This window comes from Oncorhynchus kisutch, linkage group LG3 (genome assembly GCF_002021735.2).
Source record: "Oncorhynchus kisutch isolate 150728-3 linkage group LG3, Okis_V2, whole genome shotgun sequence".
In the NCBI taxonomy this organism is placed as follows: domain Eukaryota; kingdom Metazoa; phylum Chordata; class Actinopteri; order Salmoniformes; family Salmonidae; genus Oncorhynchus; species Oncorhynchus kisutch.
The window spans coordinates 62,556,527-62,628,615 of record NC_034176.2 but is presented as its reverse complement, the minus strand read 5'-3'; the positions used below and the strand labels follow the sequence as shown (position 1 = coordinate 62,628,615).

General features: G+C 43.0%; 2 protein-coding genes across 3 annotated transcripts; one reads left to right on the top strand and one right to left on the bottom strand.

Annotated features, from left to right (window-relative positions):
• Positions 1 to 15,306: 15,306 nt before the first annotated feature.
• On the top strand, positions 15,307 to 46,940 carry LOC109886922 (lysyl oxidase homolog 1). The gene is made up of 7 exons (XM_031810305.1): positions 15,307 to 16,838; positions 27,362 to 27,470; positions 28,625 to 28,762; positions 38,806 to 38,962; positions 39,259 to 39,354; positions 42,316 to 42,431; positions 43,868 to 46,940. Exons 1-7 carry the CDS (start codon positions 15,728 to 15,730, stop codon positions 43,872 to 43,874), a joined length of 1,734 nt encoding a protein of 577 aa, XP_031666165.1. The 5' UTR covers positions 15,307 to 15,727; the 3' UTR covers positions 43,875 to 46,940.
• Positions 46,941 to 61,427: 14,487 nt separating this feature from the next.
• On the bottom strand, positions 61,428 to 67,096 carry LOC109872853 (secretory carrier-associated membrane protein 5-like). Of its 2 annotated transcripts, none has more exons than XM_020464216.2 (7): positions 66,880 to 67,096; positions 66,238 to 66,293; positions 65,921 to 66,046; positions 64,261 to 64,417; positions 63,863 to 63,964; positions 62,733 to 62,850; positions 61,428 to 62,537 (listed from the first exon to the last, which is right to left on the bottom strand). In XM_020464216.2, exons 2-7 carry the CDS (start codon positions 66,242 to 66,244, stop codon positions 62,346 to 62,348), a joined length of 702 nt encoding a protein of 233 aa, XP_020319805.1. In that variant the 5' UTR covers positions 66,245 to 66,293; positions 66,880 to 67,096; the 3' UTR covers positions 61,428 to 62,345. The 2 variants fall into 2 exon arrangements, with proteins under 2 accessions (XP_020319805.1, XP_031666154.1); XM_031810294.1 differs by having other exon boundaries at positions 65,921 to 66,043; positions 66,880 to 67,081.
• Between the last annotated feature and the right edge of the window lie 4,993 nt (positions 67,097 to 72,089).

Here is a 72,089-nt window from a genome sequence, read left to right as displayed (position 1 = left end):
CGAGGTCCCTCACAGTGTTCTACAGGAGCACAATCGAAAGCATACTGTTGGGCTGCATCCCAGCCTGGTACAGCAATAGGTGCAGCCGAGGGTGATAGGTGCAGCCGAACGCACCATTGGGTGCACACTGCTTGCCCGATAGGACACCGACAACACCAGGTTTTGCAGGAAGGCCAAGAAGATCATCAGGGACCCCAGCCCCCAAAGCCATGCCCTGTTCTCCCCGCTTCAATCATGACAAAAATGGGAAGACTGGCCAATAGTTTCTACCCTCAGACTATCAGGCTGACTAGCGGAGGCTATTCAGCTACCTGCTCCCCCTGCTACTCCCCCTATGGACATCCCCGCCCAACAGCCTTTACTCTGCCTCCACCCAATGGACATGTATTTATTGATCACTGCTACAGTGATGATGTGTATACTGCTACTTCTATTTCTATTGCTGTTGTTTTTTATGAGCATTTTCATTATTTTATTTCACTTAGTCCTGCAGCTCAGAGCCGAAGATTTGAACTGTACCTTGCAATCCCACCTGCGACCCCTGTACATGTGACTATTAAACACAGCATTGCTCTAAGCCAGCGCAGTGGTGGAGGCCCAGTCCAGACGTAGTGAAGCATGACGGTACTTTCAGAACAAATGAGGGCCTTATGCATATATACTCTTTGTTCCCCTCTCCCAAAAACACCTGCACTTCTCTGGGATCAGCCTCCACTGCATTGGGGACAATCACAAAGATGATTAACTTGTTGAGACAAAGTCCAACTGGCAGCATGATCAGGGACAACAACCAGATGATCTATCCCTGCTGGCTCACCTTCTGCCCCACTTATGAAATCAATTGCAATATTGGCACGTGAATGAAATACAGGCATGGAAAAAAAGGAATTATGCTGGATTGGTCTGTTCAGTATTACCCAGGTAGGCCATTGATGGTGAGCGGCGGGATATTGCTCTAATAGTGTTGCTTGACTAATACCAGCTGGAATAAAGGGTGGAGGAAGGACAGGGCACCAGGGCTAACTTTAACACGGAGAGTTGGAGACAAGGACTTAGAGTTGAGTCATGCTTTTGAAATGAACTTTGTCATTGTTTTTGATACTGGTGCAGCAGGCAGGCAGAGCAGAGGAGAGGACAGACTGTGCTGCTGTTCGGGAGACTCATATAAAGTATCCATGCCTGTATCCCTGAGGCTGGGAAGAAGAGATTAGTCATTTTTCAGGTTGAACACCCAAGCAAACGTAGCTTTTTCTTTCACTAAAACTGGTATAGAACTGTCCAATCCAGCACAGAACTCACCCTCACCACTCAATGAATGGTTCCTAACATCATAATAGTTGTGCATTAACTATCATCTATGATCATCAGCAAAATCATGCATTGTAAAGTGATTATAAAGCCTGGGACAGTGGGTCCTAGTCTGTAATACTTTGCAAAGACTTAACTTCTGGCATTAGACGTCTCCCTCCATAAGCCTCTTTAAGAGCCTTCCCCACTAATGACCACAGGAGATCAGAGGGCCAGAGGATCTGAGTCGCCTAGTTAAATTGTGTTATTTTGATGACACTTTCTGCTTTTTCATGTCATGGTGTCTTTGGCCATCATCATGTAGTTTTGGGGAAAGAGGGAGCAGAAGGCAGCAGTGAGACCAGGCAGCAGTGAGCCCTACCCTGCTCTTCTTCAGAGAGCCAGACAGACACTGTGATCACAGAGCTGCTGTGCCTGTTTTCCCTCTCTGGGGGCTTAATGACGACCATGTCACTGCACAAGGTTATGCACTCGTATTCTCATGTGGGCAGCTGCAGTGTAATTGCCAGGTGTTTCTTTTATCAAATCGTTTCGTAGCTGTCTTTGGCTGCAGCTGCGTTATTTCCTGTTACGACTAAGAGAGAGAGGAGAGAGAGGATCTTCCTGTTTTGCTCCTCACCACTTTTGCAACCTCTACGGTTCTTTTGAGGCCAAAATAAAGTACATGGTGTCATGTTAGGGCTAAGAGGTGCTTAGTAGAAGGTTAAGTGTTCTGTTGTTGAGTGTAGAGGAAGCAGAAAGAGCCCTCTGAGAGCCTGGGTGGGTGTTGCAATAGTCAAGTAGTCAATGCATACATGATGAACCTATGCTCTGCCCACATACATAGATTTAACTGGGGCCCTTTTCCAAGAACAATTTGATATTCTGTATAGTGCTTTGAGTACTGTACATTATTGGCTTGTTGGAGATTGCATTTCAGAGCGATAATAACCGTCTGGCATTTTGTCCCCTCGACTGGGCACACTTAAAAGTAGGTTCTCTTTTAGAATTGTTCCTGGTTGGTGGTTACCGAGTGCTGCCTATTGATTATCCTTGGAGGCTTATTTCGTTTCTTGGAAGAGGTGTTTCAATTCACAACAAAGGAACACCGTGTAACTCTATATGTAATGCTATTTTAGTGTCCTGTAACTTTTTATAGGACGATATCATCCTACATAAATGTGTGTGTGTGTGTGTATGTGTGTGTCAGAGACAGAGAGATGGAGGAGAAGGTCTAGTGGCTAGACCTGCGTGTCTGGCGGTGTACCGACGTGAATAACAGCAGAGAATGACAGCCATGCTCCTTACTGTACTAAGTAAAAACATCACAGGACCGGGTTGGGATGACATTTCTGCCGTGGCGGGCGGGACGAGGAACCAGAGTCCTGCGTTGTTTTTTTTGGGGGGGGAGCGGCGGGACGGGGACGAACGCTGCATTCTCATTCCTCAGGTGAAGAAAGGGCACTCCTCTTATCTCTCTGGTGGAGGAGAATCCAGGGGTTGAAAGGGCTGAGAGTGAATACTATATCAGCTTGATAAAGACCTGAGAAGTGCACCATGAAAAGAATAATATGTCCTTCCCTTTATTTCTTTATTTTTGTCCCAGCATATTGTTGTCTCGAAGGGCACATTGAAGATGCAAGCAGAATCACAAGTCCTCTGCTAGTCTTTACCCTCTCCAAATCCACATCTGCTGCCGTTCCTGTAGACTGTCACCATAAAGTTTTGGGCCTTCTCATCCTTAAAGTTGTCATCCTAATTCCCCTTAGGCCTACATGTCCCTTAGTTATTACTGTAAGCTTGTGGGTGGAACCCAGGGTTGTTATAACGGGATACAGCGACCTCTAGGGAATGTCAATCACTTGTTCATCAACGTCCAATTAATATGGTAGTATAATTTGGACCACTTAGGTTCACTCACACTCATACATAGCATCGGCTATTACATGATGTGACCCTATAGTGAGTCATGGTGCTATTATCCATCCACTGTCGTGTCCTCCAACCACATGCAGTGGTGTTATGCTATCATGCACTGCATCGCGCCTGCAGAAAGGCACTCTAGTGTAGTCTGTAGGTCATGTGTGTGTGTGTGTGTGTACGCTGTGAAGGTGTCCTATGAGAGACGAAGACGGAGGACGGGAGTATCACCTTACCGGAGGTCTGGCTGGTTCATTGCAGAGGACATTAATATGCAGGGAGCAGCGCAGCTACAGAGCTACACGGTCAGGGTATGCTAGTAGGTGCCAGGCACACCGGTTTGAGTGTGTCAAGAACTGCAGTGCTGCTGGGTTTTTCACGCTTAGCAGTTTACAGTGTGCGTCAAGAGTGGTCCACCAACCAAGCATTGGAGTCAACATGGGTCAGTATCCCTGTGGAACGCTTTCGACACCTTGTAGGCCATGCCCTGACAAATTGAGGCTCTTCTGAGGGCAAAAGGGGTTGCAACTCAATATTAGGAAGGTGTTCCTAATGTTTTGTACACTCAGTGTATAACAGTGAATGTCTGAGAGCAAGCATCTGCAAATATATCTTCTAACTAGTGTCAATCATTGCACGTTTACCCACCATGGCAGCCACTAGGTGGCAGTAATTTGTAGGTTTCGTCTTTCAACCTATTTGACTCACACTAATGGTTAATGCCATTAGTGTGAGTCCATTGTTCTGATAATGAACAGAAACAAAATACAATTTGTGCTCATTACAAACTAGGTCATTAGAGGACCCTTTGTATTGATGATGCATTTGGTCCAATGCATTTGTTCTGAGCCTTGCCCAATAGCCTGTCTCTGAAACGCTCAGCAGAAAGTGGGGATGAGATTGGGCAGAAAAATGAAAGCGTTTCCAAAGAGCCGCCAGTCATTGAGTCAGTGAATAGTACTGTGGAGTCAGGCTTGTTTACAGCCATTACTGTTCTACCTCTGGAAAACGTCCTGCTCTTTTCTATCTTAAAATTGGTCTGTTGTTGTGAACAATGTTAGACTGAAGACCAGTCAAAACGCTTGAATCTCAACTGGAACTGCCTGGTAGATGTTCACTGTTTCCGGTATATTCTCTTTTCATACACATAATTGTCTTTGTAACTGTGTATTTGCAGGACTTCTGGAGTGATGTCTTCGAAAACAACATGTCAATGTACTCTTCCGCTGGCCTGTGCCCATGGATATGTTAGCCGGTTGTATGTATGCCTTCAGGGATAGGAATAGAAGTGTATACAGGGTTAATGTCCTGCTGTGTGGTGGGAACAGTATACTGTAGATCTAGGATGTAGAAGGGAGGTGTAGAGACTCTGTTGGTCTGTGTGTGTGACACCGTCTGGACCTACGACCATGCCTCTCCACAGACCGGGGCTGACATGGAGAAAGAACATGCCCCTCTGTCTAGGGTCTGTATCTATATCTGGTGAAGTGGAACCAGCCAAGGTTTATCCTCACACCGTGTGCCGTCAGGAAATGCCTGGACAATGTTTTAACCTGCCCATCTAAATCCCAAATGCCAGAGCTCTAAATCAGGCAGCCGAGAACAAATGCTCTAGCCGTTTTTTGGCTTGGCCCTGCATATGTGTTTGCACGGCTCCCTCCCTCTTATTTCCCCTCTCTATCTCTCTCTCTCTCTCTCTCTCTCTCTCTCTCTCTCTCTCTCTCTCTCTCTCTCTCTCTCTCGCTCTCTCTTATTTCCCCCCTCTCTCTCTCTCTCCCTCTTATTTCCCCCCTCTCTCTCTCCCTCTTATTCCCCCCCCTCTCTCTCTCTCTCTCTCTCTCTCTCTCTCTCTCTCTCTCCCTCCATCTCTCTCTCTCTCTCTCTCTCTCTCTCTCTCGCTCCCTCTTATTTCCCCCCTCTCTCTCTCTCTCCCTCTTATTTCCCCCCTCTCTCTCTCTCTCCCTCTTATCCCCCCTCTCTCTCTCTCTCTCTCTCTCTCTCTCTCTCTCTCTCTCTCTCTCTCTCTCTCTCTCTCTCTCTCTCTCTGTCTCTCTCTCTCTCCCTACCTCTGAAGTGAAATACTTTGGCCTCCGCCGCTCAGAACAGCATAGCTACATCAATGAGAAATACTCTGCTCTGCTCTTTAGTCTGGGGAGAACAAGGACAGTTTTGTATTGATTGGAGCAGTCTATTTTCTTATCATGCTTGTCAACTGAGACTTAATTGTGTTTTATAGGTAACATAAGATATGCATGGAGTCTAGTCACGGGAGTGAAGAATATTGTGCATCTCTATTCATTATAGTCTACTGCCTGATGCAGCACAGATTGGGAACACAGTCTGACTGAATTATTTACATGAAGCCAACCATTGCTGTAGATTAAAACGTGAACATATGCTGTGTGTTTGTATGTTACTCAGGCCAATGGCCTTCTCTCTCCAAACAGTGACTTGGGAATGGGGTCAGGTGAGAGGCTGAGGGGTGAGAGAACGGGGTGAGGTGTCTAGGTTCCTGTGTTCACGCTCCTGACCCCTGACCTTAAAGGAGGCTGAGTTTAAAGTGGGAATTTCAGTACGAAGCTCCACATTCAACACCTGTCCAAAATGAATAAAATGATTTAATTATCCAGAGGGAAGGAAGGCAGTAAACTCTGCTGCTTGTAGAACTGTTTTGTAAGAGGGTATGTGTGTTCATAGTCTTCGGTAAAGAGCAAGCCATATTTGTGGCCTTTAGCAGGAATTTCTGGGCTGTACTGTAGTATGTGTAGAATTATAATGACCTAAAGCCTGGGAACCAAATGAATAATGATATTTAGCCAGGTCCATAGATGTCTCTGTAGCAACACCACCCCACAGAAGAGATAAAGAGAAAGAAAATAGTTGTATAGCTGTTCTCTTATCAATGAGACTCCACATAATGAAGTGGCACCCGGGGCTGTATCAGATCAATCACTATGTCTGTCACAAAGGGCTGGTCAGTGTGTGTGTGTGTGTGTGTGTGTGTGTGTGTGTGTGTGTGTGTGTGTGTGTGTGTGTGTGTGTGTGTGTGTGTGTGTGTGTGTGTGTGTGTGTGTGTGTGTGTGTGTGTGTGTGTGTGTGTGTTCACGTAAGGAAAGCCTCTGTTTGACTGTCTGTTCATCTGTGGGTCTGTCACTCCCTGTCTGGCGAGCCATTTATGAGGCAGAGTGTCTGTTTGTCCTTGAGCAATATCAAGCTGCAGCGGTCTGAGATTTCAGATTCAAACCAATAAGCGTCTGCTAGCTCTTTATAATCATTCAGTCAGCCAGGACCTTGTTGTGATATTGTCTGGTGAGTGTATAGGAGAGGAGGCTAGAGGGAAAGGGAGAGGAAGATGGGGAGGAGAGGGGGCTAGTGGGAGAGGAGAGGAGAGGAGAGGAGATGAAAGGAGAGGCGAGGCGAGGAGAGGAGAGGAGAGGAGAGGAGAGGAGAGGAGAGGAGAGGAGAGGAGAGGAGAGGAGAGGAGAGGAGAGGAGAGAGAGAAGAGAAGAGAAGAGAAGAGAAGAGGAGAGGAGAGGAGAGGAGAGGAGAGGAGAGGAGAGGAGAGGAGAGGAGAGGAGAGGAGAGGAGAGGAGAGGAGAGGAGAGGAGAGGAGAGGAGAGGAGAGGAGAGGAGAGGAGAGGAGAGGAGAGGAGAGGAGAGGAGAGGAGAGGAGAGGAGAGGAGAGGAGAGATAAGAGGAATTTAGAGGGAGAAGGAGAAGAAGAGGAGAGGAGGCTAGAGAGAGGGAGAGGAGGCTTGAGGGAGAGGAAGAGGAGAGGAGGCTCGAGGGAGAGGGAGAGAAGAGGAGAGGAGACTAGAGGGACTGGAGAGGAAGAGGAAATGTAGAGGAAGAGGGGAGGAGGCTAGAGGGAGAGGAAGAAGAGAAGGAGAGGAAGCTAGAGGGAGAGGGAGAGGAGGAGGAGGAGGAGGAGGTGGAGGAGAAGGAGGAGAGGAGGGGAGAGAAGAGGGAGAGGAGACTAGAGCGAGAAGAAGAGGAGAGGAGAAGAGAGTAGGCTAGAGAGAGAGGGGGAGAATAGAGAGTTTCAGGGGTTTGCAGACAACAGCACACTGAACATCTGTGAGGACGACTCCCAAGGGAACAGCTGTGGATGTCGGGAGCTAATTGAAAGGGCCGCTTCATCAAATTTACAGGCTCCATTTGCTTTGGGAAACACATGACAATGGAATTCTCCTATTCTCGTTTCTCTCTCACTCTCTCCCCCCTCCTTTGTCTTTGTTTTTCCCTCTGTTCTTTGGGATTTAGATTTCATGGCCAGTCATCATAACATGGCGTGTTAGCTAACTGTGCGGGTGTTGTGCAAGTGAAACCCACAGTGAGATGAGGAACCACTTACTATGCCAGTCACTCTCCTCGACATTTCCCCGTCCATGAGACTGCTCATTAGTATTGCTGTGCAGTCAGAGCCAGAGTCTGGGGCTCACCTTAGTCATTAGAGAGACCCGCGGGGCTGTTTGTATTATTATCTTTGATTTTGATTTGGTGTTATGCCGCTGTCCTTCCCTTGAGCCTGTATGTGCCACATGTGCGAAAGGCCACCATTCGATGGAACCCCATCTCGAATGAGCTCTAGGCGCAGAAAATTACATTGGAGGCAGAGGGCTGCAGATCACAATATCTCAGTGAGAGGGACAGGAAAACAGTGAGGAGAGAGGAGAGGAGAGGAGAGGACCACCTGTGTATTCCTCCATTTGTCTGTCCAGTGAAATGTTCCACTGTAACATTTGGGGAGCAGATGGGGAAGCGTATTGAGGTCACAACCGTTGGGACATTGGTGGAAACCAGAAGGTCAGGGATCCTTTCAATAACATAGTGGCATTGGGAGTGTGGGTGGGAATATGGACATGCCGGTGGTTTTGTGTTTGCACATGTACAGTGGGGCAAAAAAGTATTTAGTCAGCCACCAATTGTGCAAGTTCTCCCACATAAAAAGATGAGAGAGGCCTGTAATTTTCATCATAGGTACACTTCAACTATGACAGACAAAATTTGAAAACAAAATCCAGAAAATCACATTGTAGGATTTTTAATGAATTTATTTGCAAATGATGGTGGAAAATATGTATTTGGTCAATGACAAAAGTTTATCTCCATACTTTGTTATATACCCTTTGTTGGCAATGACAGAGGTCAAATGTTTTCTGTAAGTCTTCACAAGGTTTTCACACACTGTTGCTGGTATTTTGGCCCATTCCTCCATGCAGATCTCCTCTAGAGCAGTGATGTTTTGGGGCTGTTGCTGGGCAACATGGACTTTCAACTCCCTCCAAAGATTTTCTATGGGGTTGAGATCTGGAGACTGGCTAGGCCACTCCAGGACCTTGAAATGCTTCTTACGAAGCCACTCCTTCGTTGCCCGGTGTGCTTGGTGTTCTTTGGATGCAACTCAGCATTCTTTGTCCTCCAAACACGACGAGTTGAGTTTTTACCAAAAAGTTCTATTTTGGTTTCATCTGACCATATGACATTCTCCCAATCTTCTTCTGGATCATCCAAATGCTCTCTGGCAAACTTCAGACGGGCCTGGACATGTACTGGCTTAAGCAGGGGGACACGTCTGGCACTGCAGGATTTGAGTCCCTGGCGGCATAGTGTGTCACTGATGGTAGGCTTGGTTGCTTTGGTCCCAGCTCTCTGCAGGTCATTCACTAGGTCCCCCAGTGTGGTTCTGGGATTTTTGCTCACTGTTCTTGTGATCATTTTGACCCCACGGGGTGAGATCTTGTGTGGAGCCCCAGATCGAGGGAGATTATCAGTGGTCTTGTATGTCTTCCATTTCCTAATAATTGCTCCCCCAGTCGATTTCTTCAAACCAAGCTGCTTACCTATTACAGATTCAGTCTTCCCAGCCTGGTGCAAGTCTACAATTTTGTTTCTGGTGTCCTTTGACAGCTCTTTGGTCTTGGCCATAGTGGAGTTTGGAGTGTGACTGTTTGAGTTTGTGGACAGGTGTCTTTTATACTGATAACAAGTTCAAACAGGTGCCATTAATACAGGTAACGAGTGGAGGACAGAGGAGTCTCTTAAAGAAGAAGTTACAGGTCTGTGAGAGCCAGAAATCTTGCTTGTTTGTAGGTGACCAAATACTTATTTTCCACCATCATTTGCAAATAAATTCACTAAAAATCCTACAATGTGATTTTCTGGAGAAAAAAAATCCAATTTTGTCTGTCATAGTTGAAGTGTACCTATGATGAAAATTACAGGCCACTCTCATCTTTTTAAGTGGGAGAACTTGCACAATTGGTGGCTGACTAAATACTTTTTTGCCCCACTGTACGTGTGTGTGTGTGTATGTGTGTGTCCGTTTGCATGCTTGTGTTCCTGCGTGTGCCTACAAGTTTCTCTCGTCAACGCCTTTGCATCATAGTAACATGCTCATCAGTACCAAATGAGTCCTGCCACCCTGACAGCTCTATTCCCCTGAGAAACCTCTGCCTATGTTCAACATCAATCATGTCACTCCTACATACAGCACATCAGCGCTAGTACATACGCATTGTGGTCTCCAGAATCACCCTAACACTCTATCAGGGGTAGTACATAGCCACTCTCTTCCCTCGCTCATCGATGCCCATCTTTCCTGTTTCTAGCCGACTTCCTCTCCCTAGAGCTTCTCTACCCTTCATTGATTCCGGTGACGTGTAGTGCATTCGTAGCCCCCCCCCCCCCCCCCCCCCCCCCCCCCCCCCCCCCCCCCACACTGACGTTTGTTAGAATATCTGGAGGCCTGACATGCCAATGAGAGGTTCCCATCCCAGTTACAGGTAGGGGTTGTGTCCTTTGTGTGCCCGTGTGGTGTGTGACAGACAGACACAAAACAACAAGCACCAGGGGCCAGTGGTGCAGGTGGACTGAACCATGTAGTGATTATTGTACAGCTGGAGCCCAAGTCAGTCCAGTCAGATTGTCCATATTGAATGAACTGGGCCTATAAGGCTCTCTCATTAGTTCAGCTAAGAGATTTGTTCCAGCAGCCAGAAAGGGCTTGATTCAGTCTGGTTTGTATGGAAATCCTCAAATCCGATGTTACAAGAAGAACAAAGACTGTTTAAAGAAGTACAAGTAGACCCACACGTGCTTTGTCTTGACAGAGAAGCGATCTTCCTTCGTTGTATCATGTTGTTAATCTGTGTAACATTACCAGGCTGATTTTTGTTATGCCTTGATGAAACCGAATGTAATGATTTGTTGATGGAGAGCGTTTGCCTGGTCGTCCTTGTGCTTCATGTCGAGCCAGGAATACTGTCTGCAGGTGCATCACTCCTTCTCATTGGATGCCAATAAAATGTCATTGAAAACAGTCGGGTTCACTTCAGAGGCTACAGCCTCTCGTCCAGTACTGTATGACCAAACGATCTAGCAATAGCCAGCCTCCCTCAGCTGTATATATTACTGCGGTGGACCTGCTGAAGTGAAACTCGGGCTGGTGAGCGGAAGTAACTAAATACAGGAGACTACTTTCTTGCGAGCCGGCTAAGATCAAACAGACATTAGTATTATGCTCATCAGGAGTCGTCAAAGGAACAGAGAAATAGGAAGTACCACCTACCGCTTCTCATTACCGGAATTAAGCCAAAACGATGGACTTCTTACTTCTCATTCCACAGTGACAATTCTTCAGAAGATTAACGTTCTGAGCTCAAATTCCAGGAGAGACAGGAAAAAAGAGAGGAAGGAGCGGAAGGAGGGAATGAGAGCACTACTGAATGTGATTCCCAACAGACATCTGGAGAGTACTGACAGTATTCAAGGCATGTGAATCTATCTAGCACAGACGTGCTGCAGGGACTTGGGTGAAAGAGCACACGCTGAGCAAATACTGTAGCTGAATGGAGACGTACCATTTAAAACATAATGTGACTATGGTAGTACATTTAGTCTAGGGTAATTACATACAACCATAGAACCAACAACATGCAAGAGGACATAGACATTTCACCTCGATCATAAGCTGAGAAAGTGACTATACTCTAGATGTGAGATCGCAGAACAAGAGCATATACTTGTGTCCTGTTGTGTGGAGCTCTCAGGGTTGTTCTCTCTCAGTGGGGCACCTGCTCCCTCAGGGTTTCCCCAGCACACAGCCACACAGTCCCTTCAGATCAATGTCTTCTGTCACTGTTCTTCACAAAGTGCACAGTGTTTCTACGAGACGTGAGAAGCTGCCACAGCTCAAACCAAATCGGAATGTGTTACAGATGGGATTTTAGGGCACTTACAATCAGTCTTGTGAGTTTGCTATTTGAAACCAACATGTTTTGTTCTGAAAGAGAATCTCCTGGGATTATTCTATAACTTTAAAAAACAACAACTCTAAACTTAATTTAAGCCTAGCAACTGTAATGATATGAAATTCTGTATGACTGTGGTAATAAAGGGATAAAAACAACCCCGTGTCCTCGGGGGAAATACTTGTCTTTACAAACAGAAGCTATGGAGGTAGCATAATTAGGACATGTCACAGAGTCATCAATTGTCTGCCACTACAGAAATCTTGCACTGTTCTTCCATGATGAATTTCCATAATTTTATGTCAGCTTAATGGGGATAAAATCCCAGCTAAGGCAGTCCCATGATGGTGTTGTGTGGTGATGGGGAGAGCGAGAGATTTTTTATTTTAACTTTATTTTACTAGTCAAGTCAGTTAAGAACAAATTCTTATTTTCAATGACGGCCTAGGAACAGTGGGTTAACTGCCTGTTCAAGGGCAGAACGACAGATTTTGTACCTTGTCAGCTCGGAGATTTGAACTTGCAACCTTTCGGTTACCTTTCGGTTACTAGTCCAATGCTCTAACCACTAGGCTACACTGCCACCCCAGATGGCCCCATAAGGTAACCCCATAAGGTAACCCAGATGGTTACCTTATGTATGGATCTATCCTCAAATAACCTGTGTGGCTCTGTAGATTGGATGGATAACAGTGGTCTTGGAATGCACTCCCCCCGGGTGGAAGGAAAATACTGGATCGTTGAAGGATCAGGACAGTGAACTTCCATGGTATATCAACTTCATGGAGTAAGTGGAGAATAGGATGCATGTCGGAAGGATGCATGTAGATGCATGTCAGCTATATGACTACATAGTTGAACTACATTGCTTTATGTAGAATACTGGGAATCCTAGACACTAATTCGGCCCACTGAGACCACCGTCTGATCATTATATTCACAGAGGAGGTCCACTAACTCAGAACATACATTACCAGAACATACATTACCAACCATTAAGTACATTGAACTGAACCATAACTTGGCTATACTTGATAAAATGCAAGAGAAAGGCCATAATGTATTATTGTAAAATGCAAGAGAAAGGCCATAATGTATTATTCCAGCCCAGGAGCAAATTAGATTGTGGCCACTAGATGGCAGCAGTGTATGAGCAAAGTTTTAAACGGATCCAATGAACCATTCCATTTATTTTCAACATTTTGTATCAAGACTGCCCAAATGTGCCAAATTCGTTTATTAATACATTTTCAAGTTCACAGCTGTGGACTCTCCTCAACAATAGCAGTATATTATTTCACTGTAAGATCTACTGTAAATTAGACAGTGCAGTTAGATAAAAAATAATTGAAGCTTTCTGACAATATCAGATATGTTTATGTCCTGGGAAATGTTCTTGTTACTTACAACCTCATGCTAAACGCATTAGCCTACATTAGCTCAACCGTCCCGCGGGGGACGCACCGATCCTGTAGAGGTTATTAACTATAGTAGTGAGACGAGTGATAATGAAATGACCAGGGCAGTAGCATTCTACACAGTAGAAGAAAGCAGCAGAGAATCGGTACTACAGTTTTAACAGCGAGAATAAAACAAGACCTATTCTGCCACTGAACTTTGCCATAAATGAGCACTTGTCTCAACAGCAGCATAGCAATGCCCCTGCTGTTAAATAACATGGTAAATCGCGGGTAATTGCCTCCGACCTGTAATAATTTTCCATTGGTGAATGAAAGGTAGTTGACATTTTAACAGCCTGTGATAGCTGCACAAGAAAATAATGATCTTCTCATACCAGGCTATTAGAGATCAACTGTGCTGCAGGCAGGAGTGGGAATAACAACAGAACGGCTGTGCTCCCTGTTCTGTTCTGTTCAGCAGGTAATCCCCTTTGCAAGAAGGGAAAGCATGTGATAAGTGCTAGTGACTCCAACCAACTCTCCGAATGGGGAGATATGTTGAAATTGCCTCCCTGTTTTCTCCTCTGGACTGCTTGCTATCTTCCTACGGTCGTTTTCCAGTCTTGACCTGTTGGATGATCCTAATTCATCAATGACAGAACTAGCTAAACTAAGGCCGTACCAAGAATATCTGCTTGACGTGTGTAAGATGCAGTAAAGCATTTCAATACTCAAATGATATCCCCTCTCATCCCTCTTGAGTTTGTGCTGGTTGCTCCATACAGCCTTGAACAACGAAGATTGTGTAGAGCTGTAGCCAAGTGGCACCTGGGAATGATTTAGTTCTCTGCTTTGCTGTATACAGCATCACAGTATCATACACATATTGATGCCCTCTACAGGAACCTTGTGGCCCACTCCCTAGAGGAGCGCCTCCTACGTTTCGTCATTAGCGTTGACCACAGGAGGGGTGGCAGGTAGCCTAGTGGTTAGAGTTTTGGGCTAGTAACCGAAAGGTTGCTGAATTGAATCCCAAATCAGAAGGTAAAAATCTGTCGTTCTGCCCCTGAACAAGGCAGTTAATCCACTGTAGGCCGTCATTGTAAATAACAATTTGTTTTTGACTGACTTTCCTTGTTAAATAAAGGTAACATTTTTTTTAAAGATATGAGTTGGAAAGACAGCACAAACCAATCTGGAACCAGGCTAGCTCTTTGCAGGACATTGATCTGACTTTTAAAAAATGTGAAGAAAAACAAAATCAGCTTGTTTTACTGAGTCATGTTTCAAAAGGAGCCGAGCGGAGTTGGCAGATCTCAGCTGATTCATTTAAACCTCTGATCCTGTCTGTGGTGGTGGAATGTTGTCCTTTCATTGGTCTGTGGCACATTCTGCCCACTCCCGACAAAAGCCCATGCCAACTCAAACACCTTGGAAACCGCTGACTTTGATAACAGGAAAAATATATTATTGTATATAAAACTCTCTCTCTCGCAGTCTCTCTCTCTTCACTCTGTCAAGGCAAGCAGGAACCAGATCTGCTGTTTATCCCCATGTTTGGAATATGTTTACCTTTCTTTGAGAACAGTTGTGTACTAGTGTGATTACAGCAATACTACACAGGTATAAGAGCAACTTCATCTAAAATGTTACCTTACAATATCATTTAAAAGGGGGTACTACTACCATTTTAGTGCGCACGGTTTGATCTGGGAGCTCTGTATGGGTGTATTGTGCATTGTACTGGCCACAGGGGAGATGCTGGGTGGGTTGCTTAATTGACCTCAACTTCATTGCATAATAGGTCTTGGGGTGGGGGACAATTCACATTTGCAAACATGAGTAGAAGTACATAGTGGGTGGATTGTTGAGATTAAAAAAACAAGACTTTCTCTATAACCAGATGGAAAATCCCCTCATATCAGGAAATAAGTATACAGAAGGCAATAATAGTGACTGTTTTCAATGGCTGTTCTCTTTCAAGTATTGAATCAAAGACTATCTGATCCCTCTGTGTTTCTCTGAAAGCTGTCCCTCACACTCTCTCCTCTTCATCAATTCTCCAGTTTAAAGGAACCTGTTGCTCATTGTAACTGAACTGATCTGAGTGAGGAAGTTGTTTTTGGTGCGAGTTATTTCCCATCTGTACGTAGTTATGAGGTAAAAGGGTCCTGTGTGGGTGAATCCAGGCCATGTTCAACGCATCTCTGCTTGTTCAGGATGATAAAAGAATTTGGGCAACGGAAAGTGAGCCGCGATATAAATCTGAATGCCTTTGCAGATGGTGATGTTGACTCTGGAAGCCTTACAGAGCGAGTCCTGGCTCCTGCAGTCAGTCCAGGAAACCGCTCTAGCACTAGGGCCATGTGGGACCTCTCCTTAAAAAAAAAAAAAGTTGAGTGCTTTTTTTTCACAGCCCATTGTAAGCAATCAGAGAAGCAAATAGAAGGCTTCGGTCGAGGCACACAGGCAGGCACTCCTCTCCAGAAGGCTGAGTGTGAGCAATGCTCAGTCAACTGACAGTCACAGCGCAGCTAGACAGCCAGGAAGACAGGGCATTCTCTCACAGCACTAACAGACACTAGCACCACCAGCGGGGCCTCTGGAGCCCACTCCCCCCTCCCGGATATGACTGCTCCTGGACACAGACTGATCCTCAGCCTCTCTAGCCAGCTGTAAGGAGCAGCAAATGGACAGAACCACTGGCATATCCTCCTGCTATCCTCTCCACACTCCCACCACATGCTGCTCCATACCCCTAGAAGAGGATTCATGCTGTGTTGACATAGGCTACAGGTGGTTGGTCGTTTTTGAGCGGCTGTTGGTTGTTTTATCTGTGTGGTGGTGAGTTGAGGTGTGTTTAGTGTCATGATGATGCTGCCTCTTGTTGTGAAGAGCTTGGTGTGTGTGCTACTGGGCTTCGGATGGGCCCAGGCCCAGGACCAGGCTGTGGGGCAGGATGTCGCTGCCACCCCCTGGAGACAAATGATTCAGTGGGAGAACAACGGCCGGAGGTTCAGTCTCCTCAACAGTGGAGCTGAGTACGTCCCTGCTGGAGCACAGGACCAGGAGAGAAGTCACAGAGTGGTGGTGGCTGACTCTCGCCCCCGAATTCCCCGCAGACCACAAGGAGGGAACGTACGCAGGCAGGCCCCCTCCAGGGGAGGCTCGGAGACCGTGAGAGGACAGGCCAGACATCCATTTGGCTTCGGACAGGTGCCCAACAACTGGCGCCAGGGCTCAGTGGGGACAGGCTCCACCAACCCCCGCTTCAGGCCATCCACTGGGTCCTCTTCGTCATCCTCATCATCCTTCTCATCTTCCTACAACGTCCCTGTCCAGCCTTACCCGCAATACCCCTTCCCTCAGCAGCCCTACCCCCTGCCCTATGATCCCAGTGTGGTGGAGGGAGCAGGTCGGGGCTACGCGGAGCCACCCTTCCAGAGGGCCACAGGTGGAGGATATGGTGCTGGTGGTGGAGGATATGGTGCTGGTGGTCAAGGATATGTTGGTGTCGGTGGAGGATACACTGGAGTCGGGTATGGAACTGGCGCTGGTCTGGCACCTGTGGTTCCACGCTCCCCGCAGGACTATGGTGAGGATGGCTACCGTTACTACCAGTCCTATGGCTACGGGCCCAACCCTGCCGTACCTGCCATGCCTGCTGTGCCAGCACGGGCTGCCCAGCCACCCATCTCAGATGGCCTGGACCGCAGATACACACACAGCCTCTACAATGGAGGAGAGGATCCTGCTGCTGCCCCTGCCGACACAGTGCCAGTTGCCCCGGATAGGACAATGGGTGGCGCTCAGCCTCCAGTACGAAGCCCCCAGTACGAGCAGTTCCCCCCGTTCGGTAGGCCCCAGGTGCAGCCACAGCCTCCTTTCCTTCCGCCTGTGGTGCCAGGAAGAAACCCCAACACGGCCGTGGAGAACCCCAGCGTCAACGTCGGGAGTGTCTACCGGCCGGAACAGAGAGGTATGCGCAATGTACATGCACAAAGCCATTTAGTTGAACGTCTTATGTCCTATAACAAAGCCAGCTCTTTGTCCACTGTCCAACCAGATGTTTTAAATCATCAGAATGTACAGTATTTCGTTTTGAGAGTATGGAAGTTTATCTGTATGTGGTCCTAAAGAAACTAGAGAGATTCGTCATCTTCTATTTAGTCAACTTTATAGAATGTTTGACGTGAGCAGTACAAGACAGTCGTGCAAACCACGAAGGAACCACCAGATCCTAATGGTAGCGCACATGTGAAGTGGATGATGCACTTGTGGGGTCACATCCAGGTTCTTCCTCAGTTGAAGGAGAGAAAACAAGAAGGGAATGTGGCTCCTCTCCTCCGCTCCTCTGCTATTTCCTGACAGCGGTGGACAGTGTGAGGCCAGGGGGAGCAGAACCCTTACCACCTGTCTCCCCAGCTATGTGCCTCTGCAGCTGGAGAAGTACACTATTTTCTAGAGGTCTTTCATTTCACATCTCTTAGGCCCAAAACACAGTACATGGAAATCCCTTTAAATAACTAGAATAGCATTGTTATTTACTGGTTCAAGTCTTTGAATTCCAATTTGCCAAACAAAAGCAAACTGTACTGAAGGACGGTTCATCTTTTCCCACTCACTCACAGGGGTTATTGAAACCAGGTGTTGAGAAAGGCCTGCCAATGTGGTGAGCGCACACACAGGGCTCACTGTGTCATAGCTTGGGGAGTAATAGTCTGCTGAAAATGGCTTGGCTCTTGGGGAGGTCTGGGTGCAGAACCTGGGAATAGAGGTGACCTCAGTGTTGGGGCTGGCTGGAGGAGGGTGACTGGGGCCTGGGTGAGCTGGATGGGAGAGAGGGAGGTACTGCCTATACCACTCCAAGAGAGGGAGAGGGAGAGGGAGGGAGGGAGGGGGGAGAGAGAGAGAGAGAGAGAGAGAGAGAGAGAGAGAGAGAGAGAGAGAGAGAGATAGAGAGAGAGAGAGAGAGAGAGAGAGAGTGTGGAAAGTCCCAGTAACACATGGGGTCCATTGCCTCAGGAAATCAAACAAATATTTAGTATGAGCTGGGGTGAAGAGGGAGGGAGCATCAATGAGCTGCTCTTAGATATGCAGCGGCCCAGCCAAAAGGCCCAGGACTTGTTTCGTAATTAAAAACACACCATTTCTCGAAAACCATGGGTAATTGATAGACTCTGTTCTGAGAGCCAATCACAGGGCTGGGTTAGGGAGCAGGGTGAGGGTAGGGGGTGGACACTGACTTTATTATTGGAACCCAAAGTTGGCAGTGTGGAAAACATTTATTTAGAGTAACTGAAGCCCTGTGGCAAGTAACGCAATTGCCAACACGTGTGTGGGCGTTTTCTCTGTTCTAGCTGCTAGGAGCCTCCATGGCCTGAGGGGGTGGGACATCTGATGGGATCGTCTCCTCTGGTTGGGAGCATGGAAGACTGACTTACACATATCTCTATTCCTCTGCCTGGCCTGGCTGTGCATCAGGCTCTTTAATGTGCCTTGTGCTTCAGTTCCATAACTCAGTCTCACGCATTAAGACACTGGAATGTGGAAGCATTCTTCTCTGTCCAAGACACAGCCAACATGTGTGCAGATGCCTCAGCTTTCTCACACGCCATTTAATTCATGTGATAGAAGTTCTTCCAGTGGGCTGACAGTCAATCGAAGCAAAGGCTGCAAGGGATTCCAATTTAACTGACATACCTTCAAATGTGGAGACCGGTTCGCTTTGTTCCCACTCAAATGAATACAATAACTCAAATCAAAGAGAGATTAGATACAGAAGTATTGAGGGTCACATTTTATTTATCTAGTCCATCTGTAGATGTAGATGCTCTACGGATGGTCATACTATCTGTTGATAAGTAATCTGTTGATAAGCAACATTAGGGTAAGGGTTAAGTTTAGGATTAGGGTTAGGGTTAGGGTAAGGGTTAAATTTAGGATTACGGTTAGGGTAAGGGTTAAATTTAGGATTAGCGTTAGGGTAAGAGTTAAGTTTAGGATTAGGGTTAGAAGTTAGGGTAAGGGTTAAGTTTAGGATTAGGGTAAGGGTTAAGTTTCGGATTAGGGTTAGGGTTAGTAGATAGTTATTTGAAATGTTAGTGATAGTCTGTAGAGCATCTACATATGGACTATCCAAATAAATCCACTGGGCACAGACATCAGTTCAATGTCTAGTTTCGATTTATATTTGGTTGAGTTGTTAACTAATGTGAAACAACTTTGATTCAACTAGTTTACTGTGTTACTGTATTGAATTATCAATAGAGATAAGTAAAGTAGTAACTTGTCTTGTTTATTGCCACATGGCCTTAATGGAAACAAGAATAAATGAGGTGATGGAAAGAACCTGTGTTGGTGTGTTGCAATAGGCTCGGACGTGTCTTGTTCACGGAGAGCTGTGACGGCAACCGTCACAGACTATTATATAGTGCAATATTTGTATTGCACTCTATTCTCTCACCACTCTTAAGCTCTCACATATTCTCACATGCACCCACTCTAATGAAAGAGCTGTTCTCAAAAAGAAATGACATGCCATTGACTTAGTAAAAGGGATGTGTTTGCATGTTGTGTATTGTACACTTTCAGGCAAAGACATAATTACAGAAATGGCAAAATCCAACATATTTTCTCTAGTGCCCCATTTAGAATATGATACAGTATGTAGCCTTGTCTAATGCTTTCAAGGGCTGATCAGCTTTTGGTTCAGACACACTTTATCCCTCTGAAAAAATACCCAATTTCCAGTTTCCGGAGATTAGGGGGCCAGAGAACAAAGGCCTTGCCGAAAGAAGAGGGAGAAGAGTCCGCTGCTGGATGGAAAAACTCTGCATTTCACACAGGCCTTACAGTGTTTACATGGTCTGCCCCAGGAAGCTTCCCGTGGCCTGTAAGTCTGCTTCAGAGAGAGATGACAAATAGGATGTGTACACAGTGCTGGGAAAGACAGAACCCTCACTTGAACCTGTGTCTAAACTGGGGAAGGCTCACCTGGACGGTAAACAGGCAGAGGAGATAGGACGCTTTCTCTGTAGAATTCCTATAAACAAACTGTATCCAAGGCCTGCTGTAAACAACAGTAACGACAGAGTGGGAATGGGAAAGCACAACGCTAAATATCATATCCCCATATGCCTTCAGTTGTTTTACTGTTTTGTCAATTTTACTGGAACCAAAATGAAGCAGATGGTAGTTTTGTTTTATGGTACCAGAGGTCAAAACTTGGGATTGACTTTATGTTGCTCCAACTGGTTCACATTTAAGTGGATGTCTGGCCTTTGAGGTTGAGGTAAAGGGGGTGGTGATAAGGTATCCCAGTGACCCTTTCTGGCATGCCCTTTACTGGAAATGGGACACACATTGGCTCTGACAACTCAGGCCTGCTTTTTTATTTAGTCTTCTGTTTCTCTGACAGAGTCGATCACTGGACCAGTTTAGGAACAGCAGGGTGTGAGATCATTGTTGTTTTACCTTAGCATGCTTTTTTCTCTCTCTCTCTCTCTCTCTCTCTCTCTCTCTCTCTCTCTCTCTCTCTCTCTCTCTCTCTCTCTCCCTCTCCATCTCTCACATTTTCTTGCATACACATGAAAGATCCTTCTATTTTTGATTACTAGGAGCCTACAACAAATATGAAATATAAACTTTGGATACTGTAGCAGAACATAATTGTAAGTCTAGTATTCTGGTGAAGTCGATTTTTTTATTCTTAGCATTATCCCCTCCAGATATGAATAGTCTGAATGTATTTTTCATGGCAAAGGTTAACATGGAATGACAGGTTCATATTAGGATTAGTGTCATGAAACATCACATCATATTAGGAAAGCCCCAGCGTCTTAGCATAATTTCTCCCTGTGTGTACCAACCATGTTTTCACTTTCACATTCAGGTTCTAGGGAATAATTTTTTTAAGAATAAATGACTCATTCATGTAGACTTATTTTTATTTTTATTGGCATGATTAGCTTTTTTCTGTACACTAAGATCAGAATCTATAGTGACCTATAGGGATGGATACTAATTCTGCTAAGATTATCATCTGAAATGTACTGTAATTAGTGATTCCTGACTACTGACCACAAGACCCTTATTTCCATCTATCTGAATGTGCTACCAGATGTAACTTATGGTCGTAAATCTACACTAAATCTTAGGTCCCTCTTTAAATGACGTTCAGCTTCTAAAGGCTTCATAAACTCTAAATAAAATGATCACCAACATCAACTGTGACATAACCCACTATGTCGAATGTGTGACACACCACCTGGATTCAGTCTTATGTAGCAACATTTGAAATCGTGTTTTTTTACATCATATAAAAGTGGAGACTATAAAAAGAAAAAATTAAGATGGGCAAAAGAACAAAGACACTGGACAGAGGAAGGGCAGCATCCCAGAGTCGCCTCTTCACTGTTGACGTTGAGACTGGTGTTTTGCGGATACTATTTATGGAGGCTACCAGTTGAGGACTTGTGAGGCATCTGTTTCTCAAACTAGACACTCTAATGTACTTGTCCTCTTGCTCATGTGTGCACCGGGGCCTCCCACTTCTCTTTCTATTCTGGTTAGGGCCAGTTTGCATTATTCTGTGAAGGGAGTAGTACACAGCGTTGTCTGAGATCTTCAGTTTCTTGGCAATTTCTTTAATAGAATAGCATTCATTTCTCAGAACAAGAATAGACTGACGAGTTTCAGAAGAAAGTTCTTTGTTTCTGGACATTTTGAGCCTGTAATCGAACCCACAAATGCTGATGATCCAGATATTCAACTAGTCTAAAGAAGGCCAGTTGTATTGTTTCTTTCATCAGAACAACAGTTTTCAGCTGTGTTAACATAATTGCAAAAGGGTTTTCTAATGATCAATTAGCCTTTTAAAATGATGAACTTGGATTAGCTAACACAACGTGCCACTGGAACACAGGAGTGACGGTTGCTGATAATGGGCCTCTGCACGCCTATGTAGATATTCCATAAAAAATCTGCCGTTTTCAGCTACAATAGTCATTTACAACATTAACAATGTCTACACTGTACTTCTGATCAATTTGATGTTATTTTAATGGACCAAAAATGTGCTTTTCTTTCAAAATAAAGGATATTTCTAAGTGACCCCAAACTTTTGAACGGTGGTGTATATTTACAAAAAATGTGTGGGGGAATGGAAATGATGCAGACAATTACATTGATGGAAGCCACAATCTATCTGCAATGTTAAACTGATTTAACCTCTAAAATCATAGTTGCCCACGCCATGTAGCCTAGCCCATAGGCCTATACAGTGAGGAGAACAAGTATTTGATACACTGATGATGCATGTAGAGGTCTGTAATTTTTTATCATAGGTACACTTCAACCGTGAGAGACGGAATCTAAAACAAAAATCCAGAAAATCACATTGTATGATTTTTAAGTTATTCATTTGCATTTTATTGCATGACATAAGTATTTGATCACCTACCAACCAGTAAGAATTCCGGCTCTCACAGACCTGTTCGTTTTTCTTTAAGAAGCCCTCCTGTTCTCCACTCATTACCTGTATTAACTGTACCTGTTTGAACTCGTTACCTGTATAAAAGACACCTGTCCACACACTCAATCAAACAGACTCCAACCTCTCCACAATGGCCAAGACCAGAGAGCTGTGTAAGGACACCAGGGCTAAAATTGTAGACCTGCACAAGGCTGGGATGGGCTACAGGACAATAGGCAAGCAGCTATCCCAACCGTGAAGCATGGAGGTTGAAACATAATTCTTTGGGGATGCTTTTCTGCAAAGGGGACAGGACGACTGCACCGTATTGAGGGGAGGATGGATGGGGCCATGTATCGCGAGATATTGGCCAACAACCTCCTTCCCTCAGTAAGAGCATTGAAGATGGGTCGTGGCTGGGTCATCCAGATTGACAACGACCCAAAACACACAGCCAGGGCAACTAAGGAGTGGCTCAGTAAGAAGCATCTCAAGGTCCTGGAGTGGCCTAGCCAGTCTCCAGACCTGAACCCAATAGAAAATCTTTGGAGGGAGCTGAAAGTCCGTATTGCCCAGCGACAGCCCCGAAACCTGAAGGATCTGGAGAAGGTCTGTATGGAGGAGTGGACCAAAATCCCTGCTGCAGTGTGTGCAAACCTGGTCGGCAGTGTATCAAATACTGGTTCTCCCCACTGTATGTTTTGTATCATAAGGTTTGAATCACAACTAAAGTGACCAAATAACTTCTTAGAATTAAGCACATTAATTTGTTTTATAACCGGCGTATAGCCTAGCTGGCATACATAGGCAGCGTGTGAGTTTCAAGTTTGGGGAAGATAATTATCACCATAAAAATGCACCTTTATAATAAAATGACGTGCATAATCGCATTTGCGGTCACTTTTGAGAATGGTGTTTTTCCCTCTAATTGATAACATTTTGGACCTATTGTTTATTCTTTATTGTTTTGGTTTTTCTAAGTTTCACTTTCTTTAATAAATAATGTGGAACTCTACATATAACTCTTGGTCCGACCTTGGTCCGACACCTATAGCCTACTGCCATGTTACATTGCTGCGCTTATAATGTGTAAAAATAGTCTAATAGTTTATCAACATTTTAAGCTACAGTAAACCACAGTTGCATCAGCCTCATTTATTTTTTTTATGATGCGAGTGGTTGTATTATTATGGGATCTATCGCATCCCACAACTGTCCCAGACGATGTTTGACATTTTGATTTCTCGCACAAAAGGACAAGTTGACCAATAGAATAGATCAACTTTTATACTATGGGGATAGAATATTGACATAGGCTAGTGCTTTGCTGTTCGTTAGGCCTACTCATCTTGTTGGCTGACGAATAGTAAATGTGGACAGTTATTCCAATATTTTCAAAATTTGCCTCAGAATTCAATAAGAAGGACGCGCAGTTGCGTCCCCAATGTGTCTGTCTTCACTTGTAGCCTACAGGTGCTGAGATGCCTGGGGGAAGAAACAGATCACGTGATGGGCATTGGTTAATAAGAATTGAGATATCTGAGACAGCCATGGAAGTGAGAGGTGCTTCAGAGCATGCAGCCGGGTGATGGGAATTCTAATTATTATATTCAGCCCAAGGGCACAATGGCCGCTGGCCGAAAAAGGCATGGATCTTTTTAAGGGGAAATTAAAAGTCTAAACATATAGGCCTCCTGGGGGTGCGCAGCGGTCTAAGGCACTGCATCGCTACAGGTGTCACTACAGAACCAGGTTCGATCCCAGGCTGTATCACAACCGGCCGTGATGGGAGTCCCATAGGGCGGTGCACAATTGGCCCAGTGTCATCCGGGTTAGGGGAGAATTTGGCCGGGGGGGGGCTTTACTTGGCTCATTGTGCTCTAGCGACTCCTTGTGTGGGTCGTGCGCTTGCAGGCTGACCTCGTCGTCAATTGAGCAGTGTTCTCTCCGACACATTGGTGTGGGTGGGTGTTAGAATGTGTGGTTTGGCAGGTCATGTTTCAGAGGACGCATGACTCGACCTTCGCCTCCCGAGCCCGTTGGGGAGTTGCAGTGATGAGACAAGATTGAAATTGGTGGAAAAAATGGGGTACAATACAAAAAAAATCTAACATGTAGCCCAATGTTTGTATCACAACTAAAGTTACATAATTAACACTAAATTAAGCATATAGGAGGACTAATTTATTTGTTAACCACTCAACACAGAATAGCCGCATGTATGTACTCCCTCAGAAATCATTTGGAGAAAATATCCTTTCTATTTTATGTTCAACTGTATTATTCATACTATTCTTCATACTATAAAATAATATAAAATAATGCAATGGAATACTAAGCAAATCTTGTCTGGTAAATTTATTTTTTTATTTTTTTATTTCACCTTTATTTAACCAGCTAGGCCAATTGAGAACAAGTTCTCATTTACAACTGCGACCTGGCCAAGATAAAGCAAAGCAGAGCAACAAAAACAACAACACAGAGTTACACATAAACAAACGTACAGCCAATAACACAATAGAAAAGAAAAATATACAAATCTATGTACAGTGTGTGCAAATGTAGAAGAGTAGGGAGATAGGCAATAAATAGGTCATAGAGGCAAAATAATTACAATTTAGCATTAATACTGGAGTGATAGATGTGCAGATGATGATGTGCAAGTAGAGATACTGGGGTGCAAAAGAGCAAGAGGGTAAGTAATAATATGGGGATGAGGTAGTTGGGTGTGCTATTTACAGATTGACTGTGTACAGGTACAGTGAACGGTAAGCTGCTCTGACAGCTGATGCTTAAAGTTAGAGAGGGAGATATAAGACTCCAGCTTCAGAGAGTTTTGCAATTAGTTCCAGTCATTGGCAGCGTAGAACTGGAAGGAAAGGAAAGGAAGTGTTGGCTTTGGGGATGACCAGTGCAATATACCTGCTGGAGCACGTGCTATGGGTGGGTGTTGCTATAGTGACCAGTGAGCTGAGATAAGGTGGGGCTTTACCTAGCAAAGACTTATAGATGACCTGGAGCCAGTGGGTTTGGCGACGAATATGTAGTGAGGAACTAGTGTAGCCCACAGCCATATGGCATAGCCAGATCAGGGCCTAACATAAGGAGAGCTCAGAATATGCAATTCTGTTTTTCTGAAATAGACAACATTTTCATCATATCATGTTTCCTTAGACTTGTCTAAAATAAATAACGGATTTATTGTGATGGTGTAGACTATTTTTATATGGATTTATTGACCTTTTGAAATGTAGATGTTTTAAAGGTCTGCGTCAGTGGCTTGTATGCTATGCGTGGAAGCCAGGAGATGCTAATATGTTCATGTTAATTAACTCTAAATGGGAAGGAAGAAAACTATATTCACTTCGTAATATTACTATCATGGCATGACTATGAGACGTGGCTGTATCTAGGGGGATTTGTATTTTGCTGAGCCTGCTAGCTAGCTACATTTCGGCTAGCTAGCAAATCGTGTGAAGTCACCAATATTATTTTAAATAACAATTGAGGTAGCTAGTATGTAATCTAACTCAACACTTAACGACTACAATATCATTTAAATCACAATAAATAAAGGTTAACTTACTTGTTTTGGGCATTTGAACTCATCACATGATCAGCGTCTCATCAGCAACACTAAAAAAGTACTTCCGTGTCACGGAATTTCTGATTTTTTAAAATAAATGTGCCCAACGTAATAGTAGAAAAGTGTCAATAACCATTAATGATATATGAACAATAATTGTCTAAACATTAACAATGATTCACATTTAAGTGACATTGCATTAAATTTGGGTTTTAAAATATGTTCCAAGGTCAAATAAATGTCCCCAATGCGAATCACTGTATATGGAATACGTACAGTATAGGCTTAGTATTGTTGGGAATACTCAGTAGGGTCTCTAGAATGTATAGATGGTGTAATTTCATGGGGCTCTGAATAATACGGTGTTGCTGGCCTTTTACTCAACCAATTCCATTGGCTCCCAAATCACATTACATGTGCGCTTACTTCACTACAGAAAACCCACAAACCAAACAACAGTGCAGGGCATGCTCATTGAAATAAAGGTGAACAACACCCAAAAATCTTAGTTTCTTAGATTTTTTTCCAGACCTCAAAAATCATCCCCTAATGTGGTTTAAGCATTGTTGTGAACACAGAAAATCCAATGTGGTTGTTTTTCTATTACAAAAGTGTGAAAAAGGCCGTACCAACGTGTTCTGCTGTGCATGACTGCAAATTAGAGTGTGTTTCATTCTGCAGCACAGCATTTTGGAGGAAGTTGAGTTCTGGTCCAATATTGACTCTGCACCCAAGACGGAAAGACGTTGGACCATCCTAGAAATGTTTTAGTGAATTAATATAAAACATTTAGCAGACGCTTTAATCCAAAGCGATTTACAGTCATGCGTGAATAAATGTTTACGTATGGGTGGTCCTGGGAATCAAACCCAATAGCCTGCCATTGCGATGCTCTACTAAGGTGCATGAAAGGGTTATAAATGCTTTGTGAAGCCTCAATTTAATATGATTTATAAGGCCTTTATTAAGCTGTGCTTATACCACCCTTTATAAAGCGCAGGTTTATGTTATATTTGACACAGTGGGTTGTGTCACATTTGACATTGGTGGTTATGTCACACAGTTATGCCACATTTATGAACTATTGATAAAGCATGACATACGGTTATAGATGATTTGTAACAAATATTTGCAGTGTTTATGAAGGATTTATAAGCTGCATGTCATTTAAGGCAGGACCTTGTACTGCATCTGTATCAAAGTCCTTACAATAACGTGATGCAGGGGAATTAAATATAGCTGATGAACAAGGTGTAAAGCTATGCTGTTTTATTTGAGGAATGACCTCACTGGTCGGTGCACCACATCAACACTCTATATTCTGTCAAGGGATGATGCAGACCTGTTAAAGTTGACATTGGCATCAAGGTGCTGGTACTAACATGATTGAATCAATTGCTGTTGAAGGATACTATGTGTTGAGCCAAGTGTCTTGTTCTAGGTTTGCCAGACCTGGTTCCTGATCCCAACTATGTGCAGGCCTCCACGTATATCCAGAGGGCTCACATGTACTCTCTCCGTTGTGCTGCCGAGGAGAAATGCTTGGCAAGGTAAGAGACCATTTGAAACCTTTTAAGTGTTTTAATAAGTGTCTGTGTTTGCTTTGGAAGAGGAGAGCACACATGTTGTTCGTCGTCACTCTGCACACTTTAATGGCATGAAAGATTATCACCGGTTTTTGCAAGCCAGTATGCTGATGAACAATCAGTCTCCTCCAGTTAGAACAGATTGAAAGATTCCATGTGCCTATCTGTGAATATTCTCATTTAATGTCTCAGCACCGGACAGTTTTATCTACCTCCTTAGTAAACGTATCTAATTTCCAGTATATAGAGTTTGGAACCCAGTTCACAGTGCAACATCAATAACCTCAAATCTGGTGCCTGTCACTAAGGCTGCAATTACACAATTCGGATATGTTACCTCTAATTGGTCTTTTGACCAATCAGATCATATCTTTTGCCGATAATTGGGCAAAAGATCAGATTTGAGCTGCCTGTGTAAACACAGCCTAAAGCATGTCTATCTGACCTGGCATGTCAGTAAATGGTTCTCTGAGTGGTTTGGTCTGCAGTCGCAGCACACATAATGGGCCTCTGACTTTAGCCCCAGGGTTAGATGGGTACGGTACAGTTGCCCAGACTGCAGAGCATTTAAATGATGGCGATGAACTTTGTTGTCCCACTGGCTCTTCTGTTTGCACTCCTTCCCATCTCAAGCACAGCCATTCCTCAAAGCCCTCTCATATCCTGTCTGTGTTATCAGCAGTCATGGACAGATGGCCTTGTATAATGTGTTATACACACCAATGTCAACAACAGCCATAAGATGAATTGCAAAGATTTTTACTGATACTTTGGAATGCAGGTTATTATTAAAACAATTCTAAAATGTGTTCATACTGGACGTCTCTGCACAGTGTATACCTGTCCACTACAAAGGTGTCCTTGCTACAAGACTGAAAAGGTGTGCAGTAGGCTATGGAGATTAATCACAGTAATCTGTAATGTGTATTATTTATTTATCATATTCCTTCCCTGTAGCTTTTCCAGGCCCGCTCAATTCTGTCTAGTTGCAGGAAGACATTGTGAGCCTGAGGTATCAGAAACTCACCGGGACAACCCTTGGGAGACTAGTTTTCTGTAGCCATCTGTACTTTCCTTCACTCATTACTATTCCATGCTTTGTGTTTGTCTCCCCACAGCACTGCCTACAGCGGTGAGACTACAGACTATGACATCAGAGTCCTGCTTCGCTTCCCACAGAGGGTTAAGAACCAGGGGACAGCTGACTTCATGCCCAACCGACCCCGACACACCTGGGAGTGGCACAGCTGCCATCAGTGAGTAACCAAACCCCTATATGCTATTGGTTTATGATACTCAAATCAAATCAAATTGTATTTCTCACATGCACCAAAAACAACAGGTGTAGACCTTACAGGGAAATGCTTACTTACAAGCCCTTACCCGACAATGCAGTTTTAAGAAAAAAAACGAAAATAAAATAAAAATAATCAATAATTAGAGAGCAGCAGTAAAATAACAATAGCGAGGCTATATAAAGGGGGTACCGGTACAGAGTCAGTGTGCGAGGGCACCGGTTAGTCGAGGTATTTGAGGTAATATATGTTAGACATTTGACTAGATGTTCAGGAGTTTTATGGCTTGGGGGTAGAAGCTGTTTAGAAGCATCTTGGACCTAGACTTGGCACTCTGGTACCACTTGCCGTGCGGTAGCAGAGAGAACAGTCTATAACTAGGGTGTCTGGAGTCTTTGACAATTTTTAGGGCCTTCCTCTGACACCGTCTGGTATAGAGGTCCTGGATGGCAGGAAGCTTGTCCCCAGTGATGTACTGGGCCGTACGCACTACACTCTGTAGTGCCTTGTGGTCGGAGGCTGAGCAGTTGCCATACGAGGCAGTATTGCAACCCGTCAGGATGCTCTCGATGGTGCAGCTATTGAACCTTTTGAGGATCTGAGGACCCATGCCAAATCTTTTTAGTCTCCTAAGGGGGAATATATTTTGTCATGCCCTCTTCATGACTGTCTTGGTGTGCTTGGACCATGATAGTTTGTTGGTGATGTGGACGTCAAGGAACTTAAAGCTCTCAACCTGCTCCACTGCAGCCCCGTCGATGAGAATGGGGTGTGCTTGGACATCCTTTTCCTGTAGTCCACAATCATCTCCTTTGTCTTGATCACGTTGAGGGAGAGGTTGATGTCCTTGCACCACACAGTCCTTAGCTTAGTGAAGAACTTTGAGGGCACTATGGTGTTGAACGCTGAGCTGTAGTCAATGAATAGCATTCTCACATAGGTGTTCCTTTTGTCCAGGTGTGAAAGGGCAGTGTGGATCAGTTAGGGCGGTATGCAAATTGGAGTGGGTCTAGGGTTTCTGGGGTTTCTCTTTGTGTGGAATAAAGCTGGTCTAGAATGTTTTTCCCTCTGGTTGCACATTTAACATGCTGATAGAAATGAGGTCAAACTGATTTAAGCTTCCCTGAATTAAAGTCCCCGGCCACTAGGAGCGTAGCCTCTGGATGAGCATTTTCCTATTTTCTCATGGCAGTATGCAGCTCAATGAGTGCGGTTTTAGTGCCAGCATCGGTCTGTGGTGTTGTGTAGACAGCTATGAAAAATACAGATGAAAACTCTCTAGGTAGAAGCCACTACAGCTTATCATGAGATACTCTACCTCAGGCGAGTAAAACCTTGAGACTTCCTTAGATATCGTGCACCAGCTGTTGTTTACAACTATTCATAGAGTGCCACCCCTTGTCTTACCAGAGGCTGCTTTTCTATCCTGCCGGTACAGTGTATAACCCGCCAGCTATTCATGTCAGTTATTCATGCTATTCATGTTGGTGAATTAGTTTTTAGTGTCCCGTTGGTAGGATACACAGTACGTGCTTTTAGTTTGTCCATTTTATTATCCAGAAATTGTACGTTGGCCAATGGTACCGATGGCAAAGGCAGATTAGCCACTCGTTGCCTCACAAGACACCCCTATCTCCTTCCTCGAAACCTCAGTCTCTTTCTAATGCAAATGACGGGGATGAGGGCCTGTTCGGGTGTCTGAAGTAAATCCCTCTCTTCCGACTCATTAAAGAAAAATGATTTGTCCAATTCGAGGTGAGTAATCGCTGTTCTGATGTCCAGAAGCTCTTTTCGGTCATAAGAGACAGTAGCAGCAACATTATGTATAAAATAAGTTGCAAACAATGCGAAAAAACAAACAAAATAGCACGATTGGTTAAGAGCCCATAAAACAGCAGCCATCCTCTCCGTTGCCATTGTACACAACCTTGCTATTATACTAAAAACTGTAAGACCCTTGCTCTACAGGGTTAATCAGATTTGCTGTTTCACGTGACATTAAAAGTTGTCTGTTTAGCTCATTCGTTTTCTATTAGTTTGGTTAGCTGAGTTCGGTGCGTTCACGTTTGATCTTTTTGGTGAAATCATGGCTTTACTTAATACAGTATGTCATGACATCACTGATATGTTTGGACACCCTCTGCCCTGCCCTTCCTCTATGACCTTGCGTTCCACAACGGTTTTATTGGTCACAGTATGTCTGGGTTCAAAGGGTTTGTGCAACAAGTTTCAGGCTGTACTTACTGTCCTCAGCTCTATGGAATGTCGACTGCCCGTTAGCAGATTGGCAATGTTGCCTGCTGACATCACTGTTCGTTTATACATTGGTTTCCAGGGCGGGAGTTAGCCAATGCAACAGCTTGATTTGATTGGCCAATGTAAATGGGAATATAATCCATAAATGTTCCTGTCAATCTGTGCCCTGGCATTATAGACCTGGTATTATATGATGACATGATTGTGTGTTAGTGGAACAGCACAGAACTCCTCGACTCCCGAGTGACACAGCGGTCTAAGGCACTGCATCTCAGTGCAAGAGGCGTCACTGCAGTACCTGGTTCAAATCCAGGCTGCATCACATCTGGCCAGGATTGCGAGTCCCATAGGGTGGTGCACAATTGGCCCAGCATCGGCCGGGTTAGGCCATCATTGTAAATAAGAATTTGTTCTTATTAACTTAACTAAATAAAAATAACACAGTAACAAGTGTGCTTGTTTTGAGAAAACGAACACTCTTTGTCAAATCAACTTTACTGTCCTATATTTTGCCCCCCAATGGAATATTGTAATACAATGTGTAGTCAGAGTGTGCCCCCTTAATCCATCCATATGTTAATTTGTGTATTGAGCAAATGTTGTACGGTACAGAAAGTTTAGGCTAAAACCTTAGAATCAGTGTTTTATGGCGATAAACATAGTATGAACTCGGTTTAATTTAAATAGATTCAGATTTCTCTATTAAGAATGATGTACATCTCAATAATCCATTTACACAATGATCCATTTACACAATGATCCATTTACACAATGATCCATTTACACAATGATCCATTTACACAATGTCAATAATGATCAAACAGTACAACAGATGTTCCACAGTTAAATTCCGGATGACGTACAGTGCCTTCCGAAAGTAATCAGACCCCTTGACTTTTTTCACATTTTGTTACATTACAGCATTATCCTAACATTTATTTTAGGATCATCTATCTGCACACAATCTACACACAATACCACATAATGACAAAGCAAAAACAGTTTTTTAGAAATGTTTATTTATTAAAATTTCTCATTTATTATTTTTCTTCTAATTTATTAAAAATAAAAAACAGATATCACATTTACATAAGTATTCAGACCCTTTACTCAGTGCTTTGTTGAAGCACCTTTGGCAGCAATTACAGCCTCGAGTCTTCTTGGGTATACCACTACAAGCATGGCACACCTGTATTTGGGGAGTTTCTCCCATTGTTCTCTGCAGATCCTTTCAAGCTCTGTCAGCTTGGATGGGGAGTGTTGCTGCACAGCTATTTTCAGGTCTCCCTAGAGATGTTCGATCGGGTTCAAGGCTGGGCTCTGGCTGGGCATTCAGAGACTTGTCCCGAAGCCACTCCTGTGTTGTTTTGGCTGTGTGCTTAGGGTTGTTGTCCTGTTGGAAGGTGAACCTTCACCCCAGTCTGAGGTTTTGAGCGCTTTGGAGCAGGTTTTCATCAACGATCTCGCTGTACTTTGCTCCATTCATCTTTGCCTCGATCCTGACTAGTCTCCCAGTCCCTGCCACTGAAAAACACACGCACAGCATGATGTTGCCACCACCATGCCTCACCATAGGGATGGTGCCAGGTTTACTCCAGACGTGATGCTTGGCATTCAGGCCAAAAAGTTGAATCTTGGTTACATTTGCAAAATATCTCTAAAAATATGTTTTCACTTTGTCATTATGGGCTATTGAGTTTTCTTTTTTTTACATTTTAGAATAAGAAAAAACTTAAGGGGTCTGAATACTTTCCGAAGGCACTGTACATGCAGATATCTTTGGTCCTCTTTTGTTCTCTTTATCTCTATGCAGCACAAGCATACAGTGACCCCTTACCTCTAAGGTCAAAGGTCGTGGCTACTGTTTGCCCAGGTGTTATGTGATACATTTCTGCGATTCCTGTAATCTGGTTGCACTATATGGAATGCAAACACCATCCACTAAATATTTCCCCCCTTCTCCTGCCTGGCCTCCTGGAAGTCTTTGTATTTCATTTTAACACAACTGGGAAATGACTCATGGTTATAAAGTGCAAAGTGGGATTGGAATGTTTGCTTGTTAGGATTACAAGCCAGTCTTATTCCAGCCTTCTCCATGTGTCCTTCCAAAAGTTAATTCTCTTTAGTTGACATAGTCACAGGGGGAGATCCAGGATTCCAAGGCGAGGGAAAGGGCCCTCCAGTCCAGACAGCTCTAGGCCCAGTGTCTCCCTGTCTGTCCCACTCTCACAGAGAGATAACAATCTCAAGGCTACCATCTATAAATAAACGTCTGTCGTGGGAAGAAATTATGGCCATATTTGAAACCCCCATTGCACTGAACACTCGCCTCAAAACCCCTGCCCATAGACACATACATACAAACACACACACACACACACGCACAAACACACTCATACACACCACATACAGAGGGTGTTTTGCAGAGAGCTGCCCTCTCAGGATACTCAGTGTGCAGCCCTTTCAATTCCTCTGTGTTTACAGATTCCCTGTGTAGTCGGTGCAGATTCCCCCTTAGAGAATCACATCGTGTAGATTTTAGCCTGCGGAAACACACTGTTCCTCACCTGAGAGGAGCTGTTTACCATCTTCAACTGCTATGGAAAGAATGACTTATTTCATTTGTCACCTCCTCCATTGGTGGAAAGTACCCGTCTGCCTTTCCCTCCGTTCAATTTTTAATGACTACGCCAGTAAAAAGTTGTAGCTATGTTAAAACAGGGAGCATGAGGTAAGGAGACTAGGTTATTATTTATACAGTCTGAGTCCTACTAACTGAACCAGCTCCAGCATTACCACACCTGCACTACATTCACCAAAACAAACACTGACAAAATTCTTAGTGTCTGGAATCTGGAATGTGACTTTCGGTAAAAATTGCAAGAAAAGGTGATTAATTTCAATAATTAGGATTAGGATACATTTAAGTACATGTGAGATGAATAGGTTGACAAAGCACTCCAGCTTTTCAGCCATTAGGCGCTGTGTTCACAGTTCAGATGACGTCTTTCATAGGAAATTTAACTTGGCTGAAATACGAGGCCATTACTGTATCTGGGAATCGAGATGCAATATGTTTTACATTTACCATGCTGCCATTTAATCCAAACAGCAGGAGACTGAATAAGACAGAGGATGTCTTCTTATTCACAGTGCAACACTGTTTCTAATGCATATTTAAAGGAATCCCCCATGTATGTCACTTGTATTCTCAACCTTACAGTGTAGCGGTATCTGTCGGATTTGTCTGAGTAACACAGTGTTAACAGTTAGTATGGAAAGGATATTCACAACATGCTGGTCTGCAGAGGGCAACTGTAAACAGCCAGCCCTCTCAGGTCACTGTCTGACACTTGGCATTGGTCCACATCCCAGCTACAAGATGGTAAAAGGCTATTAGAGTAAATTATTTCAGATGGACCAGCACCAGCAGTGCACTGAGACACGGAGCGGTGCAACTCATTTCACATTCTGAGGATATGATTTGTTCTCATGGGTAACCAGGCTAGCAGTGGCAAAACGCAGCATTCCAACACAGTCAAAGCTGTGTAAACACATTCACACACACACACAAACAGATGCTCAATCCTTCACTTATCGTGCGGTAGTGATTAAAACTTTCCAAATTGATAGAAAGTAATTAACGAGACCTCATACATCAATCGATTGTTAATGTCTTGCTTCATCAGTGCATGGTTGTAGGTATTAATTACATTCTAGTCTCCTTTGGTACTTTGTGATATGCTTCGTCAAGCTGCACCGAGTTGAAGTGTTGACAGGTGAGGGCAATGGGCTGTTCAAATAAACAAGCACATCTAATTTAAAGACTTTGGATGGTGGCCTGCAGTAAACAGTTTGCTTTGTGTTGGTTTACTGATTATCATGTAATTATACTTTATGCAAAACTTTATGCAAATATTGGCTGTTGTACCTGTCATTAACTGAATTTATAAATGTTAAAATTAGACTCTCCGTTGTTCCCCTGCTGACCACCCTGTGCCATGCCTCCTCTCTCTCCTGCACTACACACAGACGCTTTTTACCTGTCACAAATTAATTTGAACCTCTTTGGGCTAGGCAGCGGTATTTTGACGTCTGGATGAAAAGCGTGCCCAAAGTAAACTGCCTGCTACTCAGGCCCAGAAGCTAGGATATGCATATTATAAATATATATATATATATATATATATATATAGATATAGATATAGATATATGTAGATTTGGATAGAAAACACTCTAAAGTTTCTAAAATTGTTAAAATAATGTCTGTGAGTATAACAGAACTGAAATGGCAGGCGAAACCCGAGGACAAACCATCCACCAAAAAAAAGAATTCAGCATAACACTGATTTCAATGGCTGGCACTTTCATTATCGCGAAATCCTCCCTGATTGCGGTTCCTAGGGTTTCCACTAGATGTCAACAATCTTGAGAAAGAGTTTCAGGCAGTTTTTTTTTTAAAGACCCATTTTGGCTGTAGTGTTTCCAAGCGCGTGGAGGAAAACACTTTGTAATTTATCTCCGGTAATGAACATACTATTCTCTGTCTTAAATTTGATTGTTTATTTGCGTATTAGGGTACCAAAGGTTTGATTATAAACATTGATTGACTTGTTTGGATAAGTTTATTAGTAACGTTTGGGATTTATTTTGTATGCATTTTGATGGAGGGAAACTGGGTGGATTATTGACTGAAGCGCGCCAGCTAAACTGAGTTTTTATGGATTTAAAGAAGGACTTTATCAAACAAAAGGACCATTTGTAATGTAACTGAGACCTTTTGGAGTGCCAACAAATCAAATCAAATCAAATGTTATTTGTCACATACACATGGTTAGCAGATGTTAATGCGAGTGTAGCGAAATGCTTGTGCTTCTAGTTCCGACAATGCAGTAATAAACCAACGAGTAATCTAGCCTAACACTTTCACAACAACGACCTTAAACACACAAGTGTAAAGGGATGAAGAATATGTACATAAAGATATATGAATGAGTGATGGTACAAAACGGCATAGGCTAGATGCAGTAGATGGTATTGAGTACTGTATATACATATGAGATGAGTAATGTAGGGTATGTAAACATTATATAAAGTAGCATTGTTTAAAGTGGCTAGTTATACATGTATTACATAAAGATGGCAAGATGCCGTAGATGGTATAGAGTACGGTATATACATATGAGATGAGTAATGTAGGGTATGTAAACATTATATAAAGTAGCATTGTTTAAAGTGGCTAGTTATACATTTTTTACATCCATTTTTCCATTATTAAAGTGGCTGGAGTTGAGTCATAATGTTGGCAGCAGCCACTCAATGTTAGTGGTGTCTGTTTAACAGTCGGATGTCCTTGAGATAGAAGTTGTTTTTCAGTCTCTCGGTCCCTGCTTTGATGCACCTGTACTGACCTCGCCTTCTGGATGATAGCGGGGTGAACAGGCAGTGGCTCGGGTGGTTGCTGTCCTTGATGATCTTTATGGCCTTCCTGTGACATCAGGTGGTGTAGGTGTCCTGGAGGGCAGGTAGTTTGCCCCCGGTGATGCGTTGTGCAGACCTCACTACCCTCTGGAGAGAGCCTTACGGTTGTGGGTGGAGCAGTTGGGGCGGCAGGGTACTAGTGGTTAGAGTGTTTGACTAGTAACCGAAAGGTTGCAAGTTCAAATCCCCGAACTGACAAGGTACAAATCTGTCGTTCTGCCCCTGAACAGGCAGTTAACCCACTGTTCCTAGGCCGTCATTGAAAATAAGAATTTGTTCTTAACTGACTTGCCTGGTTAAACAAAAGTAAAATAAAATAAAAAGTTGCCATACCAGGCGGTGATACAGCCCGACCGGATGCTCTCGATTGTGCATCTGTAAAAGTTTGTGAGTGCTTTTGGTGACAAGCCAAATTTCTTCCGCCTGTTCCTCTTCACCACGCTGTCTGTGTGGGTGGACCAATTCAGTTTGTCCGTGATGTGTATGCCGAGGAACTTCAAACTTACTACCCTCTCCACTACTCTCCTCTGCTGTTTCCCGAAGTCCACGATCATCTCCTTTGTTTTGTTGACGTTGAGTGTGAGGTTATTTTCCTAACACCACACTCCGAGGGCCCTCACCTCCTCCCTGTAGGCCATCTTGTCGTTGTTGGTAATCAAGCCTACCACTGTAGTGTCGTCTGCAAACTTGATGACTGAGTTGGAGGCAGTCTTGGGTAAACAGGGAGTACAGAAGAGGGCTCAGAACGCACCCTTGTAGGGCCCCAGTGTTGAGGATCAGCAGGGTGGAGATGTTGTTACATACCCTCACCACCTGGGGGCGGCCCGTCAGGAAGTCCAGTACCCAGTTGCACAGGGCGGGGTCGAGACCCAGGGTCTTGAGCTTGATGACTAGTTTGGAGGGTACTATGGTGTTAAACGCTGAGCTGTAGTCGATGAACAGCATTCTCACATAGGTATTCCTCTTGTCCAGATGGGTTAGGGCAGTGTGCAGCGTGGTTGAGATTGCATTGTCTGTGGACCTATTGGGGCAGTAAGCAAATTGGAGTGGGTCTAGGGTGTCAGGTAGGGTGGAGGTGATATGGTCCTTGACAAGTCTCTCAAAGCACTTCATGATGACAGAAGTGAGTGCTACGGGGCATTAGTCGTTTAGCTTAGTTACCTTAGCTTTCTTGGAAACAGGAACAATGGTGGCCCTCTTGAAGCATGTGGGAACAGCAGACTGGGATAAGGCTGGATTGAATATGTCCATAAACACACCAGCCAGCTGGTCTGCGCATGCTCTAAGGACACGGCTGGGGATGCCGTCTGGGCCTGCAAGCCTTGCGAGGGTCAACACGTTTAAATGTTTTACTTACGTCGGCTGCAGTGAAGGGGAGTCCGCAGGTTTTGGTAGCGGGCCGTGTCAGTGGCACTGTATTGTCTTCAAAGCGAGCAAATAAGTTGTTTAGTCTGTCTGGGAGCAAGACGTCCTGGTCCGCGACGGGGCTGGTTTTCTTTTTGTAATCCGTGATTGGCTGTAGATCCTGCCACATACCTCTAGTGTCTGAGCCGTTGAATTGCGACTCTACTTTGTCTCTATACTGACGCTTAGCTTGTTTGATTGCCTTGCGGAGGGACTAGCTACACTGTTTGTATTCGGTCATGTTTCCGGTCACCTTGCCCTGGTTAAAAGCGCTTTCAGTTTCGCGCGAATGCTGCCATCAATCCACGGTTTCTGGTTTGGGAATGTTTTAATAGTTGCTGTGGGTACAACAGCGCCGATGCACTTGCTAATAAACTCCCTCACCGAATCAGCGTATTCGTCAATGTTGTTGTTTGAAGCAATGCGGAACATATCCCAATCCACGTGATTGAAGCAATCTTGAAGATCTTCAAAGGTAAGGCATATATTATATCGCTATTTCTGACTTTCGTGTTGCAACTGCCTGGTTGGAAAATTATTTGTCATGCATTTGTAAGCGAAGTGCTGTCCTCAGATAATCGCATGATTTGCTTTCACCGTAAAGCCTTTTTGAAATCTCACACCTTGGCTGGATTAACAAGAAGTTAAACTTTATTTTGATGTATTGCACTTGTGATTTTATGAAAGTTAAATATTTATAATACTGTGTTTTGAATTTGGCGCTCTGCAATTTCACCGGATGTTGGCCAGGTGGGACGCTACCGTCCCACGTACCCTAGAGAGGATTAATAAGGTAAAAGTGGACGTTTACTCCCCTCTTTTTGCACTACCGGCCACCTATTTGCCCTTCTGTCTACCCACAGACACTACCACAGCATGGATGAGTTCAGCCACTATGACCTGCTGGAGGTCACCACAGGAAGGAAGGTGGCTGAGGGACACAAGGCCAGCTTCTGTCTGGAGGACACCACCTGTGACTTTGGTCACCTGAAGCGTTATGCCTGTACATCTCACACTCAGGTAGATACACCAACACATATCTCACTAAGGTAGATTTGCCAATACATTTGCCATGGCATCATTCATTTGTCCGACGGCAAGTCGGTGTCATGGTCTTGCACTAGGTACTGCAACAATATATCATCATCTGAGATTTCAGCGAGCAACGACAACATGTCTCTTGTTTAACAGTTCTTCCACCCCACTCAGTCTTTCTATGAGTCAGAGATGGTGCAGAGGCATGTCTCTCTGGTGCTGAGCTATAAGCATAGACTGTTGAAGTTCAACATGAATAACTCTCCTCTATGTTCCTCCAGGGTCTGAGTCCGGGCTGCTACGATACGTACAACGCTGATATTGATTGCCAGTGGATCGATATAACAGACATCCAACCTGGGAACTACATACTAAAGGTGAGACTAAGAGCAGAGGAAAGTTCTGATGGTAATCTTGGTAATCTTCCAGGAAGGCGACATTCCAAAGGCAACATTCCATTGGAAAAGGTTACTGGAAAAATGTATCGGAAAGTTTTACATTTGGAAAGTTGTCTAAAGCTATAAAACATTACGTTTCCTAGACTGTTTCCTAGACTGTGGCTCATACCGATCTACTAGTTTTGACTGCCATTCAGTCCCATTGCTCTCTGCCTGTCTGTGTTGACCTCAAGTGTTTCAATGTGGGACAAATCCTAACTTGGGTTGCATGTAGTGGACAGTAATATTTGACATGTCAATATACAGTATGTACGATATTATAAATACCTCACATGCGACTCGTAAGAAGACTAAACAATTAGCCTATTAAAATGTTTCTCTGACTCCGTAAAGATAATTAAAAGATATACAAGCAAGCATTAGGCAATGAGTTGACGTTGACTAGCAAAAATTTGTCTGAGAATTGTCTATATCAAAGGTAGGTATTTAATTAACATTGTACAATGAATGGATTCACCTACAAGCCATAAAGCTTAAGATACAAAGCATTAACAAGCATTACAAGGCATTATTCTAAGTATATACAGTAGATTATAATATGAATTTACAGGACAAAGCATGAAAACAAATGTGTTTACTAGTCCAGAGGCCTGGAAGCCTAAGAAATTGGAATGGATCCTACAACCTTCCTCTAAATCAAATGTACTTTGTCACATGCTCTGAATACAACAGGTGTAGACCTTACCATGAAATGCTTACTTACAAGCCCTCAACCAACAATGAAGCTCAAGAAATAGAGTTAAGAAAATATTTAAATAAACTAAAGTTTTTTTTTAAAATGAATTTAAAAAATAACACAAGAAAATGATATAACAATAACGAGGCTATATACAGGGTGTACCGAGTCAATGTGTGGGGGTACAGGATTGTTGAGGTAATATGTAACATGTCTACGCATAGATAATAAACAGAGAGTAGCAGCAGTGTAAAAACAAAGGTGGGGGGGTCAATGTAAATTGTCCGGGTGGCTATTTGTTTAATTGTTCAGCGGTCTTATGGCCTGGGGGTAGAAGCTGTTAAGGAGCCTTTTGGTCCTAGACTTGGCGCTCCGGTTCCTGCTTGCCGTGCAGTAGCAGAGAGAACATTCTATGACTTGGGTGACTGGAGTCTTTGACCATTTTTGGGGCATGGACTGGATACAGGATGAGAGAGAGATCAAAGGCATTTCATTCCATTTATAACATCTGAAGGTGTAGCTGTCCAACCCAAAACCAACCACCAATGAGCAATCAAATGATACCAAGTTGGCAGTAACCTAAACACTCCCAGGCCCAATCTACACAGGGTGTCACAGCACTTAAAAGCTTGATGGGAGGAGACCAATGTAAATAAGACAGACTTCCTGAGAGGAACATCAAATATTTTTGCATATAGTAATTCAGAGTTCACCCTATACAGACACAAGTAACTACAGAGATCATACATACATATAGATAGCATCAGAGTTATCCTCAGTGAACAAGTTTCAGATAGAAACCATATTTGGATACTATAGAGATAGCAGAGATACAACAAAGGACAATGCCGAAGGACTAGTCAGCCCTTCCCCCTCTGAGGGGCCAAAATTCTTGGCCCCTCAGAAGGGGAAGGGCTGACTAATCATTGGGCATTGTCCTTTGTTCCTGGACCATTTGCCATGCAACTCCAGGTGTCAGAGAGCACATAAATGAGCCTAGAGCACACATATGAAGCTATCTTAGTTCCTCATCAATTCTCCATTGATATCAACAGATGATTTAAGCAGCACTTCAAATGTTTTATTTATACTTACAGTATCTCAAATCAAGATTCTCCCACCAGTCTCTGCCCAGAATTCCAAATCAAATCAAATCTATTTTTATTTGTCACATACACATGGTTAACAGATGTTAATGCGAGTGTAGCGAAATGCTTGTGCTTCTAGTTCCGACAATGCAATAATAACCAACGAGTAATCTAACCTATCAATTCCACAACTACTACCTTATACACAAGTGTAAAGGGATAAAGAATATGTACATAAAGATATATGAATGAGTGATGGTACAGAACGTCATAGGCTAGATGCAGTAGATGGTATTGAGTACAGTATATACATATGAGATGAGTAATGTAGGGTATGTAAACAAAGTGGCATAGTTTAAAGTGGCTAGTGATACATGTATTACATAAAGATGCAGTAGATTATATAGAGTACAGTATATACATAAACATATGAGAGGAGTAATGTATGTAAACATTATATTAAGTGGCATTGTTTAAAGTGGCTAGTGATACATTTTTTACATCAATTTCAATCAATTTCCATTATTAAAGTGGCTGGAGTCGAGTCATAATGTTGGCAGCAGCCACTCAATGTTAGTGGTGGCTGTTTAACAGTCTGATGGCCTTGAGATAGAAGCTGTTTTTCAGTCTCTCGGTCCCTGCTTTGATGCACCTGTACTGACGTCGCCTTCTGGATGATAGCGGTAAGAACAGGCAGTGGCTCGGGTGGTTGTTGTCCTTGATGATCTTTATGGCCTTCCTGTGACATCGGGTGGTGTAGGTGTCCTGGAGGGCAGGTTGTTTGCCCCCGGTGATGCGTTGTGCAGACCTCACTACCCTCTGGAGAGCCTTACGGTTGTGGGCGGAGCAGTTGCCGTACCAGGCGGTGATACAGCCCGACAGGATGCTCTCGATTGTGCATCTGTAGAAGTTTGTGTGTGCTTTTGGTGACAAGCCAAATTTCTTCAGCTTCTTGAGGTTGAAGAGGCGCTGCTGCACCTTCTTCACAACGCTGTCTGTGTGGGTGGACCAATTCAGTTTGTCCGTGATGTGTACGCCGAGGAACTTATTGTTATTGTTTTATTCCTACCTGCCTAGCTGTAGTGGTATCCTCTTGTGTCCTCCTCTGCCTCTCAGCTCCAGGTCAACCCCAAGTACCTTATCTTGGAGTCCGACTTCACCAACAACGTGGTGAGGTGCAATATCCACTACACGGGACGCTTCGTCACAACAACCAACTGCAAGATATCTCAGTGAGTACGGCAACATCTCTTTTATGACACTAGTCAAAAGACAAGCTCTCATTATTATGCCAAACTACCTGTTAGAACTGTTTTTTTGTGTATTACCTAATGATTCTGTGAATCATGTTCATCAATGTCACCAAGATGAATGATTACCGACAGTTTTATACTGCCTCTCATAAGGAGCAGTAAGGCTATTGGGACATTCAATGGGTTGATTAGGAAGTGTATTTTTACACTCCGAATTACTGATAAATCCTTTTTATGAAAGTGACTCAGCTTTAGAGCATACTTTATCTGAGCAATGACAATGTACAGGTGAGGTGATAAATCACCTCTAGTTCTATGGAGTATATATGGAGTACACAGATAATTAAATGGTGAGTGGGCTAAAGCATTCAGAAAACCATGTCACCCTATATGAGACAACAGTGATATGTGAAGTTTTATTTGACATTGGAACGATATAGAAACATATAATGACAGTATATACCCTCTAGGTATGTCCTAGTTGCGAATAACTAACAACAAACATGCAATTTTGGTTTTTTATTGTTTAATTTCAGTTTTCGTTTTTGTGTTAGGGACAGAAAGCATGTTGAGCCATTTGTATTGTAAGGTTTTTGGGACTGATTGATCAGGTTTAAATTATAAACTCCATCTCAAGCGCTGAGACTGGTACTAAAAAATATGGTGGAAGGAAACTCTCTCTCACCCATGTTTACGCCAATCCAATGCTTTTTAACTTTAGTGGTACATATAAGACGAACAGGGGCAGACTGGGACCAGAAATCAGCCCTGATAAACCAGACATTATTTTCACTTGAGGCCCCCTCACCAGCCCATTTTTATTTATTTAAGGCCCCCATTATTATGATTTTGTGCAACAACAAAAAAGTTAGACAGGCCCACTGGGCTAAAAATGCACCTACTCATCTGACATTTCAACCAGTCCGTTCCTAAAGGCGAATGAAGTTGGCTACTTAGCCAATTTCTTTCCTTGTTAGCTAGTGATAGCTAGTGACAGTGATGCACAAACTAGGCCTATTTGAAACTTACCCATCTCCTGGCAGCATTTCAGTAACTTTAAAACACCCCAAAAGCATGAAAACCAAATTTGATTTCTGTCCAAAGTTTAGGGGACAAAATGAAACAACATACAGTAATTCATGATTGTTTTATTTAATTTGAGTTCGTTTTGGAGTCAAAGATAATAGTTTTAGTTTTTCAAACGGGTTTATTCATTATTTCATTTCAGTTTCTAAATAGTATTTTCATGATTGGTTTTTGTTTTAGCTTCAGTTTAAGTTTACTATAATAACGTTGCCTCGGTCTACAGAAAGGGCCTTCAATAAGAATGTGTGGACAGGTAGGCTAACCTCTCTGTCTCTCTGTGTTATCAACACCCACCTCATTGTGTTGTTTGTTCTGTGTCCTTCCTGAAGGTCCTGATCGGACGTGGGAAGGGTGAGTCCTCCAGGACAGTGCTGTTCCATTGAAATGTGAATGGAATTAATTTTGTTATTGTTGTTGCTGTTGTTTTGTTTGTGCTGTTTTTGGTTTCCTGGGCCCAGAGTGAACAAGGGTTCCAGTGGCACTGAAGAAAACATGGGGATATTTACACAAGCACACAAACTGAAAACCCATACCAAACTCATCACTCCAGTCTCCCACCGTCTCCATTGTTGTTATCCTTCTATATTATCCATAACCTTCTCTCCCAGACCAACCCCACTGCTCGTATTTCTACACTGACAGCCTTAATGAGGCTTTTGTCCATGAAATAGTAAACATCTTGGACATTGTGAATACGTTGCTCACAGCTGTGAGCAGAGTGGCTCGGTTTAGTTTTAAATAAGGTGTGAAATGGAGCTGGTGCTGATATTAGTGGTCCCAGATGAGTCTGGGCTCAACTGCAGTTCAACAAAAAAAAAAAAAATGGTGCATTCATCCACGCTGTCTGGGAGGGTGACATGGCAGCCCAGCCAGTGACTCACTAGGACCATTATAGTGTTGTTGTTTTTCTTCTTCTCTCAGCCTCTTTGTGCCAGGTTGAAACATTGTGATTCTCTGAGCACATTTGCATAGTGTGATATTATGGAGAGACGACAGAGAGTGGAGAAGCCAGGTCTTGTTTGTTTGCATGCGTTCGTCTCCATCAAGTAGTCCCTCAACATAAAGAGGCTGTCAGAACCTAGAGCGTTACCGCCTCTAAATACAGTCAATGTCAGTTTTCCTCCTCGTCCTTCATTTTTGTTTTTGTCTCACAGGAAGACATAAAGCTTAGTTGCCATTTATTTTCAAGGTGCTTTTCAGAATGAAACTTACATTGGATTTGTCTTTTTTAACTACCAACACTGGTCAGATGCCAAATAGGTTATCTGTAGCTTTGTAAGAAGAATGTACATGATAATTAACCCACTGATGCATGGTTTTATCTATGGAGAACTGTACATGATAATTAACCCACTGATGCATGGTTTTATCTATGGAGAACTGTACATGATAATTAACCCACTGATGCATGGTTTTATCTATGGAGAACTGTACATGATAATTAACCCACTGATGCATGGTTTTATCTATGGAGAACTGTACATGATAATTAACCCACTGATGCATGGTTTTATCTATGGAGAACTGTACATGATAATTAACCCACTGATGCATGGTTTTATCTATGGAGAACTGTACATGATAATTAACCCACTGATGCATGGTTTTATCTATGGAGAACTGTACATGATAATTAACCCACTGATGCATGGTTTTATCTATGGAGAACTGTACATGATAATTAACCCACTGATGCATGGTTTTATCTATGGAGAACTGTACATGATAATTAACCCACTGATGCATGGTTTTATCTATGGAGAACTGTACATGATAATTAACCCACTGATGCATGGTTTTATCTATGGAGAACTGTACATGATAATTAACCCACTGATGCATGGTTTTATCTATGGAGAACTGTACATGATAATTAACCCACTGATGCATGGTTTTATCTATGGAGAACTGTACATGATAATTAACCCACTGATGCATGGTTTTATCTATGGAGAACTGTACATGATAATTAACCCACTGATGCATGGTTTTATCTATGGAGAACTGTACATGATAATTAACCCACTGATGCATGGTTTTATCTATGGAGAACTGTACATGATAATTAACCCACTGATGCATGGTTTTATCTATGGAGAACTGTACATGATAATTAACCCACTGATGCATGGTTTTATCTATGGAGAACTGTACATGATAATTAACCCACTGATGCATGGTTTTATCTATGGAGAACTGTACATGATAATTAACCCACTGATGCATGGTTTTATCTATGGAGAACTGTACATGATAATTAACCCACTGATGCATGGTTTTATCTATGGAGAACTGTACATGATAATTAACCCACTGATGCATGGTTTTATCTATGGAGAACTGTACATGATAATTAACCCACTGATGCATGGTTTTATCTATGGAGAACTGTACATGATAATTAACCCACTGATGCATGGTTTTATCTATGGAGAACTGTACATGATAATTAACCCACTGATGCATGGTTTTATCTATGGAGAACTGTACATGATAATTAACCCACTGATGCATGGTTTTATCTATGGAGAACTGTACATGATAATTAACCCACTGATGCATGGTTTTATCTATGGAGAACTGTACATGATAATTAACCCACTGATGCATGGTTTTATCTATGGAGAACTGTACTTGCTTTATTGATTGTATTTGGATTCTTCTCTTTTTTTAACGAAAGGGTCTTTAGTACTGTTTTAAATTGTTGCTGTATTTGTGAAATTCCAGGAACTCATATATAGTTTTTTTATGCAAATCCAGATCATGCATTTGATTTGTTCAAATTGAGTGTGTTGCGGCAGAGAGTGACTGTAAAGAAGAAACTAATGTGGTAAAAACCTATCGTTGTGATGCATTACACTAGTAGGTTTAGCTTGGCATTACAGACAGACAGAGTGCCGAAATGCCGCCTCTACCTACCTCTAAAAGAGTGAGCTATTGTTTCTAGTTGAGTGTACGGTTTCTATTACACATCCCTGTGATGATGGCCCACTATGGCCTCCCACACAAACTCCATTGCAACACACACCTACAGTAAAACACTTAAGAGAAAGGATTTAGAAACATGAACAAATGCAAATCAGGTCTAGTCTTGTATGCTGTTTATATACCATATTACACGTTAACATTAACATTTTAAGATTGTACATAGTAGTCTATCAGTGCTAACATTGACCAACACTTCTTTGTATTCTGGTTGCTCTTGATATTGTATTTTTACCAAGACAGGTGGAAAGTATAATTAGGATTAGGAGATTCTATTCAATCAATGGAATGACACTATTAGACTTGTGGATTATAGCAGGTATTATTAAATATATGAGTATATGTTGATTTGCTTGAGTTCTTCTGTTCTTGAACACCTGTCAAAAATGACATACCTAATAAAGACGTACATTTACACCTCTCTCTATAAGGTGTTTAGACTGACATGTGACTGTTGTTTACAGGCTGTAGTTACCGATGTGGTTTCTGTCACTGTGTTAAAAAAAAAAAATGTTGCATTTTGGGGGATAATAACACAATAATGGATCAAAAATGTATTCAAGGTTTCTGGACATCTGCATGCATGAGACATAAACTTTAGACCAAACTTCAATGCTGGAAAGTATTGAAAAGTAAGTTCCAGTTTCATATGTGTATCTCATGTTAGGATTTGGACATACAGCCATTTTGTTAGGGGCCTTCATTTTATTCTTCCTCTTGTGTGTGAATAAGAATTCCATGGTCAGTTTGGGATTACACTGCTCAGGAGTGTTCACATAATAGGCCACACATCCAGACAAACAGTGCTGTTGATTCAGAAACGCCCTGAGATTTGAATATTGAAAAGTTATTTATGGTTTCCTACTCTGAAAATGTCAGGTGAAGGTATGTTTAATGCATTATGGCATTTACTGTAGGTCTGTCTGTGTAGTCGTGTACATTTATCATGCAGCACCCAGGCAGGAATGCAAAACAGACCTTTTCAGGTTCACTAAAATATACGGTGAATACAAATATACAGACAGCTCTTCATGGCCAAGCAAGAGACACGGCTGTCTCATTTGTGTGGTGCATTCATCATGTGATATCGCACAACTAATTACTTTGTGTCTCCGAGCAGGCTTGGTGGTCATCAGTCTCTCTCGATGTTAGTGAGCCTGAAACAGAGCACACATCTCCTGTCCGGAGACATGTTGCAAGATCAGCTCGATTGGGCTGGCTTTACAGTTGAACATCAGCATGAGCATCCAATGCCATGATGTCCATATAAGAATATGGATATGGGCACACAGTGCCTTCGGTAAAGAAACAAAAATAAGTGTAGCCTTTTTTATAAAAAGCAAAAGCTTTCTCAAATGACCCCAATACTGAAAAGTAACATTTGTTGACGTGTTTCTCTATAATGATGCTTTTCCAACAGCAGCTGAAGGGCTACGGCTTATTTTACGGAGCATTCCTGACCCCACAGTACAGGCCAATCTAACTAGACTACAAATATGTGGGTTAGTGATACACACTTAAAGAAACAAGAGGTAACAGGAAAGCCTGAGTAGGGGGTATAGAACACATCACAGCAAGCAATATCCACCCGTTTGAAGACCTCCTAAAAGCAACAATCACCTTCGGTAGAAAGGGTTATTAGAAGGTTCTTCAAACAAAGAAGAGTTGATTTGGTTTCTTTGAAAAACCCAATGGAAGAGAATGAAAGGAGAAGAGGACAGATACAACCCACCTACACGCAAGCACGCACACACACACACACACACACACACACAGAGAGAGGCTGAGTGAAAGTGTTTGAGGATATTTCACAGGCTTGTCTCACCAGGAGAGTGGAGCAGCCTAGATTCATACTGTGAGGGAGGGACTGTTTGCCTGTGTAACAGTCTGGCCGATACTTTTCCTGTATTACTAATGCAGCAGGATAAGATTATAAAAACAGGGATTTGCCCTCTGTTAAACTCACTTCAACTTTACTTTTAGGCCCGGTGCAGTCAAAAATGAGATTACCTGTATTTTATATATATTTCCATACTATAAGGTTGGAATAATACTGTGAAATAGTGATAATGATCAATGCCCTTTTAGTATAAAAGCTGTTTGAAAAGACCGAGTGAAATATCAGTGTGTTTTGGTGGGAGGGAGTTTCGGCTTTCCATGGTGACATCACCATGCGGTAAATTAGTTAGACCAATAAGAAAGAGAGTTCCAAACCTCTCTGCAAATAACAGCTATTTTTCAGTTTCCCCCTCCCCACTCAAACCACACCCAGACAGTCCTAGCAAAATTTAACCATTTTAATGTTTTTTCCAACTGCTTACACACGTTTTCAAAACTGTCTCCTTTTTTTCAAAACTCTACACACAATTCCCAAAACTGCACACACAAAATGCAAAATGCCTCACATCTCCTTCAAAATGTAACACTGCATTCAAAATGCCATAAACACATGTCAGAATGAAGCATTTGCATCAAATGGCAAACACTGCTTTCATAATAGTACATTTTTGGATATACCATGTAAACAAGGTTGTTCTAAATCTGAAGCTCAATGGTCTTTCATAGGCTTATATCTACATTTCAATACAATGTTCTACAGTGAAAGTAATCTGCTGAGAGGGGTAACAAGTACACTGTAAACACAAATGCAATGTAGAAACAGAAAATATTTATTAGGCCAAACATTACTGTTGTATACAGTAGCATACAACAAAAGCATAAACATATGTAAACCAAAAGTATATTCTTTAGAATACAGTAAAGAACGCAATTGTGTGTGTGGGGTCCCGAGGGGGCAGTCCAGTCATCTCTTCTCTGGCCTGGGTCTGGCCACAATACTTTGTCCACATCACAAGATAGGTTTTCTCTTTCCAAACATCGAGGGAAGTATCTCCTAGCATTGTGTATCCAACCTTGGACAGAGGCAACCTCTATGTCCCCACATGCGTCCTCCATTGCCTGGAGAAGCAGCATGCGAGCATAGGGTTGGCGATCATACACTTTCTAGCGCCAGGCTGAGAAGAATTCCTCTATGGGATTTAGAAAAGGTGAATATGGGGGTAGGTACAACACTATACAAAATTGTGGATGGGTGGCAAACCAGTATTGGACCAGAACATCCCGGTGAAAACTAACATTGACCCATAAAACCACAAATCTAGCAGGCTCCTGATCTGGATCAGGGACAAGTATTGTGTAAATTGCATCCAGAAAAGTGAGCATATGGCCGGTGTTGTACGGACCCAGTGTGGCATTGTGATAGAGGACCTCGTTTTGAGTGATGGCAGCACACAGTTATATTACCCCCACGCTGTCCAGGGACATTGGTAATTGCACTCTTTCCTATTACATTTCTTCCGCAGCGCCTGGTTCTGGTGAGGTTGAAGCCAACCTCATCCACATAAATAAATTAATGGCGAATTACATGGGCATCCAGCTCCAATATTCTCTGTAACAGACAAAAGGATATACAGATGAGTAAATATGGTATGTCTGAAGTACTGGAAGTAGTGTTGCATACATACCTCTACAAAGTCATGTCGCATATTCTTGACTGTCAGAGTTTTTCTCAAATGGCACCTTGTAAAGTTGTTTCATCGTCACTCGGTGCCGTTGGAGGATGCGTTGTATGGTCGACAGGCTTACAGCATTGATGTTGTTAAATATGGTGTCATTATTCAAGATATGCTCTCTTATCTCTCGAATCCTAATTGCATTGTTGGCCAAAACCATATTTATAATTGCAGTCTCTTGTACATCTGTAAACAAGCGTCCTCGTCCTCGTCCTCCATGATGTCTTTGCCTTTCCACTCTGTACAGAATTCAAACACAGTATGTGTTCAGCATAGGGACTGTAAACAATGTACAAAAAAAATGTAGTACAGCATGATAACCAACCTCATTCATTCAATGCAGTGCAGTAAATGGATGGCTTAGAGTTACAAATGTTTATGCAATACTATGCAGGCGTACGTATTTTACAGTACATTGCTGTAATGCTAAAATAGTCATTAGATAGTTGCATACCTGTTCTCATTTCTGAAGGTTCGAATTATGGACGCCACTGTAAATCGAATCAAGGTCAAACCGTGGTTGATCATATGATCAACAAATGTTGCCCTAATCTCATCAGAGATGGCTCTCCTTCCTTCTCTTCTTTGCCCTCGTCCTCTTCTTCCTCCTACTCCTCTTGCTCTCTGTCCATTGTTGGCATTCATTGTTCAAAACAGGTAATCTGACCTTTGACCTATTTATAGGCCTATACTACAGTAAAGCAGTGATTGGTTAGTGATCAGTTAAGCTATTAGTGTTTGCACATGTGAGGAGTGTGTGTGTGACCTGGTGAATAAGTGTAGCATTTTGATTGGTTGTGTTTGTTAAAGGAAAGCAAGTCACTACCTGTTAGATTTTTGTGTTTTAGGTAGAGAATTGTGTATAGTGTTTTGAAAAAAGTGTTTTATGCAATTGACAACTGAGTCAAAGGCTGAGAAATAGCTTATGGTTTTGGATATTTGGTGTGTAGTTTTGCACTTTAAGTGAGAGGTTTCAAAAATGTGACATGAAAAGATTTTGTGTGTAAGCAGTTGGAAAAAACTGTAAAACAATCACGGTAAGGTACTTAATTTGTTACCCAGAAATGTTTGATATGGAGATAAAAACGGCTGCATTGGACCTTGAAGGCAATGTTTTATCATGATTGTGTAAAGAATTATGATTTGAATATGTTGGGTGACGAAAGTCAGTGTTGTTTGCTCAGGAAGCATTGTCATCCCTTGGAATGAAAATATTTCTCATCTCCGGAGAACAAAATGTCCAATATTTCCTGTGTCATCCCCATAGTTGTTATGTTCCTCCTGTTTGTCCCTGTATTACCCTGACCACTCTGACTTCCTCTCTGTGATGGCTATTTGCTCAGGCTGCTCTCAGCCTTTTCCTTACGGTACACAGACACTTCCAAAAAAGTCCTCCAGGTGTGTGTGTGTGTGTGTGTGTGTGTGTGTGTGTGTGTGTGTGTGTGTGTGTGTGTGTGTGTGTGTGTGTGTGTGTGTGTGTGTGTGTGTGTGTGTGTGTGTGTGTGTGTGTGTGTGTGTGCGTGCTTGCTTGCTTGAAAGAGAGGACAGGGTAACAGAGTACACTGCAGTGAGTTACTGTACGTAATTTGACATCAGCTTTATGAACAGGATGGGTAGGCATTTCTAGGCTCTTACATAAAACTTGGACAAGTGTGAATGTAATCCAAGTTATGGCATGTGATTCAGTTTTGTGTAAACACTGGGAACACATTTTGGCATCTAAGAACTCTCATGCTACTGGCGTGGCTCTATGGGGTTCAATTGAGGTCTTGTACTTCTTAGGCTCTAGGAAAGGAAGCAGTGGATGTGAGGAGGGTCGATGAGGGTGATGAGTGACTTGTAAAATACATGGTGAGCTGTACAGTGTTGCAGAGTTAAATCTGACATTATCCTCATTGTGAGGGTGTCACAGACCGTCACTCAGGACAAAGTTGAGGTCCATTCACACCCATAGGAGAGGTACAGGACAGCTTACTGTCCTAGAGATCCATCTATTAAAACACCCACGAGGCCAGAGGGAGTGGACAGGTAATTGATGTATCTAATAACCAGTCACAGAACACTTAATCATGTCATAGCTACATGGATCTTCATTCCATGGCCTGTCTATGTATCTCTGCCTGCCTCTGCCTGTCTGTCTCCTCTCCATCAATATTCATTTGTCCACCTTTGGTCTTTACCATCTTACTTCCTCTGACACAATTATAAAGCTTCTAAGTGTTCTGACTTGGCCTTAGCATTCTATCCTTACTTACTCTCAGATCAATGATAGAACTAACTACCTGCAAAATCATTAAGTATTCCAACATAATTTGACCAGCTGGCTTGCGATGAGACAAGGCTTGAAGACACAACTTGAGACTGCTATTCTCCCCACTCAAGCATTCTCTTGGTGAGGATAATTGAATTTAGAGGAAGGAGAGAAAAGGAATTATTATACAACCCGACAGTGCCAAAAAATAACCCCCAGACATGAGGTCTCAATCTGCAGAGCCTGCCTGCTGCACACATATTCTGTGGCAAAACATCAAGGCCACAGGTAATTCATCTTCTGTCTCTTACTGTGCTTTTCAACTTAATTCAATGAATAAAGGCTCACCTTTGTTTTCAGGGAGGATTAACATGTTGCTCTGTGGTTAAAGAGAAAGGAGAGATTGTCTTTAGGAAAGGAGGGCTGAAAGAATGAGAGCAGGAGAGATGGAGCAGCCTGGTCTCATAGACTAGACGTAATATAGTAACTGTAAATCCAGGACACTCAAATTAGTATGATATGTTACGTTTGATACGGTTACATAAGAAAGAAGGTTACTTAAGGCAAAAACTAAAAGAGGGTGGTTGGTCGGGTTGAATGGGTCTGCGTGTAACGCAAACGTCTAGTAGCCCGACTTTAGCATTTTAGCTATTTAGCATCTTTGCAACTATTTACTACTTTTCAGCTACTTTTCAACTACTTAGCATATTAGCTAACCCTTCCCCTAACCTTAACTCCTAACCCTAACCTTAACCTTAACCCTTAACCCCTATCCTAGATAATGGGGTGGCAGGTAGCCTAGTAGTTAGAGCGTTGGACTAGTAACCGAAAGGTTGCAAGATTGAATCCCCGAGCTGACAAGGTAAAAATCTGTTGTTCTGCCTCTGAACAAGGCAGTTACCCCACTGTTCCTAGGCCATCATTGAAAATAAGAATTTGTTCTTAACTGACTTGCCTAGTTATGTAAAGGTAGAATAAAAAAATGTTAGCCACCTAGTTAACCTTAGTGTTAGCCACAAATTGAAATTTGTAACATATATTTCCTCTTGATCTGTGCACCTATATTATAAACTTTCATTCATAGGCTAGGTTGTAGCAACCTCATGATAGGTATAGTGAACATTTTAGTATCATGTAGTAGCCTAAACCTGTCAATGTTACATTGAGCTGGGTGAAAGGAATATGAATGACAGTCATCTTATATGCTATAATAGAAATAAAGCCATGCTCATAAACAAAATGCACCCTCATCTTAAAACCTTTTCCTGCAGTGGTCTAAATCAGGTAGTCTTAAACCAATCTACTTTGAAACAAAAGTATACACCTCACACACATGGTTATGGGCTGAATAAAAAGAAGACCTCTGTACCATGTCAGATATACACTGAGTGTACAAAACATTAAGGACACCTACTCTTTCCATGACATAGAAAAACCAGGTGAAAGCTATGATCCCTTAATTGGTGTCACTTGTTATATTCACTTTAATCAGTATAGATGAAGGGGAGGAGACAGGTTAAAGAAGGATTTTTAGGCCTAGAGAAAATTGAGACATGGAAAGCATTGGAGACAACATGGGCCAGCATCCCTGTGGAACGCTTTCGACGCCTTGTAGAGTCCATGCCCCAATGAATTGAGGCTGTTCTGAGGGCAAAAGGGGGGGTGCAACTCAATATTAGCTAGGTGTCCTTACTGTTTTGTACACTCAGTGTAGAGTTGAAATGTTTTTAAATGTTTCGTTTGCATCCCAATATTACTGTAACACTGTTCGCAGAGAGTCGGGAAGCAAGTTCAGGGAGGGAGTGTTTTAATAAATAATCGCAAACATAAAACAAGAAACACGAACAGCGCACAGACTTAACACTGGAACAGAAACAATGACGCCTGGGGGAGGAACCAAAGGGAGTGACATATATAGGGAAGGTAATCAGGGAGGTGATGGAGTCCAGGTGAGTCTGATGACTCACCTGGACTCCAGGTGTGCGTTAACGATGGTGACAGGTGTGCGCCAAAACGAGCAGCCTTGTGACCTAGAGGTCGGAGAGGGAGCACACATGACAATTACACTTTATATACATGAATGAAATATAACAAAAAACGTTTGACTTAGAAACACCAGATTTGCGACGCAAAAATATTAATAACATTCCACCCATGAGACCACTAGAGGACGCTTTGGTCACTCAACTGCAGGAAAGGGCGACATGTTACAGACCGCCACTGATACATACCATACCCATACAATACATATCATACTAATTTGTGTCCTGGATTTCCATTTACTATGTTGCATCTACCCCTGAGTCCAGGTTGGATAGAGAGAAAGGGAGCAATGACTGAGTGAGCACAGTGTAAGTCAAGAAGAAAAAACTGTTTCCATCATTTGAACTGTGAGAAAAAATATATATTCTGATTTACATGCAGCTGCAGTCACTGGCTCATTTGTTTTGATAATGTCCCATCCTGCCTCATCCTGCACATATTTTATACAGAGCAGAGTGTGCCGTATATATCTGAGATAACAAACATCTCACTTTTTGTGTTAGCACTTTGCATCAAAAGTGATGGGCGTTATACGAGGCTGGGAAGCAGCTTGAGTAGTAGACTGACGACACACTCGAGTGCACAGCCTGACAGTTTAAATGCCTCGTGCCTCATCTCTGAAACATCTGGCCCCGTTTTGGTCTGAGGCAAAGATGTATTCTTCTTCAAACTTAGGTTCTCTCACTTTCTCCACTCATCAATTTTAAAGGAGTATGCAAATGTCTCATTCCTTCAGTATCCCTGGGAGTCCGAACGACCGCACGGCTGCAACAACAGGGTAATACATTTTCATTAAGACTCCCCTTCTTTGAAAGGGGAAGAAATTGATGTTGGGATATTCGTGTTTATGGTCCCAGACAATTTAAACAAATGACTGGATGTTCAGGAGGCGAGATAGGACTCCCCCAGTTAGTGAGGGGTATATCTGTCCGTATGTATGTATGTACAGAAAGTCTAAAGACGTCATCCTTCCCACTGAAAGCTGATGAAGTCAGTCACCGAGAGTGATGAGGCCTCGGCTGCAGCCGCCCGCGCCACTCTGCTCAGCGTCTCCCCTCCTCTGACAGCACCATATTTCAGTGGACTCATTCTACACGACAGCCTGTACTGTCCCTGTCTCCTCTGGGTGTCAATGGGACGCCTCCCATCATCAGATGGGTGACTTCACACCCTGGTGGCGGCAGCGGTCTTTGCTGTAGCTGAGTAAAGTGGCCTGACTCCAGACATCTTGGTGACCCCTCCTTAGTTCTTGGCTGGCTGCTTGGATCCATCTCGTGATGTGCGTGAGAAGATGAGCTGGGTTGGGAATTCTTACCACATGATCACTGCTACTCTTGGAGAGTGTGTTTGCCTGTGTCCAGAATACCTCATTTTAAGTCACACTCAAGAAAAGAAGAACAGGGGATGCCTGTGGGTATGCCATACTGCCTTTCTGTGTGCCTTCTACTAACCATTAATCACTCTGTTAGTTAACCGCTGAGCTGGTGATATTTATCCTAATGAGCCACTAAATGAGAGAAACCAAAGTCTGGCCTTCCAAGAGTCCTGGTCTACAAGGCCAACTGAGACCAGGTCACACCTAACCTGATCTTCAGCTCCACCATGGTCCAGGTGACTCATCACATGCCTGAGGGATCCCAGAGAGAGAGCCTGAAGTCCAGGTTTGGTTTAGGTAAGTGACCGCAGACACACACCTCCTAGAGCATGGTTTAGCAGTAGCCAGGGTGTGATCCCTCAGCCCAGGTCCCTGGGGGTGTTTTGAACAGCATGAATGGGAACTCTCTGTCTGTCTCTCTGCTGAATGGTAGCACATAACGTCCCTCTGTGTTTGGCCTGCTCCAGGTCATACACTGTGACTTCTGTGTGGACCCCCCTCCTTCTTCACACTGCCCTCCACCGCCCTCTCCTCTCATGTACTGCAAGCTTGACTGATCATGGGGAAGAGATGTGTTAACTGTATGATTTTTTAATCAAAATATTGAAGGTGGAGGGGGATACACAGCCAGGTCAAAGGTTAATGCCGACACATTTTGAGGAATGGCTATTGACTTTATGTTGGAAATTCAACACCGAGAACAGTTTTCACATCTCCTTTGAGACCTGGGTGAGATGTTGCTAAGCTGAGTTCCTGGTCTATTCATGTCTACTACACTATCATGAAAGCCAAAACAGTATGTTTTAAAAAGAGCAACTGTCTAAATACTATTAATGTTACTAAATGCTTATAACATGCTGACTATGCACTATAACTATACAACCTTAGTTGTTTATGAATCAATGAAGCAATTCCATAGCTGCCAACAAGAGCTATTTCATATTAACCAGAAGGCATCTATCTGACTTATTCTTTCATAAAACCTGGGCCCAATTCAACAGATAGCTTTTCATGTTTATACCAATAACAGGGCTGGTCCGTGACTGCTAGTGGGTCCTCTGGGTGCCTATATCACTGTGTAATTTCTCCTCCAGCTCCTCTGAGTGATTCTATCACTCTCAACACAAGGAGAACGGGAAAGCAAGGGGACATCCACGGATAAATCCATTTAAAGGGCTTTTGAATCTAATCTATGATGAGGCACCTTCTCAGAGGATTTCCAGGGTGAAATTGTGCTCAGTAAATTTGAGTTTACCAAGAGTAAAGTTATTAGCCAGACAAGTAAATGTTGGCCATATCGCTTTTATCACCTTGACTATCTGGGATATCTTTCTGTTCGTGTTCAGGGCTGTGTATCTGGGGAAATCACACACTGGCAGAGGAGAAAAACACAGATCGTATACTGCCCCCAGTGGACAACTGGTTGAACAGTTAACAGAGCACCCCTCAGTCACATTGGATCAACACTGCCATCTATAGGCAGTCTCTGGTCACTGCCACCTGGATGCACAGGCTCAACCTAGGTTTTCTCACTAGATAGAGAAAAAATGTTTCTTGGTTTCATTTGTTGTGCTTAATGTTTTGGAAAGTATTTCAACATCACATTTTAATTATGAAATGCAACTTTTTGATTAAAATGAAGACAAGGCAATTGCAACAAATAGGTGCCATACATTGTGAGATGCTTTAGTGATCGTAGATTAACGATCTGCACAGATACACGGTGGGTAAACAAGTGACATGAATAACTTGCAGACAACAAGTTAGAGATTTGAACGGGATCTTAAAGCGGCAATCACCTGTTTAATGAATAGCAAAGTGATGTCCCCGCTCCCTGTTTCAGTAAAAAGCTGAGGGATGGGGCTGGAGAAATTTAACCAGAGCTAACACTGACCATCCATTATATAAAAATTATAGTTTTCACCATGTTATTGGTCTATATCATGTTTGTTTACATTTACTTTCTTAACAAACATTGGAGTTAAACAAGCTTATATTTTGGGTCGTACCGACAGTTGAACTAAGCTCGTGAGGCATTTATAAGTTATATTCTTCAAGATTCAATGGTGTTACGGATACAGGTATCCTGTGTCTGTGTGTGTGTGTGTATCCTGTGTTCTTTTCTCTCCTTCTCCCCACACAGGTGAAAGTCATCACTCCCCAATCAGTCAACAATCCAATCATCAATCAGAAGACACACCTCCTCCTGTTTCCTACCCAATCACAGTTCCTTTCCATTGGTTTAAAAACCCTGTCAGTAGTTTGCTCTAGAGCTCAATCTCTCTGTAAATGCCATGTCTGTAGGTCTCTGTGTTTCACTCTCTCTTTGTGTATTAACCTCTCTTTTGTTTGAGCACCTCCATAGCACTTTGTCATCACCTGTGAGTATTGGTTTGGTTATGGTGTTTGTGTTTGATTGCTGGTGGGAAAAGGGGAAATCAAGACAAGTCGCCCATGGGCATACACTACCCGTAGGTAAACTTTGTTAAATACACTAGTTAGAACTGGGCGGACCACCCACTGTATTTCTGGTTAGTTAGCTGTTGTTAAAGTAGGCTAGTCTAGCTTAGGGGTGTTTTTGAATACTTATTGTTTCTTTCCTTGGGTCCAGCTTAGCCCCTTTTCCTGCTCCCCCCATTACCGTGTGTTTATAAATAAACCCTGAGTTTGACGGTAGATTTCAGTTGTCGTAGTTATTTCGTTCTCACTTTTACTTTGTCACTATTAGAATTTGCATGAGTTATGTTACGGGTCTCATTACCCCCCCCCCCCCCCCCCCCCGTCGGGCCAAAAGGGATTCCTAACAAATGGGTACATATAAATAATTCATTAATTCAAGTCAACAAATTGATAGCAACTGCAGATTCCCCTTTAAGCAGTTAACATATTGTACGAATTGGAATTCGTAACATATCATACTGATTGTGGGGGAGGGATGTCACATATCATATGAAATGGATGACGTTGTACACAATACCGCACAATTGTTGGGGACCCGTTTTGGCTCGTGAGCACTACTTTCAAAACTACAGTCCAACTAACCGGCAGTCCAACTAACATTCATACCATGGCTCCACTTCCCAACAACACACAGCCAAGACACACACAGACCAGAAAATATATAGACATTAATGGTGTAAAATGGAATAGTTTTTTTTTAATGTCCGTAAGGGAAAACAAAATGACAAGACAAATTGTATTTTTTAAATGTATGTAAGAATTAAGTCTAAAACATTTACACTCTAGAATAAAAGTCCCCTTCTAACTGTGCTTCAGAATACTGTCCAGTTGCCTCCGAGATGACCACGCAATCTGACATGATCAGCATAAGGAGGAAATCCCACTGGTTCAATGATCTCCCACACATTTTAATGACATGGACATGACAAAGAAGCAACAGCATCTGCTGGTACTGTGTGAGCTGTGGTGGTTGCACATGAATGTGTACCAGGGGAACACTTTGGTCAATGCTTCTGCTTGATTACTGCAGAGAGGGAGCTAATTGAATGCTGATTATATCACAGTTTAAGCTAACAGGGCTCTACATATCTTCACATCAGTCGCAGGCTAACCCGAAGCCCAAACAACTGTACTTGCAAACACATCCCTTCCACAGTCAAGGGTTATCTGCATAGTTTACACCACAGTTCCTACACTGAGTACATAGCTGATTCCTTTTAGATCTAGGAGAGAAAATAAGTATAGGTTTGCTGGATTTCTCAAGTAATGTGCATACTGTAATGTTGAATACAGCTACTTGAGGGGTTAAGAGGCCTTTGTGTATATAGATTAGGCCAGGTTAGTGATCTAGCTAGAACATAAACTAATGAACACCTGGGGAACACTGTTTTTCCACTGCTCTCTCTCTCCGAGCCCACGTAGGTCATTTTCAAACCCCTACTACCCCAGAGAAAGTGGCACCCATATTGCTCCATAAATGTCTCTCTTTCCCCTACAGCATGGAGCACACTGTAATGTGTTCACGGGGACCGCCTGCTCAGCCTTCTGTCCTTGTGAGAGAGGGGGGACAGGAGGGCTGTATGAGCCAGGCTGAGGCTTACTGGAGCCCACTTAAATGTAAGGCTCTATCTCTCCCTTCCTTCCTGGTCACATGTAGCTACTACCTGGGAAGAGCAGGAACCATTGAGCTGTTGACTGAATACTGACTAAGCTATAGACCTAAAGTCTACTGTATGAATAGACAGACGATTGAGCGCAGGCAGCTTGAAAATCAGGGACTTTCTCTCATACAAATAAAAGGAATCATTGGCGCCTCTCTGTGGTCAAACAACCATACAACAAGACATACAGTACAATATTGCTGTCTAACATTGTCAACCACAGACAAGACATTTAAGAACACGTTTTAAAAAGAGCACCCTCTAAGACATGTAGACATTCAATGCAAAACAAGTACATAACGAGAAACAAAAGTGAAATCCTAGCAATTAATTTATAGCTCAGATTGATTAATTTACATTAGATTTCACGTCTATCTAAAGCAGGGCTCTACCAACCCTGTTCCTGTAGATACCCTACGGTAGGTTTCCCTTCCAACCTCAGTTGTAATTTACCTGATTCAGATGATCAACCAGCTAATTATTAGAATCAGGTGCGCTAGATTAGGACCGGAGCGAAAACCTACAGGACGGTAGCGCTCTCCAGGAACAGGCTTGGAAATCCTTGCTCCAAAGACATATTGTACAGTAGTCCCCTAAAAATAGTTTTATGTTTTGGTATACTTCTCAGACTATAAGAAGAAAGTCCCATTTCCATGACTGTGGATAATGACAATGCGACTGGCCTGTAATCATTCAGCTGAGGCCTGGGAGCTGGGAGCACACAGTTAGCTCTACATTTGAGTCTCTTCAAAACAGCCTCTGAGCTAGCCTGATAAAAAGATATCAACGTACACAGTGAGCCCCAGGGACAACAACACCGACGCCCGGGTCAAACTCAAAGGAAGTGGACTTCCAAATCTCGCTACCTCCTCAGTATTAAATCAAAGGTAGCGCATACTACGAAGAGTATCAAAACAGGAGTTATTGCTACTTTCAACGGTATTGAAATGCAGATGTCTGCAGTAAAACGTGGGATACTGACATTTCGAGGACGTTCACACACTCAGTAGTTGAGTGCTGCTCTAATATCAAGTTTAAAGGGTTAAAATAACATTGATAAATAAGAGAAAAGAGCATACCTCTACACATCTCCATGTCATGTAACTACAGTACATACTGGCCTTCTTTAGCTCACAGTAATACATTTTTCAAGTTACAGAATGAATCAAATAAAACAAATATCCCCGAGGCAACAGGATTATGGTTTCATTTGAAATGCATATTATATGAGCTATCAAAAACATACACATGGACATAAAGGGGAAAGGTTTACAGTTTGTGTCCAGTGTTTGTAGCTCTGCTTTACCTGAGAATCACAAAGCACCCTGATGGCTTAGAGGAGAGCCCTTTTTGTTCAATGAGCTGGCATTTACTTGACGTAGAATACATTCTTAAAATACATATTTATACCCCAAATAAGCTATCTCCTACTGTACATAAACACGCCTGGTAAAATATTAAGTTATCTCTGTGCTACTTTCTGTGATAAAAATATTTTATACGCTTTGAAATTTCTGTAGATAGAAAAAGGTAATGCACTCAAACACAGTCTTACATGGCTCTCCATGTAAGATGACATTTATTCACCACAAAACCTAGAGTCCAGTAACTTAGTGTATAAAACAAACACATGTATAATTGAAATACTGTATCAGGAGCAGGACTTTACAAGTCATGAGCAGGAGGAGGCTACCAAAAACCACCACCCCCCTCCCGAAGAGCATTGAGGAGAGGATAGTGGGTGATCAGAATGAGCTCTGACAAGCAGAGTTGGTGCTGTGTGCATGTGGCCACAGGGCCCTGCTAACACAGTGTATAAGATAGGGACACGTCTTTGATGTGACACATCAAAACAAAGCAGCAGAAGCAGGAATATGACATCACACAGTAGAAACCAGATCCTGTAATTTGGTGTTGTTGCTGGGAACATGAAATGTCTATACGTTATGGGTGTTCAGAGTCAGCTGTGTGTAGCTGATAGTGTAGTGTAGTGCCCTATAGCAGGATTATATCGCTAGCAACAACAGAATAAATGATTACAGTAGAAATAGGAGAATGTCTTCTTTCTAATGATGTCAACATTATTTCTTAACTCCAAATATTGAGCAAATTACACTCACTGGAGCCAATTACCAGCTGACACTGAAGTATCTGGCATACTGTAGGCTACCAGTGCGTCAAGTGCCGCTGGCTGCTGGTAAACTTTCTTGACTTGGACATGCATTTTTGCAAACATATCATTCACTTGATGCTAAGACAAGACATGTGAGAAGAAAATAATGGCTAGGGTATGATTGCCGGTTTGCCTGGGAGAGGTTCCCTGGGAAAAGAAAGGGTTGAAGACCCATTGCCTATTGAAAGAGCTGCTGTGATGAAGACACGTTTTTTTGGGGGATGGGATAAACAGATAACAAACTCCTGCTCCTGCTTTGACATGCTTCCCTCCCTCCACTTTATCCCCTACATCTGGTTGTCATTGTACTGTGGGGTGTTGCTGGAGTACTGCTGATCCGGCATCATGGCCCCCGTGGCGGCTCCCATAGCTGCCTGCTGCGCTGCCTGCTGGACGTGGGGGTTCTTCCAGGCCCCTGTAGTCCACTCCTCCTGAGCCTTGCCTATGCTTCCCCCGCTGCCACGGTAGAAGTTATGGACCTGGAGAGAGGGAGCAGTGGGACGACAGGAAAATGTCAGGCTGCACATAAAGATGACAGAGAGCAATGGAGACCTTTGTTGCTGCCCTATGCACCAGCCGGCACAATGGGCATGAGTGACTGACATAAAGATCAGCACATCTTCATGCTCTACGTGTCCCATGGTTGTGATGTAACACAGATGGTACAGACTTGCCTTGGTCAGGGCGATGAAGGACAGCGTTGCCGTGGCAGTGAAAAAGAGGGTGGGGATGAGCATCAGCAAGGCGATCCAAAGGTTGTAGCTGAAGAAAGAGATGGTGGCCAGCCAGCCGCTGAGAGATATAGAGAAGAAGAAAACACTTACCATTTGCCCCTGTGTACTGAGTATACCAAACATTAGGAACACCTTCCTAACGTTGAGTTACACCCCCCTTTTGCCCTCATAACAGCCTCAGTTCATCGGGGTATGGACTCTACAAGGTGTTGAAAGTGTTCCACAGGGATGCTGGCCCATGTTGATGCTTCCCGCAATTGTGTCAAGTTGGCTGGATGTCCTTTGAGTGGTGGACAATTCTTGATGCACATGGGAAACCGATGAGCGGGAAAAACCCAGCAGCGTTGCAGTTCTTGACACAAACTGTTGCGCTTGGCACCTACTACCGTACCCTTTTCAAAGGCACTTAAATATTTTGTCTTGCCCAGTCACCCTCTTAATGGAACACAATCCATGTCTCAACTGTCTCAAGACTTTCAAATCCTTCTTTAAAAATCCTTCTCCTCCCCTTCAACTACACTGATTGAAGTGGACTGAACGAGTGACATCAACAACGGATCATAGCTTGCACCTGTATTCACCTGATCAGTCAATGTCGTGGAAAGAGCATGATCACTTTATGTAGTAGGCTAATATCTTGGCTCAGCCTTAAAAAAGTTGTGTGTCTCACATATAGAACCATCCATTTCTGAATGTTGACATTTATACACTTTATGGAAGCTGCCATTACAATTATATCTGCTAATCAAAGTGAAGCCAGGTGAGATTTAGCCCTTAACAGCCTTAAACTCAGACAGAATGACAGAATGGAGTCATAAATGTCCTGAGTGAGGCTATTTCCTGACTGTCATCTATTGCATGGTTAATGATATGACAGGATGTGGTAATGTAGGAGGTTATACTGCTGTTGTTTTAAAGACATACTTGTTTTGGCTAAACAGAGTTTGTCGGTAACACAATAACTTTCATTTATAATACTTTATGGAACATTTTTGTAGCATTTATACATGTGTATAATCATTTATAATGGGCTTATTATTAAAAGTGATTTGAATGTGTAACCAGTTTACCAGTTTCCCCAGCCTGGGATCCCTATGCACTGGATAATACTGATGCCCACCTGGGCCATGAACACAAAGAAGAACGCCATAAAGTTGAACGAGCTGTCAGTCCTAGGAGAACAACAAAAGGAATTGTAAGTACACGGACACACAACACATTATACAGTGCGGTACTTGTTAATAAGTAAATCCATTTTCAAGATTTCTCTTGGTGGTAACTGATTTCCCTTGACTGACGGTATATCACTATAATCAAGCATAATGGTGTCATAGTAAGACCGGGGGGGGGGGGGGGGGGGGGTTCCTGACCACATAGCCTGATCAAGAAAAACTATGGGCCCTAGTTATATATTAAAACGATCTAGTGGTAGTTGGATACCTTATGGGTGTGTCTGACATCCACTTACTTGAAGGCCTTGTAGATGGGCCTGAACCAACACACATAGGAGCAGGGGGTGAAGAGAATCAACCATATGATGGCCATGCCAAAATTTGTCACGCCCCCTCCACCCAGCATCCACACAAAGCAGCCCACCAGATTCACAGCCAGGGTGATTGCATGCACTGTAAAACACATCACCAGGAGAACACACTGTTATACACACCAGTAGAACAAAGCAAAAGTATCATAATAACACCAGTCAGGGAACAAGCTCTCAGATAAATGTGCACTTTCTGTCCACTCCGGTTCCTTGAGTGCCCTTTCTGCAGGTGTCCATATTTTTGTCCCCTTCTCTGTTTTGCTCTAAGTCTTAGTAATCTAGCAAACCTACTTCTCTTAAGATCGAATTGGTTGTAATTAAAGCACTGCGTGAGCTAGGGGTTCAGTTCCAGCCTGCTCCACAGAACTGCCACAGGCAGCCAATCAGCTTCAATTACTGGTTCACAAAGGGAAGAGATATCCCTTCATCCGAACTACAAACCCAACCAGAGCTATAATAATAGACCCATTAAGTGATTAGTCTTTTTTCATATCAGGCAAAGAAACGAAGTGAAGGCTAGAAGTATTTTAATTGGTTACTTTTGAGTTTTCTGTACAATTCTGTCTATTCTTGACCAATACATCTAATGTAACAAGGGTGACTATTCAAAGAGATTAGTTAAATGGATTCAAATACATTTTAGAATGACTGAAATCATGGAAACATAAACTCATAGAAACATCAAACATGCAGATCAAGCACAACATACAAAAGGAATGACAGAAAGGATATAACAGATTATTCCATCAACACTGTTATTGGTTCAGAATACCTGTGTAAATGTTAATCACTTAATGGGGGGGGGTCTGCAGAGAGAATAAAATATAAGTCAATAGATGAGAAGGGGCAGCGTATGCATAATCTCCCACCGGCCTGGATGAGAGACACACTAGTGTGAAGGCTCGTCAGAGGAGGAAGTGGGGGACCATCCTCCTCAGTGAATTTCAGAAAAATTGAAATAGTGAAACAGTGGAAAAGTTATCCTTTTTAGATAAAATTATATACAAATATAGTCACGTCACTAAATAATTGACTTAGCCCATGCTCATGCTCATTTAAAAAAAAAATGGTCTTCCCTCATCTTAAACGGCACCGACCACTGCTGACCTACACATATCTAGTTACAGCAGAAGACCCTCCGTCATTCTTTGTAGCTGTGGTGGATGAAGACAACCCATGTAGCATGGGAGAGGTTAACTGTCAGCTCCTGTGTGTTCACCACAATGATCTAATCTGAACAGTAGGCTACACTGGAGAGAGGGCTACACAGAAACTCTGCACAGAGTGGAAACTTGTTTCACACTATTGTGGCTTCCTGAACCGTACTGTCCTGGCACACTTATTTTCCTTTTACACGTTCCTTTCCAGCACAGTTCCAGCAACTACGGTTGATGAGTAATCAGGCCAGCGCAGTGCAGCTTTGCTAGGCTCTTTTGGCTCAGCTCAGTAGTATGAAAGCAGTATAATAGTCCAATAAAAGATCATAACCCCTAAATATGTGGACTCTATGACAGAGTGACTGACTAGAGTTGTTCTAGTATGGGCTGTGGGTAGTGGGCTGTGGGTAGTGGCAGTGGGCACTCACAGATCCACAGGTGGTAGAGTCTCTTGCACATGGTGCGATGCTGTTCAGGGATCTCCTCATCAAAGTCCTGGTAGAAACACGGCTGCAGGGGGATGAACCCCGGTATTGGAGGGAAGTTATTCTCTGCTGGAGAAATGTGCAATCATACATTAATGGCATTGGCAGGTGTGTCATGTTAGGCTAGATACCAGTGTTTGTATGATTGGTTGATCAGAGACTATCCAAACAATACAGTAAATGACTTTCATAGATCACCATGATTATGTACCAAAACATATGCATACTGTGTGTCAATTTCAATTCATGCAAATCCTTACCAGCCATGACTGTTGGTTTTGTTGTTCAGATTGTTTCGGTCCTCAATCTTTTGAACCTACAAAAAAAAAGAAAGTGTAGCTTTGTAAATGCAGTCATTCTAAAACTCAATAACAACACTAAACCTCAGCTTTCTCACTCACAGGTGAAATGTATTTGCAAGTTATATTAGTAGGCCGAACATAGTAATTGATCAAAGACTACTGACAGAAAGAGATGGATCAATTATGCCAGTGTGCAGCTTATGTGTGACACCACTTGTGACATACAGTAGCTATGCTTTTATCCAATGCAGTGTTTTGAAGATCTATAATCTCAACGTTGTCACTTGTCACATTCGACTGAAGAGATTTGCTGACACACACACAGAGACGTGTTGGTGGCATCGGCTCAATGGTGGCTCTTCAGGGTTTAAGAACTGGGATCCTTCCGGTGCGCGAGTAAAAGTGGAGACTCAATAAGGCAGCCAGAGTCTTCATAGCCTAACATTCATGGTGTTTTGATTTGAATTCGCTGAATAGACCGATATACTACCGGTACTCGCTTCAAGTCAACCCGCTATCTTTGAAGTTAGTGCTATCCTGATAGGGATCAACTGACCCTAAAGGCATTACGGACTTCCATTGGAAACATAATCTGCTTACCTCCTGTCCTGAGCGCACTGTTGCTATTTACAATGTCCTGTCCCTCGGCTGCATGCTATCAGTTCCACCTCATCGAATGTGAGGAATGACAAAGCTTGATAATAAAGAGATAAAGTAGAATAAATCACTGTTATTTCACTTTTTATACGAGGTCGTGGAAGTAATGTATCTCCAATGCCGTAGCTGTCCTATCATTGTCAGTAAATCTGCTGTCCCGTCAGTCCTGACCAATAGGCACACTGCTCTCTACTCGCGATATCTGCGTCTTAATATGATTATCCAATCGCTATCTGACTCTCCCTCATTCCATGGCGGCTGCTCTCCACGGTTCTGAAGTTAATAGCCCGCTGTCTACAGAGAAAGCGAAGTAATCTGTGACCTACTCTGGTGTTACTGGTGCGCTTCGATCATTTTACTCATAATGATCACCAAATGAAAGTTATGAAATTAATCAAATACAGGATTATTATTCAATAATTATCTAGTAGTATATATTTTGGTTAATAATTGGCATAAAATCTTTCACTTAATGTTTGATATTCATATGCAGAAATTATGGTCAGCATTTGCGGTCTGTCAGAGGTCTCATTTATACTGTTTGATAGGTGTCATGGGGTTTATGGGCAGGACTAACATTGTTTACTGTTTATTAATGTCTTCTATCAATAATGTACAAAACAGGAGGGGATGTTAACCAGCAGATGGCAGTGTTGATATTGGTTTGTTTCTGGTTTGCCAGCTAGGGGGTTCAGTTCAGCACCGCTTTACTGATTGGAGTTACAGTCTCATCTATCTATCCCCTTGACATACTCATCCTATGAATGTTCCTCATTTACAGAGTAATATGACATGTATGTTTTAATGCTTTATGGATGAATTTAGCATGCGGATCTCTTCACTGTGCTTCTCTTGTTTACAGTAAACCTCAACCTTTATGTTCAACACTAGTTAAACATTCTACACATCTATTCCAACAATAATGACTGGCATACCCAAAATGCACTGTCTGGTATAGCCCTTCCTTCATTGTCCTCAAATAGCTTAGCATGACAAATTGGATGCATTGACCATAGAGCCTCTCCAGCCATTTTCAGCTACAGATCCAATTGTCCCTATGTTCAATTACTCATATCCACAACATTAATAATTCATACATATATTACAATATCTTTCACAAAGTTAAAATATGCACATATTTGCATGTGATGAATACGTACTTGAGTCTTGGACTCTTGGAACACTAGCCCTTGGGCTAAAAGAGATCCTTACTAAAAATCAAATCAAGTCTAAGAACACAGTTGAAGAAATCTACCATAAAATGTGTAATTTTTTAAATATTCTTTGACATATAATAATATTTATAGTGTATGAGTCACTATATTTGCTTCTAATATTTTCCATCGCCGAGATAATCCCCTCATGTTTGCCCATCACATGTCTCTCTTTTAAAACCTTATCAGGATTCTTCCAGCCACTTACATTTTCACAGAGATGAAAAAAAGAAGAATGACATTGAAATATCAAACAGACAAGACAGTATAGCCTAGCCGCTGAAGTTCAGTTCACGTAAGGACAGAGGCAGTCAGTCATTTAGCTCCTCTCTGTAAGGCCAGCCTGTGATTTATTTCCACCAGAGGCTCCCAAACTCATATGGCCCTGTCTATTTCATTATGGTGGCTGGCTGGGTGGTGGGGGCTGAAGGTCAGCCGGTGAGACAGGGACAATGAGTCTGTGTTCATCAGAGCTGGTGACATAAGGTTAGACCTGACGTATGGCTGACCGGGATGTTAGTGATACAACGTTTTTTTTAAAAGTACATCTATATCTAGATCCCTGGGCTGACTGGGCTCTGCCTGTCCCAGACACAGCATGAGAGAGAGTCAAGTCCCTACAGAGCATCTAGAGAGGGTACCTTGTTTGCATTGTAAGTTTACTGTGCTTTCCTGTAGGTTAAATCCTGAGTCCATTCTAACATTAATCCAGGTGAAAATTGCATGGCCATTACTTGAAATTGCTCGTACAGCAGCATGTATGGACATCTGGTGCTTCCTGTATCAACAGGCTAAGGAGCTTAACCTTGCAGTGCACTGCATGATACATTGTTAAATTGTAATTTCATTACAAAGCCTCCTTCACTCACGCCGCCAAGCTTACCCTAGTAAAACTGACTATCCTACCGATCCTCGACTTCGGCGATGTCATCTACAAAATGGCTTCCAACACTCTACTCAGCAAACTGGATGCAGTCTATCACAGTGCCATCCGTTTCGTCACTAAAGCACCTTATACCACCCACCACTGCGACTTGTATGCTCTAGTCGGCTGGCCCTCGCTACATATTCGTCGCCAGACCCACTGGCTCCAGGTCATCTACAAGTCCATGCTAGGTAAAGCTCCGCCTTATCTCAGCTCACTGGTCACGATGGCAACACCCATCCATAGCACGCGCTCCAGCAGGTGTATCTCACTGATCATCCCTAAAGCCAACACCTCATTTGGCCGCCTTTCGTTCCAGTACTCTGCTGCCTGTGACTGGAACGAATTGCAAAAATCGCTGAAGTTGGAGACTTTTATCTCCCTCACCAACTTCAAACATCAGCTATCTGAGCAGCTAACCGATCGCTGCAGCTGTACATAGTCTATTGGTAAATAGCCCACCCTTTTCACCTACCTCATCCCCATACTGTTTTTATTTATTTACTTTTCTGCTCTTTTGCACACCAATATCTCTACCTGTACATGACCATCTGATCATTCATCACTCCAGTGTTAATCTGCAAAATTGTAATTATTTGCCTACCTCCTCATGCCTTTTGCACACATTGTATATAGACTCCCCCTTTGGTTTCTACTGTGTTATTGACTTGTTAATTGTTTACTCCATGTGTAACTCTTTGTTGTCTGCTCACACTGCTATGCTTTATCTTGGCCAGGTTGCAGTTGCAAATGAGAACTTGTTCTCAACTAGCCTACCTGGTTAAATAAAGGTGAAATAAAAAAATAAATAAAAAAATTCCACTACTTGGCTTTTATTCTACATAACTAAAGCCCTGTAGTAACCTGATTCTTGTGTTGGCAGGCAGGGGCCTTGCTTTGAAACCAACAGGCTCAAGGATGCCAAGAGCCCCATGCTGAGAGGAAGGGTGTGGGAGTCATCACAACAAAGAAGGAGAACACAGGAATCCTGCAGTAGCACTTCTGTTCAACAACCTTTAGGGGGCACTGTGATCCACTTTTCCTCAAACTGAAAGAGTGTGAGCAAGGTCGGTCAGTATGCTACTGCTACTGCTGCTGCTGAAGCTACTTGGGTGACTCTGGGTTTGTTCATTTTACTGTGCTATTTTAGATGGAGTGCTTAAAAAAATGGCTTTTGGCTTGTTGTGGTTTGTTCATTTTCCTGTGTTATTTTAGATGGAGTGCTTCAAAAAAATGGCTTTTGGCTTTTCTTGGTTAACCTATGTATAGTTGCTGTGCCTATGTCTCTGTTTGTTTAAGTCACCTTTTTTTCAGAGCTGTGTGTTTCTACTTGTTGTTCAGAATGTGGTCTCTATCCACACACACACACACACACACACACACACACACACACACACACACACACACACACACACACACACACACACACACACACACACACACACACACACACACACACACACACACACATACAGCTTCAGGGAGAGGAAAGATTGCCCTGCACACTGTTTTCTCCACAAGAAGGCCGTTTGGCAGCACACCTCCCCTCTCCAATGAAACAGTGAAGTGTTTTGAGGGCAGTTGACTCAACTATCATCTTCCTGATGTGTCACATTGAGAAGTAATGGCAATAATTCTCAGTGATGAAATCCTTAAAAATAGCACGGCTGGCATCTGCTTGCCCAAAGAGACACATTACAGTCATTGTCTAGTCTCCTCTTCTCAAAACGCATGACACACATCACATACTATACAATTTAGCCTGTGACTAACTTAAAGTATCAGAGAGAGAGAGAGCTCTGGAAAATGAATAAACAAGCCAATTAGTATTCAAAGGCCCCTGTATGCCTGTCCACAGGGCTACAGGTAGGCATCTGTCCACTTGTCCTCACTAGAGACAGGGGTGAGATGGGGGAGAGTGGCCTGCGAGAGAGAGAGGCACCGCTGGGCATCACAAACCTCCCCCCAAAAACCCTGGCCCCTCAGCCTCCTATTGATCTGCAGTAGACGACTAAATGATCAATACATTTCTCTCCTCTCTGGAATAGTCCGCCTTCATGAAACAGGGTTTTTCCCTCTATAATGATCATCTTTTTCTGAAGCATTCTTTTCACTCTGACAGCATCTGTCCATCACCAACTAACGCAGTGGATGGATACGCTTTGGAGCGTTGAGGATAAACAGGCCATATTTAGAAACGCCACATAGTATTTGGAAATTTCATCACAATTGAGATGAGCTACTACACTCATAGAAAAAAGGGTGCTATCTAAACCTAAAAGGGTTCTTCAGCTGTCCCCATAGGGGAACCCTTTCCACAGAGGGTTCTACATGAAACCCCAAAGCTCCATTCTCTTTACGTACATGTAGCATGAACATACTCCATGCTACACATAATCTCCATCAGAGACTCACAGATGGAAATGTGAATGTCTTTGAAATGTTCTGAGCTCCCTGCTTCCCTTCTTAAGACTCCTGCAACTCTTCCACTTTTCTCTCCCCCTCCTTCCCTCCACCCCCCCTCTCCCCCTCTCCTCCATCCTTACTCCTGTTCCTATCTGACCCTCTCTCTGTACTCCATGAATATTCACCAGCGGCAGGTCCAGTCTCGACAGTGCTTATTAAAACCATCTCTAATAACATGCACCTTCAATAGAACGCCAAAACACAGATAAGAGTTGGCTTGTGGTGAGGGCTCTCTCTCCCACAGCTAACAAGGCCCCCATTGATGGGACACTTGAGACAACGACATGTTAGCAGTGCAGGACCAAGCTCTCTTTCCCAGAGCAGGACCAAGCTTTCCTTCCCAGAGCAGGACCGAGCTTTCCTTCTCAGAGCAGGACCGAGCTTTCTCTCCCAGAGCAGGAACGAGCCACACAGCCTTTTACTGAGATTTTAAATCTACTTTTAAGCTAATTAGGATACAAACCGCTTCCTTCACAGAATATTGGTTATAGCTTGTGTTCAGAGGGATTCTGCCCACCCTGCTTACCCTCCACTCCTCCTCCCTGGCT

Bases quoted from the DNA above. Each gene is read 5' to 3' on its own strand.
- LOC109886922 (XM_031810305.1), top strand. From the start codon at position 15,728: ATGATGATGCTGCCTCTTGTTGTGAAGAGCTTGGTGTGTGTGCTACTG. The intron at 28,763-38,805 runs GTGAGTAACCAA...GTCTACCCACAG, and splicing joins GAGTGGCACAGCTGCCATCA to ACACTACCACAGCATGGATG. The intron at 39,355-42,315 runs GTGAGACTAAGA...TCTGCCTCTCAG, and splicing joins CTGGGAACTACATACTAAAG to CTCCAGGTCAACCCCAAGTA.
- LOC109872853 (XM_020464216.2), bottom strand. The intron at 62,851-63,862 runs GTAAACTGGTTA...TATATCTCTCAG, and splicing joins ATCCCAGGCTGGGGAAACTG to CGGCTGGCTGGCCACCATCT. The intron at 62,538-62,732 runs GCAAGTCTGTAC...CCCTCTCTCCAG, and splicing joins CCTTCATCGCCCTGACCAAG to GTCCATAACTTCTACCGTGG.